The sequence below is a fragment of the Sorex fumeus genome, unplaced genomic scaffold (assembly GCF_029834395.1).
Source record: "Sorex fumeus unplaced genomic scaffold, SorFum_2.1 ptg000047l, whole genome shotgun sequence".
NCBI classification, from domain to species: domain Eukaryota; kingdom Metazoa; phylum Chordata; class Mammalia; order Eulipotyphla; family Soricidae; genus Sorex; species Sorex fumeus.
Window position 1 is genome coordinate 5,736,123 of NW_026606104.1, and position 67,019 is coordinate 5,803,141.

The 67,019-nt window shown below is 55.3% G+C and overlaps 6 protein-coding genes across 9 annotated transcripts in view; 2 read left to right on the plus strand and 4 right to left on the minus strand.

Moving 5' to 3' along the window:
* Window positions 1–2,079: 2,079 nt before the first annotated feature.
* CRABP2 (cellular retinoic acid binding protein 2) lies at window positions 2,080–7,641 on the minus strand. Its single transcript, XM_056123655.1, has 4 exons — window positions 7,496–7,641; window positions 3,328–3,506; window positions 2,723–2,839; window positions 2,080–2,211 (listed from the first exon to the last, which is right to left on the minus strand). The coding sequence occupies exons 1-4, from the start codon at window positions 7,563–7,565 to the stop codon at window positions 2,161–2,163; spliced, it is 417 nt and encodes a 138-aa protein (XP_055979630.1). The 5' UTR covers window positions 7,566–7,641; the 3' UTR covers window positions 2,080–2,160.
* A 13,484-nt stretch (window positions 7,642–21,125) lies between these two features.
* ISG20L2 (interferon stimulated exonuclease gene 20 like 2) lies at window positions 21,126–28,481 on the minus strand. The gene is made up of 4 exons (XM_056123652.1): window positions 28,181–28,481; window positions 26,674–27,543; window positions 23,233–23,433; window positions 21,126–22,134 (listed from the first exon to the last, which is right to left on the minus strand). Exons 2-4 carry the CDS (start codon window positions 27,427–27,429, stop codon window positions 22,021–22,023), a joined length of 1,071 nt encoding a protein of 356 aa, XP_055979627.1. The 5' UTR covers window positions 27,430–27,543; window positions 28,181–28,481; the 3' UTR covers window positions 21,126–22,020.
* A 149-nt stretch (window positions 28,482–28,630) lies between these two features.
* METTL25B (methyltransferase like 25B) lies at window positions 28,631–38,129 on the plus strand. 3 transcript variants are annotated; one of them, XR_008793698.1, is made up of 8 exons: window positions 28,631–28,826; window positions 33,851–33,975; window positions 34,117–34,309; window positions 34,733–34,795; window positions 35,254–35,397; window positions 36,328–36,812; window positions 37,472–37,586; window positions 37,832–38,129. XR_008793698.1 is itself a non-coding variant. In XM_056123022.1 (8 exons), the coding sequence occupies exons 1-8, from the start codon at window positions 28,716–28,718 to the stop codon at window positions 37,951–37,953; spliced, it is 1,428 nt and encodes a 475-aa protein (XP_055978997.1). In that variant the 5' UTR covers window positions 28,631–28,715; the 3' UTR covers window positions 37,954–38,129. The 3 variants fall into 3 exon arrangements, 2 of the variants coding, with proteins under 2 accessions (XP_055978997.1, XP_055978998.1); XM_056123022.1 differs by having other exon boundaries at window positions 37,402–37,586; XM_056123023.1 differs by having other exon boundaries at window positions 28,689–28,986; window positions 33,850–33,975; window positions 37,402–37,586.
* Window positions 38,130–38,575: 446 nt separating this feature from the next.
* Window positions 38,576–43,067, minus strand: MRPL24 (mitochondrial ribosomal protein L24). 2 transcript variants are annotated; one of them, XM_056123389.1, is made up of 6 exons: window positions 43,014–43,067; window positions 39,661–39,900; window positions 39,484–39,579; window positions 39,258–39,361; window positions 38,874–39,004; window positions 38,576–38,785 (listed from the first exon to the last, which is right to left on the minus strand). In XM_056123389.1, exons 2-6 carry the CDS (start codon window positions 39,841–39,843, stop codon window positions 38,649–38,651), a joined length of 651 nt encoding a protein of 216 aa, XP_055979364.1. In that variant the 5' UTR covers window positions 39,844–39,900; window positions 43,014–43,067; the 3' UTR covers window positions 38,576–38,648. The 2 variants fall into 2 exon arrangements, with proteins under 2 accessions (XP_055979364.1, XP_055979362.1); XM_056123387.1 differs by having other exon boundaries at window positions 42,898–43,027.
* A 1,657-nt stretch (window positions 43,068–44,724) lies between these two features.
* On the minus strand, window positions 44,725–55,022 carry HDGF (heparin binding growth factor). Its single transcript, XM_056122848.1, has 6 exons — window positions 54,641–55,022; window positions 47,526–47,602; window positions 47,273–47,411; window positions 46,500–46,685; window positions 46,157–46,401; window positions 44,725–46,051 (listed from the first exon to the last, which is right to left on the minus strand). Exons 1-6 carry the CDS (start codon window positions 54,725–54,727, stop codon window positions 46,045–46,047), a joined length of 741 nt encoding a protein of 246 aa, XP_055978823.1. The 5' UTR covers window positions 54,728–55,022; the 3' UTR covers window positions 44,725–46,044.
* A 9,046-nt stretch (window positions 55,023–64,068) lies between these two features.
* The window catches only part of PRCC (proline rich mitotic checkpoint control factor), a 27,945-nt gene continuing 24,994 nt past the window's right edge, over window positions 64,069–67,019 (plus strand). Inside the window, exon 1 of the mRNA XM_056122846.1 lies at window positions 64,069–64,799. Within this exon, the coding sequence (XP_055978821.1) occupies window positions 64,329–64,799 (471 nt within the window). The 5' untranslated portion in view covers window positions 64,069–64,328. The remainder of the gene's footprint in view (window positions 64,800–67,019) is intronic.

Genomic DNA, 67,019 nt, shown 5'->3' on the forward strand with positions numbered 1-67,019 from the left:
GAACTCAGGGCCTCATATAGATAAAGCATGTGCTTTACCACTGAGCCACATCCCCAGCACCATTATTTTGTGCTCTAAAAAATAATAATAAGGGCAGGCTGGAGAGACAGTACAGGAGTTAAGGCATTGTGTGTGGATCATCCTGGTTGGAATCCTGGAACTGCTCATCTTCCAAGCACTGTCAGGAATGATTCCTAAGTTCCGAGCCAGAACTGAGCCCTGAGCCCTGAGCCCTGATGGGTGTGGCTCAAAACTCAAAACCAAAGAGGGTGAGTAGAGAGATGGCTTCAAGAGCTGTGCTCCAAGAGATGGCTCCAGAGTGATGTTACAATGGGGAGGGCGCTTGCCTTGCATCCAGTCATCCCAGACTCGATTTCTGGCACTCTATACAGTCCCCAAGCCCACCAAGAGTGATCCCTGAGCCTACTTAGAGTCAGGGGTAAGGCCTGAGCATTGTGGGGTGTGTCCCCCAAACAAACAAAAACCCAAAAATAAATCAAAAAGCTGCCAGAGAGGGGCTGGAGCAATAGCACAGTGGGTAGGGCATTTGCCTTGCATGCGGCCAACCCGGATTTGATTCCCAGCATCCCAAATGGTCCCCAGAGCACCGCCAGGGGTAATTCCCAAGTGCAGAGCCAGGAGTAACCCCTGTGCATAGCCAGGTGTGACCAAAAAAGCAAAAAAATAAAATTTAAAAAACAAAAAAGGTGCCAGAGATTGTACAGCGGGTAGGGCTCTTGCCTTGCACACGGCAGACCCTGGTTCACTCCCCAGCACCCCATAAAGTCCTCCTGAGCCCACTAGGACTAATCCCTGAGCCCTACCTGCTGTATAAGTCCTGAACACCTCCAGCTGTGGCCCAAATGAAAAAGAATCAAAGAGCTCAGCACAGGCTTTACGTGTGGAAGGCTGGGGTCGGTTCCTAGCACCAATTGGTCCCTGAGCACTGCCAGGAGTGACCACTAAGCAGAGCCAGGGGTAGCCCCTGAGCACCTCAGGGTATGGCCCCAAAGCAACCAAACAATCCAACTGCCCAATCACAAGGCACTGCTTAAGATTCAGAACAATGAAATAACTAACTTGTAAGTGGCTGAACCAGGACTGGAACCTGATTCACCCTCGTACCTTGAGGCCTTCACTCTCTCACACCATGGATAGGGCAAGGCAGCCCAGCGACGAGGGGCACTGTAGGGGGAAGGCCCGTGAGAGGGCACTGGTCTGGGCCAGGAAGCGGGCACCCAGGAACTCAGTTTGCCTCTGGGGAAGCTGCAGCCTTGAGCTGGGTATGAAGGACCTAGGTGAGCACGGGGAGATGAGTCCAGAGGCCTGGAAGGTTTGGGAGGCAGGTGGAAGGGTATGGAAACATGAGAAGGCGGAGTGGGGTCCCATACAAGGTAGGGGACCTGGACAAGAGTGAGGTGAGCCCTGGCGGCTCGTAAGTGCCTTGGACACTGAGTGGGAGGCCAAGGCCAGGCCTGGGTGTCCCCCAGATCAGGGCTGGAGCAGAGAAAAGGGCAAGTGGGAGGAGGCGGCTGTATCTGCATCCTGGACGCTGGGGGAGGAGAAGAGGCCTTGAGGGAGCAGGCGCCTGGTGACCTTGGCAGCCGGAGGAGGACACCAAGGAGCTGGAGGAGGGAGGGGGTCCAGGGGCACACAGGGGACCTACCTGCAGCTGTTTGTTGTGTAATGCATGCGTCCAGGCCCCCAAACCCCACACTCCCCCCACTGTCTTCCAGAGGCCTCGCTGAGCCCAGACGGCTCACCTACCCCCACAAGCCAGACACAGTTTTGTTCTTTTGAATGTTTTAATAAAATTACCCAATAAATATTCTACATGGCACAGGTTGGAGGGACAATGAGGGGGCGCTGAGGGCCGGTCTGCGGGCCCTCAGGAACTCTTTCAGGAAAGAAAGACTCGGTTGGGGCGGGGGCTGGGGGGACAGGGTGATCTGGAAGGCTGCTCTGGGCACCCGCATCCTTCCTGGTGGGCAGAGGGGAAGGGAAGAGGGGGCTGGAGAGCTGATCCCCCACAGCAGCGTCCACGGGTCCAGGAGCAGCTGGGGGGACAGGGCACTAGGCTAGAAGGGCGGGAGGGGGCAGTGGGGCGCTGAGCAGGGGCGAGGCTGGTAGCAGGCTCAGGCCCCAGCAATCCGGGGCCTCTCACTCTCGGACGTAGACCCTGGTGCACACGACGTCATCGGCGGTCATGGTCTGCAAGCAGAGAATGGGGGAGTTCTGGGGCTTTGGGGTTCCTGGTTAGTTTGGACTCGAAATCTGCTGCTTGTTTGGGGACCGGTAGGCAGGAGGGGTCCTCAAATTCCTGGACACCATGGGAGGGAGAGTGGTCCAAGGGGTTCCCTTATATCTTTTTCCCTAAGCCAGGAACCCTGCAGAGATGTCCTGGGGGAGGACTGGGGAGGACTGGAGCAGCCCAGCAGTTCCCGTAGGGAGACCAGCCACGGTGGCCTGGAGGGGCATCTGCCTGTGGAATGTCCTGGAACATACACAGAGACACAGGCACACACAGAGAGACACAGAGACACGCACACAGACAGAGCACACAGACACAGACACACACAGGCACACAGACACACACAGATATACAGAGGCACACAGACACACAGACACACAGACGCACACATACACAGCGCCAGGTTCCGCGCACACTCACACACTCGCGCACACAGCTCGCGCATGCCCTGAGTGGGCGCAGCGGCCTCACCAGAATGAGCTCGCCGTCGTTGGTCAGTTCTCTGCTCCAGGAGGTCCGGGGGCCTTCGCCCTTGAGAAGCCTCTGCTCACAGACCATTTTATTCTCGCTCTCCCACTTCACCAGGCTCTGCAGCAGACAGAGCACAGCCGGTGAGCGCGAGGGCTCGCTGAGGGACAAGGCTGTGCTCCTGCCTCCAGTACCCAGTGAAAATGCAGAAAAGGGGGCTGGGGACATCACCCAAAGGACACAGCTGTTTGGGGCTAGAGAGATAGAACAGCGCAGAGGGAGTTTTCCTTGCATGTGGCCGACCCAGGTTCAATCCCCAGCATCCCTTAGGGTCCCCCGACACTGCCAGGAGTAATTCCTGAGCACAGAGCCAGGAGTAACCTCTGAGCACTGCTGGGTCTGACCCCGAAATAAACAAACAAGCAAAAAAACAAAAGACACAGCATGTTTTATCCCCAAGACGTGGCCTTGGTCTCCCCAGCACTGGCCCTCTTCATTGGGAGTGGCCCTGAGGCCACCAAGCACTGCAAGGAGACAGACTTCCCGCAGTGCCCAGGCTGGATAGGGGCACTGGGTGCTGGGCCCAAGGGAGCCCTGTCTGGACTCACCTTGCAAGGCCTCCCATCCACCGTCTGCTCCTCAAACTCCTCGCCGATCTGGAAGTTGATCTCAGTGGTACGCACGGTGGTGGAGGTTTTGATGTAGAAGGTATCTCCCTCCTGCTTGATCTCCACTGCGGGCTTGGATGCAGCCGCCACCGCGATCTTCCTCAGCATCACATTCACTCCTGGGGGCGTGCAGAGACAGGCTCATGCTCAGGGGCTCCCCCTGTCCTCCCCACACACACACTGCCTCTTGGGACTCACTGAGATTCCAGCTGTACCCTGGTGGTTGGAGGGTGTGGTAGGCTGGGGTAACAGGGTAAGGCATTGAAGGAGATGCAGCTGGTGCAGTGTGACCCCCCCCACATACCAGGATGGGCGTTGGGACCAGGCAGGAGCTGCCATTCGGACTCCTTTCACTAGCTGTGCTCCCCCTTTTTGGGGGGCCATATTTACCAGTACTCAGTGCTCACTCCTAGTTTTGCACTTAGGATCACTCCTGGAGGGGTTTAGAGATCAAATCTGGATGGAATATATGCAAGGCAAGTGTCCTACCTGCTGCACTCTCTCCAGCCCTGCACCCCCCTTTAATGAGGCACAGGCCTGCAACAGGACCCCAAGCCTTGGCCCTTCACATGCAGTAAGTCTCAGCGGGGCCAGAGAGCCCCCAACAGATTGAAGCATAAGCTCTGTCTGCAGGAGGCCTAAGTTCCAGTCCAGGCTCAGCATGGGCCATTTCCCCCTAGGACAGAGGGGCTTCCCTAGCATCTGCTCACCTCCTTTTTTTATGGTGTGGTTGTAATTTTGGGCGGCAGTGTGTGGGGGTGGGGAGAACACACACCTGGCGGTGCTCATGACCTACTCCTGGCTCTGTACTCAGGGACCATATGGGGTGCCCGGGATCGAACCCATGATGACCAAATGCAATGAAAGTGCCCTACCTGGGGCTGGAGCAATAGCACAGCGATTAGGGCGTTTGCCTTGCACGCGGCCAACCCGGGTTCGATTCCCAGCATCCTATATGGTCCCCCAAGCACCGCCAGGAGAGATTCCTGAGTGCAGAGCCAGGAGTAAACCCCTGAGCATCGGCTGGGTGTGACCCAAAAAGCAAGCCCTCTGTCCCTTGCGTGTACCCCCTGCTGGCTGGGTGATGCCAGGTCACGTGGACATGTACATGTGACAGGGACAGCTTTCCCCTACCCTGTCCTCTTGGTCTGGGCAGGGGCACACAGCTCTTTATCTGCCCCGTGTCCATTCTGCTCCCAGCTGAGAAGGCCCTGGGCGCTGCCAAGAGCACTCGCAAGCAGCAGTGGGCCCTCTGCAGAGGCTGGCGGCAGGGGAGGCCAGCACCTGCTAGGTTGTGCGCTCTACCTGGCTTGGATCCCTGAGACTGGATGAATGAAGGTAGATGGCTTCCCCTCTCTGAGCCCATACTGGAAGCAAGAGGCTGATGCCTGCTCAGGCTCTCATAAACAGTGCACACTTACCTTCAAGTGTTCAAGAAATCACAGCTACTCTAAGGTTGCTCTTACTTGTACTGAGAAAAGGAAAGCATCAGAAATGCTGGAAACAAAGGCCCAGGATCAGATTCTTGCTGGCATGTCGTTCTGGGCGGTCCCCAAGCCCACCCAGCTCTGCTTCTGTGGATTCAGGGCCCCGGGGCCCTTCCCCACTTGCCTTGTCCAGATTCAACCTCTTCTTCGGGCTCCCATTTTTAAGAGGATGGGGAGCAGGAGAGACTCCCCCCTCTGAAGGAGAAAGGCAGGGAGGCACCTGAAATCAACCCTCAGCTGAGGCAGAAGCTACAGGAACAGTGGATGGGATGAAGGGGACCAGCAGGGTGCCTCTTTTTACCTGGGGTCCTACTAGAGACAAATTCCTCTGTCTCATGACATCAAAGCAGCCCCACTCTGTTCTGAAGAGAGGAGCAGGAGAAAGGAAGCTAAGGACCCTCCTCCTTTGTGTGTGTGTGTGTGTGTGTGTGTGTGTGTGTGTGTGTGTGGCGGGATGGGTTGGGGCACACCTGGCAGTACTCAGGGCTTACTCCTGATTCTGTGATTAGGGATCACTCCTAGAGGACCTTGAGGGGCCATATGGGGTACCAGGGACCAAACTCAAACCCGAGTCGTCTGTGTGCAAGACAAGCACCTACCTGCTGTCCTATCTAGAGGGACCGAGACTCCTTATTTCACAGGGCCCATTCCCAGCAGTGAGAGCTCGGGCCTGGCAGTGCCGCGGTGTGGGGGGCGGGGGGGATCATGCAGGACAGGAATCAAACTCAGGGCCTTACTCATGCTAAGAGTCTTCTTCCTGGTATTCAGCTCTCGGACCCAGGCAGAAATAAGTGTCTCAGGCCAGACTGACAGAGTAGGGGCAGGAGAAAGAGTGTAGACTGACCACAGCCTTTGCATGGAGCATTTTGGATTTGATCCCTGGCACCCCAGGGTCCCCTGAGCACCTCCAGGAGTAGCCCCTGAGCTGCTGGTTATAAAAATCCAAAGGATGGGTAGGGAAGACACAGCTCCTGTCTTCTTGGCCAAAGACATTATGTCCCTTTTTTTTTTTTTTTTTTTGGCTTTTCGGATCACACCCAGCCATGCTCAGGGGTTATTCCTGTTTCTGAACTTACTGACAGTGCTCAGGGGACCATATTGGATGCCAGGGATCAAACCTGGGTTAGCCTCGTGCAAGGCAAACACCCTACTGGCTCTGATCCCATTATGACACATTCTTTTGCTCCCTGAGGAATCTGTCTTGCTGCCCAGAGCCCATCCTGCAGAGGGACCGGCACCCCCAGTACCTGACTGACTCCGCAGGAGAGGAGCCCTCAACTAGGACAAAGGTGGGTGAGGAGAACATGATTCCTGCAGAGGCTGAGCGGGCTGTGGAGGAGATGCTGCATGCAGCTGGGAGCCTGCAGCTGGGAACGGGCCTCGCCCTTGGCCCAGTGGGGACTGTGTTTATCTAAAGGGTCTGTTTTCAATCTGCCCCCCAGCAGGGCCTTGAGGAGGGCACGTGCCTCTGAGCAACCCGCAGGGAGGACAAACAGACACTTGGGTTGAGCTTTGGATCTCATCCTCCAGCAGGGGCTGGAGAGCAGAGAGGAGGGCCTGGGCTTCATTGCTATAAAGATGAGCGAGGAGCACTAAGTCTGGAGCACTAAGTCTGGCGGGAGGCTTGGGCTCAAGCGGAGAGACCCTGGGTTGGTTTGATCTGTCGCAAGTAAGCAACTAGCCCCCTTCCCAACCGCGCCAACCCCCCCCCCCCCCACCTACCGCAAAATTCTCTGAAAGAAGAGCTGACAGTGAGGAACGATGGAGCCCCCAGTCAGCATTCCAGATCTTTGCAGTCCTGACCATTCCCGCCATCCACTCTCCCCAGGGTGCTCCCACCCCAAGGAAAATGGGGTCTCTCTCCCCCCTCGAGCCTTGGGCTCCAGCGCCTCCAGGAAAAGTCCCCCATTGTTGGGTCCTTAACTACCCTCCCTCCATCACCCCCCAGGGCCCTCTCTCTGCTTCCCTGGACACAGATCACAGAGCAGTCGGGAAAAGACCATGGAGTGAGGGTGTCCCAACTGCCCTCACTTTTATTCCACACACCCAGCTGGGCTGCGGGAGAGGAAGAAAACGGATTTTTTTCTTTCGGAAATGGGGGAGTGGGGTGGGGTTTACCACGAAGCCATTTGTTGAAATCTAAGAAAGTGATAATTATCCCAAGCAATTTTAGGGCTCTGGAGCTGAGGGCTGTAGGAAAATATTTGTCCTGCAGACTGGGGATGGGGGGTGAGAGGGAACAGAGTGGAGAGCGCTGTAGGGGATCACTAGGCGCCTGCAGCTAGCCGGGCTCAGGCTTCTTGGTGTTTGGGGTAAGTGCTCCAGGCTGGGCGCTGGATGCAGGATTTGCTCCTCTAAACTGCAGGCGCCCCCGCCCCCCCCCCCCCTCCGCCCCGCTCCACCCAAGGGACACCGGCCCCGCGCATCTGGTTTCTGCTTGATTCATAGGCTGAGTCACCGCGGCGCTTGCATCCAGGGGTCGCCCCGCCGGAAAGGGCAGCATATTTTGGGGTCCTGGCCCAGCGCCCGCGGATCCAGGCGTCCAGCCTCGCTCGCCCTGCTCCCTGCACCCCGACCCCCGCACCCCTCTCTCAGCTCCCGGGGGCCGCAGACCGCCTCACCCAGGACTTTAAGCAAGTCCTCGAAGTTTTCGGACCGGATGATTTTCCAGTTGCCAGAGAAGTTGGGCATGATGTTGCCAGGCAGTCCCTCACTCAAGCCTCGCTGCAGCGCGGGACTCGGCGTCCTTTTGTCGTTGGAGGAGGAGGAGGAGAGGAGGAGGAGAAAGAGGAGGAGGAGGAGGAGGAGGAGGAGGAATGCAGCCGCTTCGCAGGACTCGGGAGCGAGAGTCAGCCTGAGACACCCCCAAAGCCGGCCCGGGAGCCCGCGCCGCAGCCTTTATACCCCACGCAGGCCCGCCCCTCCGGGCCCAAGAACGAGGCGGCCCCGCCCCCGCCCCGCCCCCGCCCACCTGGGGGACCCGGGCCCCGGCCCTGCTTCACGCCGCAGCGCCCGGGGTCCCCTGATTCCTCGACCCCCGGCCTCCCGAGATCTGGGGCACGGTGGGTGCGTCGGACACGCTGCGCAGGGCGAGCCCGTGGGCTGGGTCCCCCCCGGGGGTCGCGGATGCTCATGCTCGGGCGCCCAGTCCTGCAGACCCAGCCGAAGCTGCCCTGCTCCCCAGCCCGGGTCCACTGAGCCCGGGGGGCCCGCTCTGCCCAGCAGCGAGGGAACCCGGCGTGCGAGCTGCGAGGTCGCGCGCGTGCCGGCTCCCTCGAGCCTGCACAGGACCAGCGTGGCCGCTGGGCACCCGAGGACCGGCCGTGGGGGGGCGGGGAGACCCGGGTTCCTCTACCTGCACCTCCACGAGGCCACGGCGCCCCCTACTGGGGCCGCTCGGAGAGGCAGGGGCGTCTGCCGCACCCGGTGCCACCCGTTTCGGGGCTCGCTCCACGCGGGCACCCAGCGACGCGGTTCTCTATGTGCTCCGGCGGGCACCGAAGGGTTAAACGAGCCCCGCGCGCGGAGGGCAGAGGTCGCTGCGTCGCTGGACACCGGCGCTTTACGGAGTGGGGGGGATGCAGAGGAGGGAGGCGGGCAGGGGCGCGGGGCCCGGGGTCGGGAGGAGGCGGGGGGGGGGGGGTGCCCCGGGGAGGGCGGAGCGGAGTCTCCGGTGTCACCGCTCCCCGGAGCTGTAAAACGAGCGGAAGGAGCGGCCGCCGTTGGCGCTGGGCTTTGAAGTGGGAGATCAAAGGAGGGGGGTAGGGCTGGGCTCCCCGCGGAGCCCCCAGGGCGAATGGGCGAGACCCCGGGAGGAGGCCGGGGAGCCGGAGAAGCCGAGTCGGGGTCAGGACGGGGGGACCCGGCGCGGGGCACGCCCGGGCACTGGGCTGGGCAGCACCGCGGACCCCGCTGCCTTCGCCCGATCTTCGCACGTGGCTGGCAGCCCGAGCGGCCCCTCCTCCCGGCGAAATCCCCACATCTGTTCTCAGCCTGGGTTCCTGCGCTGGGCCCTCCCTGCCAGCGTGGCCGTGGGTGGAGCCGAGAGGAGCGCTTCCCCTCGGAGCCCGCGAAACGCAGAGGGTGGGGGCCTGAGCCGGGAGTCAGTACCGAAGCGAAGGAGAGGGAGGAAGGGAGGACTGAGTCCCGCAGAGTGAGGGCTGCCGAGCAGGCCAAACGAGGGGACAGGTCTGCGTGGGGAGAGATCTCTGCGCTCTGGGGAGATCTCTGAGCACTGGGTATAGAACAATGCAGCAGAAGGAGGGTGAGATGGGAAGGACTTCGCGGTGGACCCCACTCGCCAACACCAGCACCCTCTCTGATGGGAGGGACCTAGTGGCTTCAGCCTGATGGGGTTGGGTGTGGGAGAGCTGATTTGGAGGTACAGGTGACCGGGGCATCTAGAAGAAAGGGGGCAGGAGTTGAGGCCTGAGCAGCACCGAGCAGAGACAGACAAAAGCAGAAGTGGTAGGAGGAGGGGGGTGGTCTCTGGGGGGTGCTTGAGGCTGGGATTTCAGGAGCTGCCTGAGCTTTCCCCCTCCCCCCTGCCTTGGCGCTGCTGTAGGTAAAGGGAGGGGGATTAGGTTCTGACAGTGATATCAGGCTCGAGGCCAAAAGGATGAGGAGAGGCTGGGGGAGGAATAGGGAGGAATCCAGACAGCCCCTGGCCCTGCTTCTAGCTCACTGCCCCTTACTGCTCCCCATCTCAAGATCCACTTGCACCCCACCCCACTCCACCCCAGCCTGCTGCAGTCCACAGCTGGCCAGCTGTCTCCAGATGAGAAGGCATCTCTTGGACTGCAGAAATGGAGACTCCAACCACCCCACCCTGTGACTCAAGATGTGAAACCTTAACCCCAACACGGTCACCCAAGAGCCTCGGCCTTCAGAAGAGGGAGGAGGGATGGGGGGTGTGAGGGGAGGTGGCAGCACCATTGCTGGGTGGGTGAGGGGCAGCCTGAGCCTTCTCCTCTCTCTTCATTTCCTTACTCTCCCGTCCGCCAGCCGGCCAGAATTTCCAAAGAGACAGAAGTTAAGACAAAGGGAAGTTGGGCAGGGAGGGGAATTTTTTCCAGATGTGAGTGTTTGTGGCTTGGCAGCTGTGGGCCTGAGCTCTAGTCCCTGCACCCCAACCCTCGCTGAGGGAGGTGGGGAGAGGGTACACAGTCAGGTCCTGGTGGGCTCAGCCTCTGCACCCCTTGGGAGCAGTGCAGACTGGGGGTGCTTAGGAAAGAGGCAGTGAAAAGAATGGTGAACTCAGGCTGGGAAACTCAAACAAGCTGATAGGAAGGTGTGGGAGCTGGGCCAGGGGCCAGGGGCCAGGACCCTGGAATCAGGCACGGGGAGGGCAGCCTAGTCACTCAGTCGCCAACAACTGGCTTTAATTTCCCGTCGGGATCAATAAGGAGAAGGAATTTCCCTATGTCGCTGGCCTTTTAATCATGACCAAATCTGCTGCAGATCTGGCATGTGTGTGTGTGTGTGTGTGTGTGTGTGTGTGCGCGCGCGCGCGCACGTGTGTGCGCGAGCATGTGGGTGTCGAAGTGGGGGGCAACCCCTTTTCCGTTCTGGCCCTTGGTCGGTCAGGACCCTGGGTCATACTCCTTTGGGACTCCCCCAAGAATTTGGAGACTCCAGTGCGTGGGGGAATGGGGGGAGGGTGTGAAGTCAATGAGAAGCAATTCCAAGAGCCTGGGCAAGAGTAGAGTGGTGTGGGGAGGGAAGGGCCAGGCTGGGCCCAGGGCAAAAAGGGGAGTCGGGCGCCCAGGCTCCCGGTGCGCGCGTGCCCAGTGGAGAGGTGCGCGGGGCTGTCAGCCTGCTGGCACGCTGCAGAGGTGAGTGTGAAGGCCTGCAGATGCACACAGTGGAGGGGTTCCGGAGGCCGCCGTTCCTCCCTTCCCTCTGCATCACTCCCGGAGCCCGGGCGGGGATGGAGACCACCCAGCGCAACCGGCCAATGGGACGGGAGTGGAGTCCGGCACCCCTCCCTTCCCCTCCAGCCGGGCCCAGATTCTCGGCCAAATTCAGCACTTGCCGTGGCGGCGCCTGAGCCCTCACTGTGTGTGCTGGTGGGTCAGAAAGTTCGCTGCTGGCGGGAAGGCAGAGATGCTCAGCAGGAGGCTGGTCATCTGGGCAGAGCTGCTCCATAGAGGGGCGGCTAGGCATGGAAGTCTGGGTAAAGGGAACTGGCTGGGCCCCTCAGCCCCCAGCACTCAGCTTAGAGGCTACCCTGCTGGTGTTCCCGTCTCCCCAAATTTGCCGCTACTTCTGGGTTGGTGGGGGGGGAGGGGGATCCTGACCCAGAAAGTGTTTCAAGCAAACCCAGGGGCAAGCTGGGAGACACAGGGTCAGAGATCTGGAAGGTGGCCCCAGGGACCAAGGCGCAAAAACTTTGTGTGTAAGAAGGTCAGGTTTGGTCCTGAAACCCGGCAGAGTCTCCTGAGCACTGGGCCAGGGACAACCATCCAGAAGTAAAGCACAAAAAAGCAAAGGGATGGAGTGATAGCACAGCAAGTAGGTTGCTTGCCTTGCACGTGGCCAGCAGGGATTCAGTTCTGGCACCTCATGGGATCCCTTGAGCTCATCAGAGCCAGGAGTAAGCCCTGAGCACAGTTGGGAATGGCAAAAAAAAAAAAAAAAAAAGAAAAAAAAGAGCAAGTAAGGCATCCTAGAAGCCATCTAGGCAGTAAGGGGAGACTGAGGGGCAGAGTGACCAAAATGCAGAAAAGGTCTGACCTCTGGTGCTGCCCCAGTAGGGTGGGACCCCAGGGAGGAGGCGAGATTCCCATCAGACTCAGGGAGGAAGATCTGTCTCGCACCCAGGTGGCCTCAGGTTCCTCTATTGCTTTTGGCTCTGATTCCTGGTTCCCAGCTGCAGCCACCGCCTCTCTCCTCCCCTCTCCCCCGCTCCCCTGCTCCCCTCCCCTGTCTCCCATCCTTCCTTTGCCCTCCCTTTCCATCCCTGCCCCTCCCTCCCCTCCCTCCTCTCCCCTCCCCTCCTCTCTTCTCTCCTCTCCACCAGGGCTGGGCCAGGCAGGGCTGGGCTTGCTGAGCTGAGCACAGGGGCTGAGGCTGGGGCGGGGGTTGGGGGCAGTGCAGTGCACCTGAATTGAGCACGTGTCCAGACTCTGCCAGCTGTCCCGGTCTCTGCTCTGACTTAGTGGGACAATCCTGAGACAGAGGGGAGGGTAGGGGGGCGTGGAGCAGGGCAGTGTGGCAACTCCAGGGGGGTCAACTCTCTCCCCACTCAGTTTTCGCTCCTCCCACAGCAGAGTTCAGTTCCCCTTCTCCGCCCTCCACCCCCTCCAGTCTCTGGCTCCTCCGGGTTGGGGTGTGGATGGGTGTGGCCAGGACAGTTGGTCTGGTGTAGGCTGCCAACACCTGAAGCAGCACAGGGCCAGCTACAGAGGGGGCAGATCAGGCAGCGTCTGCCTGCGACAGGACCCACAGTGCCATGACTCCCAATTTCTGGGGAGTACCTCTATTACCCCTGCCCCTTCACTCCTGTAGTACAGGCCTTGGGGAGGCTGAATGCCCAACTTGTATGATGCCAGGGACAGTGGCCAGGCCAGGAAAAAGTGAACGACTTGCAGCCAGGCTGTGGGCCTAGGTGTATCCACGCCCTCTCTCCATAACTCTTCTCTCACCCTCTCTGGATGGGAGGGCAGAAGGGGAGGGCTTCTGGGGTCCCACTCTCGAGATGGGTGGGTTTCTGGAGGAAACTGGGGAGCTGCTGTGATCTTCCCTCACCCCACTGCATCTGGTGGGCATCTGGTGGGATGGAGAGAAAAAAAAGGAGTAAGGCAAAGAGGTAGAATCCTGGAGCTGAAGGGATCGAGGCCTGGTCTGACCCTGCCCAGGGACACAGGGGACTGGACTTGTGTCTCCAGGAAGTGCAGGAGGAAGAGCTAGTCTGGCCTTGCCAAGTTCACTCCCTTGGGTAGGTTCTAACCTCTTTGGTTAAACAACACGCAGAGATGCTGGTGGGGGCTACTTCTAGCACATAGGGACCACACGCAGAGATGTTGGGTGGAGGCTACTTCTAGCACATAGCCTGGGGACCCTATAGTGCTGGGATGGACCCCAGGCCTCCTGCCTGCCCAGTTCGTTCAGCTCAGCTCAGCCCAGAGCATCTCCCTGCGCTGGGTCGGATTCATCGAAGCTCCTTCTGCTTCCATTCCCCTCCTCTCTCCAGCACGCCACCAACCCCCCGTTATAGCTACTATCTCCAGACACACAGACTCTGCTGTGAGACCCCCATCCTGGCTGCAGGGGTGTATGGAAACCAGCTGTGTGGTGGCTCCAGAAAGGAGGTCAAGCCCCAGGAGGCAAGTAACAAGGACCAGCTTTCCCGAGCCAGGCCCTGCACACACAGCCCCAGCCTCGGTGCCCCTCGGGGCCTGTGGACCAGACTCCCTGGAAGCAGACCCAGAATGGGGTGGGGGGGGCATTGAGCAAAGTGGGGCCCTGATTCCTGCTCTTGACCCCACCTACCCCTCCCCTCAGAGCGGGCCGGGATTCAGGGCAGTTCATTCTGGCCTTGTCCTCCCAGTGACCTGCACCTCCCCACCCCGCCATCGACCCCTCCTTGGAGAAGGGTTAGGGAGAAGGGGGTAGAGGAGGCCCCCAGTCTGACCCAGCCCTGATGGCTTTCCCCGGGCAGGCCGACCAAATGGGAAAAAGATGTGTGAGGTGGGAAGCTCTGATTTCCTTTCCCCTGTGGGCCGCGGCTCTGGAAAATGTTAGCTGTCAGAGAGCGAGCCTGAAACAGCCTCCCGGCCCTGCACCCGCACCCTGGACATGGGGGGCAACCCCCTGCCTGCCCAGACTCCCAGCGGACCCTGGGGCCAATGCCTGAGCATTTCAGCCAGCCAGGCCCAGGATGCCAGCCCTCTGGCCCTGTCTATCCCTGCCACCAGATCAGAGCTTGGTGCTTGGGAACCTGCAGGGACTGTCCCTGGGGGTCACGGGAGATGGCAGTTCACAGATCCCAGCTGCCGGATCCCAGACCACCTAGATTTGGGGGTCCTTTTCCCCACTGAGCTTGCAGGAGCAACCTAGAGGGGCAGCCTCCCTGTTACCCCTGGTGGGAGGGGTGCGATTCTTGTGGGGCATTTCTTTTCACTTCATTTTATTCATTTATTTTGTTTTTTTAGGGCCACACCTGGCAGTGTTTGGGGAATCACTCCTGGTGGGGCTCAGGGGACCATATGGGATTGAACCTGGGTTGACTGTGGACTAGGCAGGCACCCCCTACCCACTTTATTATCGCTCCAGCTTGGGTCATTTCTTTTTTAAAGCTCCCTGGAGCACTAGTAGAGGTTGAGCACTTGTCTTGCTGCCAACCTGGGTTTGATCTCTGGCAATCCATATGATCCCCCAAGCCCACCAGATGTGATCCTTGAATGCAGAGCCAGGAGTAAGCCCTAAGCACTGCTAGTGTGGCCCCCTAAAAGAATTAGAAAATAAAAGCTCTCTAGCCCCTGGTGGTGGAGCCCTAGGTGCTCCAGGCAATTGAACTCCAAACTGGCAGCCCTTCTTCCAGTGAGTGACAGGGGGGCCCAGGAGAAAGCCTTCAGAGCACCCAGACCTTTTTCTAGCCCTGGACCTTTAGCTCCTCCCTCCCGCCCTCAGGCAACTGTCTGGGTGGTGCCCACTAAGATAGCCTGGCTCAGCCGAGTCTCTGCCCAGCAGCCAGGAAGAGGCAGTCCACCTCCCTCCTCCTCTGGCATTTCTTTGGATTCCTCTCGTGGAACCTTTCCGGAGAAGCAACAGAGAAAGATTCTCCGAGGAAGACCTCTGGGGCAGCCACCTCTGGCCAAGGGATGCCAGAGATTGTGCATTCCTGGCTCTGCTATGCCTAGGACGGAGGGTCAGGGCATAGGGACAGTGCAAATCCAGACCCCGAGAGGGTGGGGACGCACTGCCTTGGAGCCCCCTTCCCCTTGTGCAAGCAGCTCCCACCTCAAGCTTGGCTCTTAGCATTGCCCAGAGGAACTGGGCTGAGCTGGAAGAAGATTACCAGGCGTTCATCTTTGCAAGCCAGACTCTAGGGAGAAAAAAAATGCCTATTTCTCTTTGCAGTTCCCCACCCGGGCCTCTCAGATTCTGATGCATTATGTAGCTGGTTTCAAAGAAAACAGAGGGGATGGCTCTCTCAGACACTAGAAGTCATACATACTAAGGAGAGGAGAGAAAAGACCAGGAAGCTATGGGGCTGGGAGAGGAGAACAAAGGCCTGAGCCACAAGCACAAAGGCCTGGCCAGCGGGCGCCAGAGGGCAGCTGGACAGGAGCTTGATGAGGGCTGAGAGGCCAAAGACCAAAGCTTTGATTGAACATTTGTTCAGGCTCAGCTACACCAAAGATGTGTGTGAAAGTTAATCTACCCTTAGTCAGGCCCCCTAACCATCCCCCACCCCCAACTGCTCTTGTACATTCATTTAGTTTGGGGGCCACACCCAGCAGTGCTCAGGGCTTACTCCTGGCTCTGCATTTAGGGATCACTTGTGGCAGTCCCAGGGGACCTTATAGGACCCTGGGGATTGAACCCAGACTGGCTGTGTTCAAGGCAAGCTCTCTATCTCTCTGGCCCATGTACCCTTTTTTATTGTTTTTTTGATCACACCCAGTTTATATCTGGCTCTGCACCCAGGGATTCCTTGTAGCAGGGCTCAGGAGATCCTCTGGGGTACTGGGAACCCAGATTGGCTGCACAAAAGGCAAGGGCCTAACTGCAGTAGTCACTCAGGCTCCTCATTTGTTTAAATTTTGGGGCCATACCCAACATGCTCAGGGTCTACTCTTCTGTGCTCAGAAGTGCCCCCTGGTGGTGCTCAGAGGATCACAGGTGGTGCTGAAGATTCAAACCACGGTCAGCCACATGCAAGGCAAGCCAGCCCTATACTACTTCTTCAGCCCCTCAATTTATATTTGTGGAACACATGAATAAAACAGATATAAAATCTCAGCCCAGATCTATGCTACAGCGGTTGATCGTGTCCTCATTACTACTATTGCTCCTGATTTAATGATGCATTTAACGGTCTCTGACATATGCTTGAAACCAATTCTGACAAAATCAGGTCTGGAATTGAGCTGGGCACGCACAATTGCAGTTCCTCGCCTGCATGCCAGCGATGCCTCAGCTGCCCCAAAGACAGCCCTGGCCTGCCTCTAAGGTTCACGCCCTGTGCTGATGACGGAAGCTTCCGCTCTCCAATCTGCTGCGTGCCCGGTCTGGGCCTCTGAGAACCCAGCTCAGGTGCCCCATCTTCCGCTTCATAATCTTACAGCCATCTTGAGGGAACCCTTGAGCATCCAGTCTGGACTACATATCCATCTCATTTCAGAACTTGCCTCTGGGGGCTGGAGCAATAGTACAGCGGGTAGGGCATTTGCCTTGCGCACAGCCAATCCGGATTTGATTCCCAGTATCCCAGCACCACCAGAGATAATTTCTGAGTGCAGAGCCAGGAGTAACTCCTGTGCATTGCCAGGTGTAACCCAAATAGAAAATAATAATAATTAAAAAATGAAAGAACTTGCCTCTGGGACCACACGCTGCTGATCCACAACTGACACAGCTGCTACCATTTCAGCTCTGTGGGCAGCCACGAGGCAGTGGGCATTGCCCTGCAAACTTGGGATCAGAGCCCCAGAAGGAAATAAGCACTGCTCTGGCTCCCCTCCATTCCCTGGAGGCTCCAAATCATTATTTTTTAGGTGCTCAGGGCTTTTTCCTGGCTCTGTACTCACGGATCACTCCCAGCAGTGCTCAGGGGACCCTCTGTGGTGTCAGGGGTCAAATCCAGGTTGGCCGTGTGCAAGGCAGGCACCTTCCCCACTGTCTTCTCTGGCTCTGCTCCAAGACCTTTATTCCTTTCCAACTTTCTTCCCCAAGATGCCCTGTTCCTGCGCAGCGGACTCTGCTTCCAGCATCACCAACAGTCAGGGCCGCCAGGAGCCAGGTGCTCTCCCACAGCCTCCGTCCTGGAAGATGCAGCTCTGCAGCTAGGCTGCATCAGGACTCAGCCTCTCCTCTCTCGGGGCGGGGGGGTGGTGGTGGTGGTGTGGTGGTGGTGGTGGTGGTGGTGGTGGTGGTGGTGGTGTCGCTGTCTTCACCCTTCTCAGCCCTCCTGCCTATTCTTCATTTCTGGCCTTTTTTTCCTCGCCAACCAGCCATGGTAGCAGAGCTTCTGCCACCTTCCCATCCAGTTTGACTGAGGATTCCAGAGACATCACTACACCCCTCTCCCCACCTTTTATGCTTTTGGGTCATACTTGGTGGTTGCTCAGGACTCCAGGCTATGTGCTCAGGGATCACTCCTGGTGGCGCTTAGTAGACTCTGGTTGCTGGGGATTGACCCTGGGTTGGTTACGTGCAATGAAACCACCTTTCCCACTGTACCATCTCTCTGGCTCTTTTTTTTTCTTTACTTTTCTGGGTTTTTTTTGGGGGGGGGGGGCCACACCCATCAGTACTTAGGGCTTACTCCTGACTGTGTTCAGGGATCATTTCTGGTAGGCTGGGAAGACCATATGGGGTGCTGGGGATCAAACCCAGTCTGCAGTGTGCAAGGCAAGTGCCCTGAGACCCTGCTGGCTCCTTTTCCTTATTCCCTCTGCCTGTAATGGTCTGTGAAATACACAGCTCACCTAAGCCACTTTCCATTCCCCTTCTCACTGGCTTCCTGGGCTCCTCTCCCAGGTCTCAATGGTTGAGTGAGGACTGAGAGAAGGATGGCAGTTGTTGGCAGAGGTGATGGCTTCTCCTGATGTCCTGGAGACGTAGAATTAGGGATGGTTAAACCCACATAGTTCAGTTAGAAAGACCTTTAGACCAAGCCGCCACCTTGTGACTTGATAGATGAATATTCAGATACTCAGAGGAGCTTGCATATTGCCAGTGATGAACTCACTTGTCTAATGTAAGATGCTTATTTTATTCTCGGACCTTTTTATTTTTTCTCGTTTTGGTTTCTGAGCCACCCCTGGCAGTGCTGTTCAGGTTTTACTCCTGGCCCTCTGCTCAGGAGTCACTTCTGGCAGAGTTTGAGGGATATGTCTTGCTGGGAACTGAACTGTGGTTGGTCATGTGCAAGGCAAGTGCCTTCCTTGCGTCTTGTCTCTGCAGCCTGAGTACCTTTCTATAATCTGTTGTGTTTCCCATGACATTCAATACAGTCATCTCCCTCATAGGCAGTGGCCTGGTTCAGCAACTTTCATCCGTTCCATAACCCTTGGAGGCACAAGTATCTCCTACAACCTACCCATCTTGATCTGCTGTCTCTAGAAAGGTCTTTCTTCACCCCAAGCTGCCCTGTTCAGGGTTATGTTCTTGTTAAAATTTTTCTCTCGCTTTTGTTTTTTTTTTTTGTTTTGGGGTCACCCCTGGCAGTACTAAGGGCTTACTCTTGGCTCAGTGCTCAGGGATCACTCCTTGTGGGCTTGGAGGGACCATATAGGGTGCTGGTGATCAAACCTGGGCCAGCTGCAGGCAAGACAATTGCCCTACCTGCTGTACGATCTCTCTGGTCGGTTCTAGTTGTTTTACAATGCCAGGCTCCAGGCTGCTCCAGTCAGGTGATGCATGGCCAGCTGTCATTCCAGCCTCAGGCACCTCACTAAACAGTTAGTTTGCACCTCCATCAAAAGGAGAAAAGAGGGGCTGGAGCAATAGCACAGCAGGTAGAGCGGGGTGTTTGCCTTGTACACGGCTGATCCAGGTTCGATTCCCAGCATCCCACATGGTCCTCTGAGCACCACCAGAATTAATTCCTGAGTGCATGAGCCAGGAGTAACCCCTGTGCATTGCCGGATGTGACCCCCATCCCCGCACAAAAAAAGTAAAAAATTAAAAAAAAAAAAAAGAGGAGGAAAGATAGTACAGTGAGTGGGAGAGCACTAGTCTTGAATGTGCTCAACTTGGGTTTGACCCCCAGCATGACATAGGGTCCTTTGAACCCCGCCAGGAGTGATCCCTGAGCACAGAACCAGAAGTAAGCCCTGAGCACTGCTGTGTGTGGTCCAAAATACAAACTCAAATCCCACTCCTCTCTCCCAAGGCACAGATTAGGAATAGACCCATCTGTGGGCCAGGGAGAGAGTGCAATGGGCAGGGTCTTTGTTTTGCACTCTGGCCAACCTGTGATCCCTGAGTACAGAGAGAGCCCTTAGTACTGCTGGGTGTGGCCCCAAAACAAAAACCAAGACTAGACCTACCTTTCCTCCTCTTGCCCCATTTGGAAGTCTTGTGACTCCTTCCACCTCCTCAGTGATGATCTGGCTCTCCTGTTCCTCCCCAGCTCGTCAGGTCAGGCACGCAGCATTGCCCCAGCTCCATTGTCCAAGCTCATCTCCTGGCCCTTCTCCAAGACAGCCTCCATGCGGCACCAACCCACCACCTGGGTCCCCTTTCTGTTCCAGGACTCTCAGCGGCATTTGTCACAGAGCACTGAGTTCTTCGGGCTGCTGGGCCTCAAGAATGTCATTTCCCTGGGGCCAAGCACTGTGCCTGGCAGAGAGCAGTGACTTTGTCAAGGTCTGCGGGGGCGGGAGGCCAGACTGTGGGAACTTTTGCTCCTCAGAATGACTGAGCTAGTGCCTGTGCGGAAAACACGACAGATGCTGGGAAACCAGAGGCCCCTGGCAGCTCACGGACATGGGCGTTGGTCTCCCAAAGCTGGGCCCTGGCTTGTGCCCTTGAGGCAGGTTACTAATGGTGCTGGAAGCATCTGTTCCATGAGGAAGCTGAAGTTTCCTGTCAGGAGTGGAGCACTGCAGGTACAGGGAGGGGTAGTGCTGCCCCCTTCCCTGTTGAACTAGCAAGAGTGGGCACAACCCAGTCACTACACTTGGCCAGTTCCTCGATTCACAAAAGGCAGGATCTCTTGGCATTACAAAACAAGGGCTGGGGCCAGACAGGCAGAACGGCTGAAAAGGCACTTGCTGTGCATGTAGTCGTGTGGCCAGGGTTTGAGTCCGGTATCCCATAAGTTTCCCCAGCCGCTTGAAGAGTGAGCCCTGAGCACAGCCATGAGTGAGCCCCGATTACTGCTAGGTGTGGTGCCAAAACAGGCGGAAAAAAAACAAAACCAAAATCAAACAAAACCCCCCAAAACCCAACCAACAAGCACTGACATTTCCTCAAAGGATCTCTCCACTCAGACAAAGCAAGACGTCTGCTCTTTGGAATTCAGACAGCAAATTGCCAAGGGGTTGGTCCATCTCACAGAGGGGCAGAGGAAGGAGGGGCTGAGTGCAGGGGCCCCTCGGGTACTGTCTTCTGCAGAAGAAAGTGAGGGAGTAAGAAGCGGTCTCTTGGAGAGAAGCCAGCCATTGCTCTTCCCACTTGATCTGAGACCAGGGTCCTTCAAAGGTGCGGGGGGGGGGGGGGGGGGGTCAGCAGTGGAAGAGAGTTGAGACTAATCTACCAAGACCCCTACAAAGCCAGGTTGGGTCAACAGTTACCCTGCACACAGGCCTCCAGTGAGAGTTGGTGGGATTCCAGCTCCCGCACGACAATATAATTAAGACTAGCTTTCATGCCTATTGTCTTAGGTGTGTCCTGCCCACTGTTCCCACTTAGAGGCGTGTCGAGTTTGTTGGCACCTTCTCGACTGTGTCATGGACATTATATTTGGGTGCAACAGGAACCAACTTGCTCAGAGCGCAGCAGAGGCTGACAGTGAGAGTGAGCCTTGCCTGGGGTTTGGCTGGCTGGCAGGAAGCCCCCTGTTTGTGGCTGCCTGGGGCCCGGACGCTGGCCCTGAGGCCCAGCAAGATACTGAAGAGGGCAAGAAGGTCCCCAAGCATTAGCGGATCCTGCGTGCTCTCAAGCTGGTGCAGACGGGGACCCAGATGGCAGGTCAGGGCTGTGAGTCACCTTGCCCTGTGAGGGTGTGGAGGAAGCAAGCTGGCAGCTGCGGCTGGCATCACCAAACACCCTGCCCCGGCCACCCCCGCTCCGGCCCTCCGCCTGCCCATTCCCAGTCACTCCTGGGTCATGGGCCCTGTGGGAACATGACTTGGGTGTTGTCGTTTGGTGTGCTCGTGGATTTGCTATGAGGACAAGGACCCAGCCGGGGCCCGGAGCTGCCCACCGGCCCACTCAGTCGTTGGCGTAGGTCCGCAGCCAGCACAAGTCCCTTCAGAACGGCAGCCTGACAGGATCTCAGGACGAGGCCACTCAATGGGAAATAAATACACGACACCATTGTCTTTTTTTTTCATTATAAAAATTTATCAAGGGACTAATATACCTTTTGTGAGGCTTGGTTCAGCAAAGAATTAAAATACTTTGGAATCTTTTTTTTTTTTTTAAAACCTACCAAGTGGGATCTAATGTAAATCATTCCTCAATTACTTTCAGAAAGAAGTTACTTTCCTCCACTCGAAAGCTGGTTTCCGAGTCAAACTCTGACCTCGACCGCCCTATGACCCTGAGGAAGATAAAAAACCCCATTGGGGAACGACATAAGGACATGAGGGCGGAACAGGGACTAGTCCACCGCCTCCAGGAAGACTGAGGCAAGAGTCTGTGACTTACAGCGTGACTGTGTCAGCACTGGCAAGAAAGACGGTCCTGTCCAGCAGCTGAGAATGAAAGGTGTGAACAGGGGCCTGTGTGGCCCTCAATGATAAGGCAGGTTGAGGGAACCCCATTTCCCAGCAAGCCCTGCCCCGGGAGGGTCAAGTTCAAGAGTTTTAATGAGGGACTGGAGAGCCAGTCCAAGAGTTAAGGCACTTGCCTTGCATCCTGCTGACCCCTTGGTTCAAATCCCCGGTACAACATTTGGTTCCATAAGCACCGCCAGGGATCACGACGGAGCCGGATGTGTGCCTCCACCCCTCAAGGAGAGAAGTTCTAGGGAGCCAAGCACGCTGGGACCTTGGTTAGCACCACTTTAGAGGTGAACACTGTAGGAGGGCTGACTCGGTGGCTTCCTTGTTCCACACTTAAGCCAGACGCCAAGCACAAGCCTGAGGTGAAATTTCATTAGAAGGTGTCTGGAGAGCGGGGGAGTCTCTCCCCACACAATTCTGGCTTTCAAAGTGTAGAGGAGGAAGAGCAGGTCACGGGGCCAAAGTCCCGTTCCTCCTGGGCAGGCCCTTGCCTCCTGCAACCACTAGGGGCCCCAGAGTCACTAGTCTTTTGGGGGATTCTGGATCAGGTGCTGTTCCCACTCAACTTCAACCAATTTGTACAGCTCCATGGTGGCCTGGGCGTCTTCCACAGAGGAGTGACCACTTTTCCCAGCCTGGAGGGGGAGAGAAGAGAAAGGGATGAGGTTAGAGGAGACCGCCTTCCCCCATCTCTCATCCGTGCTGTTGTTTCTACAAAGGGAGAGAGAACTTGGCCATCTGACTCCTAGGAAGCCTTTGCGATAGTTTGCCTTATTCTTCTCTGGGGCCATGTGAGGGCCCCAGAATGGCCCTATTCATCATTCCCGAGTATGCCGGGCAAAGTCCTTGGAGTGCCACCCCCACTGCTCCATGAAGAGGTATCTGCACCCTTCTGCCAGCAGGCCACCCCTTATTTACTTGATTTTCATATGTGGTCCCCTTGAGATACGCTGCGGTTGAGAACTGCTGGTTTAGACCTCCATTATCTGCTTTCGTTCTGTTTTTGGGCCTCCCTGGGGCCCCCACATGGCTCAGGAGACCATATGGGATGCTGGAGATTGAACCAAGGTTGGTCACTTTCAAGGCAAATGCCTTCCCTCCTGGACAGTGCCCTAGATACTTTTCTTTTTGGACCATATCTGCAGTGCTCAGAGGTCACTTCTGGGAACGGGGTAAGGGCCTGGGTGACGCTATGTAGTATTGCAGACCAAACCTGGGTCAGCTGCTCCCAAGGCAAGTGCCTTCCCTGCTGTACTATCTCTCGAGCCCCCTTTCCTTTTATGGGCCCAATCCCAGCGGTGCTCAGGGGTGTTATCCTTCGGATGTTCTGGGATCATGCGGTGCTGGGTATTGAACCCAGGCCTCCTGTGCACCATTCCCCAGTTGCCTGTCCTCTTAACTCGGAGCTTAAGCCTGAAGGTTTTTCCTTTCTTTGACAGAGCTGGGGAAATACTTTAGGTCCTGAATGCAAAGCATGATGTACTTTACCACCAAATCCTACCTCTGGCCCTTTTATTCTTGCCCAAGTTCCCTTTGGAACACTGTGGGGTAAAGATCTTTCTCCCCAGGTCCTGAGGGGGAAAGACCAGGGGCTCCTCAACCCTAAAATGCTTTCTAATGACAGAACAGCCCTTAGATTCTGGAACCCTGAGGGAATTCTGGGGACAAGTTCCTGGAGTGTGGGCAGCCCAGCCCCGGGGGGATGGGCTAAGGTGGGGGGTGGGGGGCACTACCTGGATGTCCCGGTTCAGCAGCATCTTAGTGAGGTTTTTCAGTGACATGGTGGCATTCTCCGGGGAGCCGGCCTTCCGGTTGAGTAGGGGGATGCGAGAGGTATCCCGCGTGAGGCTCTTGGGGTGGAAGTACTGCAGGGCCTTGAAGTCGTTGTGGATAGCGTGGCCCACCACTATCTTCCCTGTGAGGAGTTTCAGGATCTGGAATGGGGCAGAGGAAGAGGCAGAAGTTACTGTAGGGGCCGATTCTGTAGCCTTAATGCCCACAGGGCCTTCTGGGTGCTTCTCCTGCAAACAGTCACACCTGCCTCCTTGGATGTCTTTCACCTGAAATCCAGTTATGAGCCTCTCCTCTCCCAGGCAAAAAGTGGAATGTGTCCACAGTGGCACCTTTTGTGGTTCTAACATGAGTGGGTCCTTACCTCTTACCTACCCATTTTCTCTCCAATTAATTGGTTTCAGCCCCAAGTCATGCTCTTGTCAGAGATATTTATGGGTCTACGGGGTTCAGAATGGTTTCAGTATTACTGAAGTCTTTTGATCAGTACCACCATTCCGACCTCAGGTAAGGTCAGGACAAGTGGATTCAAACATGGGCTCCAAGAAGCTACTTGGAAGTCCCAAATTATATGCAAATATACACATTTATGGGGTTTTATGGGGGGGGAAGGGCATTGCTTCCATTAGGTTGAGGCCCCTAGGTCATGAACTACTCAGAGTCCATTAGAACAAGGCTTCAAGGGAAGTGATCGAGGGGACCCAGGCTGTGCATCTTTACTCTTTATACTTTAACAATAATATATATGTATATATATACAGTCTCCAGGCGGCCAGGGGAGGCCCCGGAGGGTCTCCCCCTCGCCGCCGCCGGGGTTGGGTGGTCTTGGGCCACTCGCCCAGCTGGGTTGGTCGGCCCATGCCATGGGGCAGATGGAGGAGGAAACAAGGGCCGAGCCGGTTGACTGATCAGTTGCCCAGCTGCCGTTTATTCCATTCTCCCCACGTGCCTGATTCCAGTCTCTCTGAGCCTCCCATTCTAGTCTCACACTGCCCCTCATTCCTGTCTCCTCCTGTCTCTCCAGCTCATCTCTCTGCACTCCATCTTGTGGCCCTGCTCTCCCTCTCCTCTCCTCTCCCTCCAACTCTCATCTCTCCAACTCTCCAGCACTCTGCTGCTGCTACGCCTAGTAGCAAAATCAACATAAGAAAGGCCCTCCTGACTGCCCATCAGACTCAATCACTTAGGGGCGTTCCTCTTCTCCTAAATCCAATAACTTAATTAACATCTTAATTCTACTTCTTCATATCAGTTATTTTTGTACAGACACAGTAAGAGATACATTGAGGCTTGTAGGGCAGCTCTTCTGGGAACATCTTGCCAGTCTCAGACTACAGTGCTCAGGCTAGATTAATCTTTCCTAACCCTAGCAGGGTCCGAATTTAGTTATTACTTTTTGGATCATGACAGAATTTGTCCATGACCATGCTCTTAATTTATAGTTAAGCATTATGGCACTTTGGTCAGGCCCATTTCGATGCCAGGGTAGCACATAGCTCACTGCTTGCCCTGGGTCCATCCAGTTCCTCATTGGGACCTTGCTTTTGGGGTGCTAGGAAGTAAGGGCAATTGAGGCTTAAATTGAGAGAACAGATATCCAGGAGGAAAATATCATTCAGAGTTCATTAACTCCCACATTACAAAAGCATAGGATTAACTGTCTTCCTCTATCCGTGTCAGTACAAAAATGACATTGCTCTGAATTAACTATGCAAAAGACTTCAGAAGAGAAAAACAATATTTACAAGTCAACAGAGCACAAAGAAAGAAGTTACAAATAAACTCAGAGGAATGGGAGCACGGTGATGGGAGTAACCCAATAAACCTAAGCTCCCTGCGGCCAGGCAGAAAGGATAAACCAATGTTATTCTACACTTTAAACATTTTAGCGATGTGTTTTTGAGTCACATCTGATGATGCTTAAGGGGTAATACTCCTGGCTCTGTGCTGAGGGATCACTCCTCAGCAGGGCTCAGAGACCCCATGCAGTGCCATGGGATGGAATCTTGGTTGGCCATGTGCAAGGCTGCCAGCGCCTTCCCTGCTGCCCTATCTCCTTTGTCCATGGTCTTATCTGAACAGAAAGCCAGTCCCTTTGCCTTCTGACTCCTCCTGCACATCATCAGGGGGCAATGCTCAGTCTTCACAAGTAACTACCAAAGCCCATCTGTGGGTCTAAGGGCAGGGAAACCTTTCCTCTGCCATCTGGGTATTTAGAACATCATCCACGGGCCACCCAACCCAAGCAGATGGGCCATGGGCAGCCTACGTGCAGCACACGTGTCTGTCCTGCAGTCTCCAAGTGCCAGGCCTCAGGACCTGGCCTTTGGGACAGGAGTGCCCCACCCCAGCTAAGGACATACTTCTCAGGCCATCAAAGGTGATGCCATGAACTCTGGTCACAAATCCCAAAGCGGAATTCCAAAGAGGCTAAGACTCAGGGGCTGACCCTTGCAGTAACCCCTTGGAAGAAGTCAGACACACAGGATGCACCTCAGTCTTCCAGGCTGGCTGGGGCACAAGGGAAGTGCTTTCCAACGAAAACAGTGCAGTTCAATGGACTAGGGGCTCACAGGCCATCTTCCCCTGTGCTTACCACCCCCGCTCCCAGACTTCTTACTTCACATGAACTTCAACAAAGTTCCTGCCAGTCAGGGCTGGGCTGCGTGGCCATCTCAGAGCCACTCTTCTGGTTTTGTTTTCTAAAACTCCAGACATTCTTTGGATAAACCATCTCCAACTGACTGCCCTGCCAGGTCAGGAATTCTTTGAAAAATGCGTCCAGTGGTTTCCAAGCACAGCCCAGGTAGGTATAAAAACTGGAGAACCACAGATCTAGAGGTGGAGAATTTGGGGCTGCAATTCCAATGTGGACTAAGGGCGCCCTCTGGAGGCCTCCCAGTACTGGCCACTCGCCTGTACAGTCCCGCCTGCCCTGCAGCCCCCCTTCTCTAGTCATTCAGGGCTTCAGCCTCCTGCCTGCTCCCAGTGTCCTGAAACCAGACAGGTTTGCTCTGTGAACGACATGAAACCCCCAACACAACCACCCTGCATCTTCTCCCAACTTTGCTACGTAACCCCAGTGTTAAAAAGGCTCCCAGCTCCACCCTCCCTAACCTATTCCCAACGGCATCCCCCAAAACCCAAATTGAGCCAACCCCCCTGGCACTTGTGGAACTCCTGGCACTGGCTCAGGAGTTCATTGAGGACCAAAGATGGGTCTCACTTAGCCAAAGATGCCCGTTCCACCAGTGAATGGTGACTTCCTGACCAGGGTGTCTTTCTCCAACCCTTTGAGGTCTTCCCAGGAAACAGTCCTTTGCAAGCATGATGTGGGCTCTGTCCTCCCTGTCCCCCTGTCCATTGTAACCCAGGCCTCTCACCTGTCCCCGTGCCACCTTGAAGGGGGTGGCATTCACCATGTGCTGCTTCTTGATCCCACTCCACCTGGTGCGATAATCCACGATCTGGCAGGGTGGGCGGATATACTCATCGTAGAGCACATCACCCTCGTAGCTGACTATGCTACAGCGGGCCAAGGAACTAACATGGCCCTTGGGCCCTGTGCCCACCATCTCACAGTCAATCGCCACCATTTTGCTCGGAATCCTCTGGAGTGTGGTAGGGCACTTGCTCTCCGGGGGACCTTGGGTGGAAGGTGGTGAGCTGCTCTTCTGAGAAGGTTGCTTCGGAGGGCCCTTCTTCTTGGAGCGTGGCGGGCGGTTCTTCACCTTTGGAAGGGCGCTCTGGAACTCCCCTAGGAGATCCACTTTCACCACCACAGAACCAGCCTTCTGTGAAGGACCCGGGGTCAGCCAAGGCACCTTAGCTGTCCTGTCCTGGGCTGGCTCAGCTGTGCTGCTGGAAGCAGTGGGCTTCTTTTTTGGGAGGGAGGCAGCCTTCCCCGAGTCATCCCCTCTGGCCGCGTCGCCATTCTGTTGCTTCTGCTGTTGCTTCTGCTGCTTTGCCTCCAAGCGAGCTTTAGGTGCCTTGCTAGGGGGCTGATTCTTCTTGGCCAGAAGACCCCTCCGTTCCAAAAGCCGCCGCTTCTTGACAAAACTTCGGTGCTTGGCATTACCCTCAAATCCCTTCTTAGGGGGAGGCTTGCCGAAGTCCAAGTTGAGGAGTAAGGTAGACATGTGTCAGACGGATGGAGGGCAACCAGCTGGGAAGAGCGGCTTAGTGGGAGGAGGACATGCAACTCCCCCTCTGCTGAAGGCCAGAGAGCAGCATCAGGAGACTCGCAATTCGCCCTGGGGAAGAAAGGGATCCGGGTAACTGAGTCCACAAGTGTGGGGGAGGGGGCGGGAGGAAAGAGACTCAGATCTGTGGGAATCACAGGAGGAAAAACATCAGGATCACCTACCCGACAGAAGGTAAAGGAGAGGGCTGGAGTGATAGTACAAAAGGTAGGATCCTTTCCTTGCACGTGGCCGACTTGAGTTTAATCCCTGGCATCTCATATGGTCCTCTGCCAGGAATAATTCCTGAGTGCAAAGCCAGGAGTAACCCATAAGCATCATAGGGTGCCCGTCCCCTCACCCCCTCCAAAAGGGGGAGCTGTTTGTGAAATGATGGGGGGAAGGCCGTATTGGAGCAAAGGTCCCAAGAGTCACCAGCTGAAGGTGTGCGGAAGCCTCTACTTCCCTCTCTAGTATGTCTCATCTGTATAGTCTCAGGACACGCACGCGCGCACACGTCCATCCAGCTCCAGCGTGGTGATTCTGGAAGGCCAAGCCAGGTGAGCGCTACCACGTGCCCGGGGAGGAGGGAACGTCTAAGTGTGCCTGAGAGCAATGATGCTATCACATACTTCTGGATCACCCCTGGGCACCGCAGCACGAGTCCCAACAACAGCGACACGACCGGTCCCCGAGCTCACCCACCTACCTCCCTGACAGGCCTCGCCATGCCCGGAAACGCCAGACGCCGGATACGGAAACGGGAGCGAGCCGCGGCGGAGAACCCCGGCCGGCCCGCGCACAGGAAGGAATGCACCAGCAGTCCTCCCAGCCCCGGGACTCCGCGGACAGCGGCAGTCGGGAGTAGCGGCGGCGTGGGTCGGGTTGGCACTTCCCGATCCCTCAGGTCCGGGGGAGGGCCGCCTCGACGGTGTGCGGAGGCCTCTACAGCCAGAAACGGCCGCCCGCCCGCCTTGAGGACCCCACTTCCGGGAAAGGGCGGAAGTGTACCGGAAGAGGCGGGGCTTGCCTCTCCTGCGGTGTCGGGGCCCGGGCCCCCCCCGCCCCTCTTGCTCTCCGCCCGTCGCGGACTGTGACGTCACGAAGGCGCCTCTTCGTCCCCGCCGCGAAGCTGCTGGGGGTCTGTGCTCCGGTTCCGCGCTCCTGCCGCGTTCCGCTCCCCAGCTCGGCGCTCCCACGAGCTGCACGCCCTGGTTCCCTCCTCTCTGCGGCCCGCTGCCGGGATGCCGGGCATCTCCGCCCGGGGCCTCTCTTACGAGGAGAGGAAACAGCTGGCTGTGAACCTCACCCGTGTCCTGGCGCTCTACCGCTCCATCCTGGACGCCTACATCATCGTGAGGCCACGGGCGGCGGGGGTGCCTGGCTGGGTGGTCGCGGTGGGGGCGCGGGAGAGTCAGCTTCGCATCGCCTGTGAATTGCAGTCTTTCGAAACAAAAATGTCTAGAACTGGGGATATTTCTCCTCGCTCCCCTTTTTTTAGATGCTGTCAATACTGATATTTTAAATAACCTAGCTTTTTTTTTTTTGTCTTCTAACCGTAAATGCAAAGTCATAAAATCTCTTGGACCTTTAAGCCGTGTTGCAGCCACATAAAACTCCTCTGGAGCATGCGAATTGTTCAGGAATGCACCTGCTCGTTCATTCGTGTGTCAGATACGTTTCTGGTTTTGTATTTGAAACTGGACAGTTCTAGTTTTGGAGTCAGACTTGAATCCTGCCTGTCCTACTGTTAGACTTTTACATTTAAATTTTTAAAAATTACTTTTCTGCCAGTAGTAGAAATAGATTCTAGAATGATCATTAATAAATGATGCAGTATATAAGGGCACAGGCGACCTTCAGGTACAGATATGGTCTTGATTCAGCCATTTTCCTCAATAATTTACAATCTGGTTCTTCAGCAGGTCCTATTGAGAGGGAAGTGACTTAGTGGTAGAGCCCGTATGTGCATGGGTCAAACCCAGGGATTGATCCCTGAGCCCCACTGTAAACAAGCAAACAAAAAATGTCTTATTGATGCTACCTCGAAAATACTCAGCCCATTTGTTGATCCTTCTCTATTGCTACCTACCTATGGCCACTCTCCTGAGCCTGCTTGTTTACCAGAGTCTTCACAAAGCAACCAGAATCAGGCTGGAGAGATACTACAAATTAAGGTGCTTGCCTTACTTGGGGCTCACCCGGGTTCAATCACCACCACCCTATAAGATCCCCAGACCCTGCCATGAGTGATCCCTGAGCCCAGAGCTGGGAGTACCTTGAGCATCACTGGGTGTGCCCCCTTCTCCCCCAAAAAAGCATCAGGGGCTGGAGAGATAGTACAGTGGGTAGGGCACTCTGCTTTGCATGCAGCCAACCAGGGTTAGATCTCCATCATCCCATATGGTCCCCAAAGCACTGCCAGAAGTAATTCCTGAGTCCAATTCAGGAATTATCTCTGGCCCCTGAGCATTGCCAGGTGTGACCCAAAAAACAAAAATGGCAACAACAATGAAAAAACAACCCAGCCAGATTTTTTTTTTATGGGCCACACCTGGTGGTGGGTTGGACATGTCCAAGGCAAGTGCCCTGTCCACCTACTTTCTCTCCAACACTCAGATTGATTTATTTAAAAAAAAAAAAGCCAGTCTGAGGGGGGGGAGATAGATCAAAGGGCTGGAGTTCATGCTTGCTATATCTGAATCCCAGGCCTAGGTTTCTGGCATTTGAGTAATGTCTGGTATGGCTCCACAAGCACATAAAAATAAAAGCCAAAATCCAAATACAAAGCTGTTTATGACACTCCACTGCTTTCTCCGTATTTGACATAATCCTGAATCCTTGCTATTACTCTCAAAGCCACACACCATCTGTCCCCTGCTGTCTCATTTCTTTCTCTCTCTCCCTCTCTCTCTCTGTCTCCCTTTCTCCTCTTTTTGGTGTGGGGGGACCACGTCTGGTGATGCTCAGAGGTAGCTCCTGGCTCTGCTCAGGAATCACTTTGGAGCTGTTCAGAGGACCATGTAGGATGCTGGGAATCAAACCTGGGTGGACAATGTGTAAGATAAGTTCCCTACCCACTGTGCTATCTTTCCAGCACCCCCTGCTTCCTCTTGCACCTCCATCATCTCATTTTCTCCCACATTCATTAAACTGCATCTGTTCTGTCTTGATTTGTTCCACAGATGAGGAGGTCTGCATCAGATTACCTGGAATATATTTTCTCCACGGAAAGGCAATAGTGTCGAATGGTCAGGAGCAAGAACTTTAGAGTTAAAGTAATTTGCCTATATCAAGGCAAATTGTTGTTTATGTCAGTTTCATTATATAAAAGATAAAGCACAAATAAGATCTACCTGATAGGGTTGCTTCGAGGATTTAACACTTTCATGCCTATGAAATGTTGGTACCTGACATGCTATAGTATCTTACTAGTGCTTGTTTTTTTTTTTTTTTTTAATTTTGGGGCCACACCTGGAGGTGCTCAGGACCTACTCCTGGCTCTGTACTTAGGAATTACTCCTAGTGGTGCTTGGGGAACCATATGGGATGCCAGGGATTGAACCCAGATTGGCCATATACCCTGTATGTGTCCTGCATGCTGTATTATCTCTCCACCTCAATGACTTTTTTTTTTTGATGATAGTCAGAACCAAACCCAGGGCCTCACACATTGCAAGTTACATCTCCAGCTTGTCCTGATAACTTAGGAGAGAGCGGAGACTGTTTAGGGCTACACCCAGAGGTGCTCAGGGGATATTCCTGACTGAGCTCAGGAGTCACCCTGGGGATATTCAGGGACATATGTTGTGGGAATTGAACTGATTTTAGTCAGATGTAAGGCAGTGCCTTAAGCTCTCTACTAGCTCTTTAATCCTTGGCTATGACTTTTTTCCCCCTTCTCTTTTTTATTTTGTTATGGGGCCACACCTGGGAGTGCTCTGGCCTTGCTCCTGGCAGTAATCTCTCCTGACAGGGCTTGGGGAAACTGGGGGCTGCAGAGGATTGAACCCAGGTAGGCTTTGTGCAAGACAAATGCTCTGCCTCTTGTTTTATCTTTCCAGCCTGTCTGATCATTTTTTTTTTTGACTTTTGGGGTCACACTTGGAGATGCTCGGGAGTTTCTCCTAGCTCTGTACTCAGAAATTATTCCTGGTGGTGCTCCGGGGGACCATATGGGATGCTGGGAATCAAATCCATCCCCAAGCTGGCCACATGCAAGGCACATGCCCTCCCTGCTGTACTATCATGCCCCCACATACACACACCCTCGATGATTTTTTGGGTTTGTTTTCACCTGAGTTTGATTCCTCTGCCCCTCTTGGAGAGCCCAGTAAGCCACCGAGAGAATCTCGCCCACATGGCAAAGCCTGGCAAGCTCCCCATGGCGTATTTGATATACATACAAAACACGGTAACAAGAAGTCTCACAATGGAGACATTACTGGGCCCACTCGAGCAAATCGATGAACGATGGGAGGACAGTGACAGTTTTCACTTTGTTTTGCTTTGGTTTTTTTTGCTTTTTGGGTCACACCCAGCGATGCACAGGGGCTACTCCTAGCTCATGCACTCAGGAATCACTCCTGGTGGTACTGTGGGACCATATTGGATGCTGGGAATTGAACTGGGGTGGGCTGCGTGCAGTGCAGACTCCTTACCCACTGTGCTATCACTCCAGCCCCACTGTTTTTTTGGCCACACCGGGCTGTGCTCAGGGATTACTCCTGGCTGGGCTCCAGGGACCATGTAGTGTTCCAGGAGGTAGACAGACGTCATATGTACAAGCAATGTCCTACCCACTATACTATCACTCCAGCCTTCCTGATGACTTTTGATATCTATTTTTTCCCATAACAGCTTTCAGATATATATAAATATATAGATATATATGAAAATCACAGTCACGGTCCTCCCGTTGTTCCTCAATTTGCTGGAGCGGGCCCAGTAACGTCTCCATCGTGAGACTTGTTACTGTGTTTGGCATATCGAATACATCATGGGTAGCTTGCCAGGCTCTGCCGTGCGGGCGAGATACTCTCAGTAGCTTGCCGGGCTATCCGAGAGGGGTGAAGGAATCGAACTCGGGTTGGCCATGTTTGCTGCGTGCAAGGCAAACGCCAGTGGCACAATGGATAACACATCTGACTACGGATCAGAAGATTCTAGGTTCGACTCCTGGCTGGCTCGTTAAATAGATATATATAGTACACTATATACATAGTATATATACTATTATATAGTATATATAATATAGTGTATGTAATAGTATATATACTATATATTGTACACTGTAATATATATATAGTACACTTTTAACTAGTTACTATGCTAATGCATTTCAGTCCCACAATTTAGTTTTTTTTTTTTTTAATTTTAGGCACCATCATTTACAATATTGTCAGTGGTGTTTCATGCATATGACCTAACACCACACCCTCCACCAGAGTGTTGTCCCCACCCATGGAAAACTCATCATCTGTTTTCACAAGTTTATACCTTATTTAATTATTGGGTAGGGGATGTTGAAGTACAGCAGTGGTGCTCAGGGCTTACATCTGGGTCTGTGCTCAGGGATCACTTATAGGGTTCAGGGGATTGTATGCTGTGCCAGGGATTGAAAGCCAGGGTCTGCCACAAGTAAGGCATATACCTTCCCTGTACTAATGCTCAACCCCAGTTGCCTGTTTTTGTTGTTCTTTAATTCATTTTGGTTTGATTTTTGTTTTTGCCACTTCTGGTAGTGCTCAGGGCTGACTCCTGGCTCTGTATTCAGGGATCACTCCTGACAGGGCTCGGGACCGTGGGGTGCTGGGGATTTGAACCCATTTCGGCCGTGTGCAAGGCAAGCACCCAATACGCTGTTACTATCAATCTGGCCCCTGTCGTTGTGGTATTTTTATGTTTGAAAATTTTGTTAATTCTGCCAGAACAGAGTTCTGTCTATATGGAGGTTTTAGAGATAGTACAGCAGGTGGGCACTTGCCTTGCACTGCCTAGGGTCCCCCTGAGCCCTGCCAGGAGCAAACACTGAGCAGGCTGAGCATAGCCCAAGAACGAATGAACAAACAAAACATTTGGGCTTGTCTAATGGCTGGCCTGTCATGGAAGATGATTAAACATAATCGGCTGATGCTCTGAGTCAGTATCCTGTGGGTGCTGAGGGTAATGATGGTGAGGGTTGAGACAGGAAGGGACAGTTGTTCCTGTTCTTCAGTTCAGGGGGAACTTCTGGAAGGAAGAGGCCTGGGAGACCAGTCTAGGCTTGGACTGGGCTGGGGCAGAGGGCAGCAGCTGGGAGTTGCCCACAGCAGGTGCGTGCTTTGAGGTGACAGGGAGGAAGAGAGGCGCTGTGCCTCAGTGCTTTTCCTCCCTGCAGGAGTTTTTCACAGACGACCTGTGGGGCACCCTCCCTGGCTCGTGGCAGGAAGCGCTGGATGGACTGACCCCTCCGCAGCTCGCCACCCTGCTGTTGGGGACGCCGGGGGACGGGACATTGGTCAGGTATGGGCAAGAGAGGCCCTGAGCTGGGGGCCTTGGCCCCGCACCCTCAAACCCGTTGCTCAGTCGGCTTCCCCAGGCTGTGAGCTGGCACACCTAAAAGTGCTCAGACCACTCACGGGGGCGCTGGGTGGGCTCTCTCAGGTACAGGTCGGTGTGGCCACTCACCCTGCTGGCCCTGAAGGCCACAGCCAGTGCCCTGGCCTTCACCCGGACCCCTGGGTTTCACACCCCGTCCGAGTTCCAGGAGAACCCCAGCCAGAGCTCCCGCCTGACGGCGCCATTCCGGAAGCACGTGAGGCCCAAGAAGCAACATGAGATCCGGAGGCTGGGGGAGGTGAGGCCAGAGCCAGGGGCGAGGCAGTGGGGGTGTCTCTGGCGTCTCGGGACTGGAGGCCTGAGGAGGTTCCTTCTGAGGCGCACATACTCGAGTCTGGGCTCAGCACTGGGAATTGGGCTGCTTTGACCCCGGCCTCTGTTGGGCAGACTGAGTTCATCACTCTCCTTGTCCTCGTTCCCCTCATTTCCTACCCCTGACTTTGCAGCTGGCTCCTCTGTGCAGGATTGAATTGCTGGCCTGAGAGGAGAAGCCTCCCCGCACCCCACCCCCACCCCAACACACACTTCTTTTTTCCACCTGGAACTTCCAACTCCTCTCTCTGCCATCGCCACCTCGGTCACCTTAAGCATCTTCTGGGTGGAGAGCAGGGAGGGTACTAGAGGGTGGAGAGAACCGAACTTCCCTTCCGTTCTCTTGCAGTTAGTGAAGAAACTGAGCGACCTGGCAGGCTGCACACAGATCGTGGATGTGGGCTCAGGCCAGGTGAGGTGGCCCGTTGTTCTTTTTTTTTTTTATTAGTGAAACACCATGAGGTACAATTGTAGACTTACAAATTTTTGTGCTTGAGTTTCGATTATACAATGATCAAATACCCATCCATCCAACAGTGCCCATTTTCCACCACCATGGATCCCAGTATCCCTCCCACCCCCATCCCCCCATCCCACCGTGCCTCTGTGGCAGGGCATTCCCTTTTGTTCTCTCTCTCCTTTTGGGTGTTCTGGTCTGCAAAAGGGGCATTGAGTGGCAATCATGTTCGGTCCATAGTCAGCCCCTGTTGTTCTTGCTTTCTCAGTCATGTGGCTTAAATATTGCCAGACAGGTGGCCTAGCAGACAGGGACCTGGGAGTTGGGAGAGCTGAAAATGTGGTGTTGGAACCACTGAGACCTGTGGCAAGGTGCTGAGTCCAGGCTCTCTCTTCCTTCTGCCTCGATTCCAGGGCCACCTGTCCCGCTTCATGGCCCTGGGGCTGGGGCTGATGGTGAAAAGCATCGAAGGTGACCAGAGACTGGTGGAGAGAGCCCAGCGCCTGGATCAGGAGCTCCTGCAGGCGCTGCAGAAAGAGGAGAGAAGGAAGCCACAGGTAGGCGTCCATCCCAGCCCGCCCTTCCTGCAGCCGGGGAGGGAACAGGAACGAGAGTGGGCCTGAGGCAGAGTCCCTTCAAGTCCTGAGCTCGACCAGGTGTGGTGCTTCTGCCCACTGCTCCTTCCTTAGGTCCCCCCTTGCAAAGGCCTCTTCATACCCAGGAGGCAGGAGAGATAGTAACAGCTGGTAAGGATGCTTGCTTTGCCTGTTCCAACCCACATATGGGACTGACCCTGAACACAAAATCAGTACCCTTGGATCTGGCCCAAATACCCCCCACTCCCTTCCCCCATCCCAGAGGGGCAAAAAAAGAACCCCATGAGCACCAAAACAAACTCACGACTTTAAGGTAAACTGCTTTTAGCATCAGAGAGAGAGGGTACAGGGGGCAGGGCACTTGCCTTGCTTGCAGCTGACCCAGGTGGGATCCTTGAGCCCCGCCAGGAGTGATCCCTGAACTCAGAGCCAGGAGTAAGCCCTGAAAACAGCCAGGTGGCTCAGACAAACAAAAATGAAGAATCAAAAGAAAGAAAAATGCAAGCACTTTTCAAAGGGCTAAGGAAATAGTCCGGTGGGCTAGAGTGAATGCTTTGCATGCAGAAGGCCTTGATACTTTACAGACCCCAAGCACTCGGGTAATTCCCGATCCCTCTTCCCCCACAGGGAAATAGAGTACTTTTCACACCAGTTTGTCACACACCCCTGTGAAGTGGCAGCCAAGATGTTCCTCACCTCAGAGGGGAGGGACAGGTGTGTGGTCTGTCTGGACTGACTTTATCCCGCCTTCTGACTGAAGGCCCAGCTGTCCCTCTCCCACATCTTCCTGACCTGGACAGAACTGAGGGCTGACCCTTCCCTGTGGCCTGAGGTGGTGCAGGGGCCACTCACTGTCGTGCCATCTGCCTTTGTCCTTTCCTACCTCCGCAGGCAGGCCCTACTGGCCCTCGCCTCTGTCCTCGCCATGTGGTCAGGTGGGTGGACCCCACGGCTCTGTGTGAGGAGGTTCTGCAGCCGCTGGAAAATCCCCCGCCGAGCGGGGCCCGCCTGCTGCTGACGGGCCTGCATGCCTGCGGGGACCTGAGCGTGGCGTTGCTGCGGCACTTCTGCTGTTGCCGGGACGTGGTGGCCCTGGCCTCCGTGGGCTGTTGCTACATGAAGCTGAGTGAGCCTGGTGGCTACCCGCTGAGCCAGTGGGTGGCGGACTTGCCTGGCTCTGAGCTGCCCTACCGCCTGCGGGAGGGGGCCTGCCACGCCCTGGAGGAGTACACCGAGCGGCTGCAGAAGGCTGGCCCCGGACTGCGGACCCACTGCTACCGGGCAGCCCTGGAGATGGCCATCCGGCAGGCCCGACCGGAGCTCCGGCGTCCTGGCGTCCAGGGCATCCCCAGGGTCCACGAGCTCAAAATTGAAGAGTGAGGCACGGGAGGCAGGGGTGGGCAGTGGGTGGGAGGAGGGAGCCACCCACAGGAGACCTGGGCCCTGCCTGGTGGTGGTGGGGTGGGGATTGAGTTCTCTGGTGTAACTTCTTCCTGCGGTTTTGAAAAGGGGGTCGCCACTCTTGTCAACAGGCAAGATTTTTCTTTCTTAATTCTGAAAATAAGTTTTCAGCTCAACATGGAACTGGACAGATAGCTCACAGCCAGATAAGATGCTCACTGATGGGGAGTTGGGTCTGAAGAGAAAAGGATGGGACTGGGGCAGGGGGGTGGGGGGTGGGAGGGGACAGGATGGTGCTGGCCTTACACACAGCCAGCCCTGGTTTGAGCCTCAGCACCCATGGGGTTCCCTGAGCAGCTCCAGGGGTCACTCCTGAGCACAGAGCCAGGAGTAGCCCCTGAGTACTGCTGGATGTGACCCCCAAATCCAACCCCCACCCTAAAGGATATTTTTTAGAGTAACAAATCAAGCCAGGCTGTCATCCAGTTAGGAATGGGCAGCTCGAGGGGGTGATATGACGGTTCCTAAAGCCAAACTGAATGTGGCCTGTGGCTGACCCCACAGATACGTGCAGCGGGGGCTACAGCGGGTGGGGCTGGATCCCCAGCTGCCACTGAGTCTGGCCACTCTTCAGGCCCACCAGGCCCAGGAGAACCGTGTGGTAGCCTTCTTCAGTCTGGCCCTGCTGCTGGCTCCGCTGGTGGAGACCCTCATCCTGCTGGACCGGTTGCTGTACCTTCAGGAACAGGGTGAGGAGGGGCCGTACCAAGACCCAGGACTAGAGGGGCTGGAATCCTAAGGCAGTTAGCCCTGGTGGTGGGTTTTAATTTTCCTCTTAGGCACCAAGAACTTACAGTGGCTTGGACACTCGTGTTCCCAGCAGCCGGCTAGTTCTCTCTAGTCCCCTGGATATCCCGTTTCTGCAAGGCTGGGGTGGTGAGAGTTAGCCGACAGCCTCACTTCTGCCCTCCTGAGCAGCTCGCCTTTCTCCCAGGCTTCCATGCTGAGCTCCTGCCCATCTTCAGCCCGGAACTCTCTCCTAGAAACCTGGTTCTGGTGGCCACTAAGAGGCCACTGGGCCAAGCCTTCTCTGTTCTGGAGACTGAAGACAGTTAACATGGTCTGAAGAGGCACATCTCGGTCACCTATGAAACTGGCCTGGCTCCATCGTGGGCAGAGTGGGCACCGCCTGCCAGGACACTGCTTGCACTCAGCCTTCAGCTCCGTGTCGTTTCTCCTTCATGTATTCTTTGATGTAAAGTATTTTAATTTATTAAAGAGGGGAGTTGTTTTTTTCCCTTCTGTTCTTGCTGGACACAGAAAACAGCCAATGTGCACCCCATCCCTGAGCACCTGCAGAAAGGGGTTCCAGTCGGGTCTGACACTCCAGTTCCCACCCTCCACACTGGGCAGCAGCCATGTCCTACTCCTAGAAGCACTTGGTTCCCTTCAGTCTGTACCCCAGGTCCTGCAGGCCAAGCCTAGGGACCAACTTAGTGCACCCTGACTCCCACCCAGGTTCTCTCAACAACCTCAGTGAGAGTACAGCCAAGTCCTATCCCCAGCATCCCGATGTACGGTTCTCTGTGAGAGATAGCAGGGGGCTTAGGGCACTTACCTGTGGCTGACCCAGGTTCACCCTCAGGACCCAGTAAGGTTGTTTGAGCCCTACCAGGAGTGATTCCTGTGTACCCTTGGGTGTGGCCCCAGGAGAAAAGTACAGACAGAAGACAACAACTGTAGAGAAGGATGTTTGGCTCTTTATTGACATCTGCAGGAGAGGAGGCTGCAGAGATGCCCTTCTCCCAGGCTCAATACCAATAGACTTTCCTGTGTCTCCGGGGCTCCTGGATGCCCATGGCCTCCATCACCTCTTCCTCCAATGTCTTTAGACTGGGCACGTAGGTTTTTTCTAGGGCATCTTCTACCGAGGTGTCTTTGGGGCCATCTGTTGAACCAGAGAAGTGTGGGAGTCTGCTTGACATCCTCATGCACAATCCTCCCCTCAGCCCACTTCACATCCTTTGCCAGCTCACCTGTCCATGTTTCGGGAACAATGCCATCACTTCTGGGAAATTCAGGTTTGGGGATAATCCTGCCTGATCTGGCAGAGACGCGGACCCGCTCGCCTGCCTCGGTGAACTTCCACTGCACCTCAGTGGGTTTCCTAGTGGACAGAAGTGAACCAGGCTGGGGACCAGGTCACCCTGCCACTCCCCAAACTCAAACTCAGTGCTTCAGCTCTTGGCTCTTCTTTTTGGAATTCCCTAAAGCCATGTCTGTAAGCTACGCTACCTGATTTCTAGAGTATCCAATCCAATCCCCCTTCACTGGCTAAAAGTCAATCCCTGCACAGACTCAGATTGGGGAGCAGTGGGGGGAGGGGAATGACCCGTAGTGCCCAGAGACCCTGTGCTTGCCTGTCCACTGGATCCACGAGTTTGACCTGGCGATGGAGCAAGGGTGCTTCACTCGGTACCATGATTCCCCGCGTGCCTGGGGCCTTGCCAACGTAGCGGTAGTGCTGTCCAAAAGGGGAGGGAATGCCGACCACAGCTCAGTTGAAATGCAGGTTCTGTGTCATCAACCTGGCACTGCTCTCAATGGCAGCCCAACAGCCACATCTGCCCCCCAACCCCCACTCACCGTGTTAAGCCCCTCCACAACCACCCAGTTGCGCTGCCGGATGACCTGAACCACTTTGCCTTGCTTTCCCGCGTCCTTGCCTTCCAGAATCTCCACCTAAGGTGCAAGATGAGGAGGTAAGGGAGGGAAAGCCTGGCCCAGGAGCCCCCAACCTTGCCGCCTGTCGGAGAGTCTCACCCTGTCCCCACAGAACAGATGCCAGTCTTCGTCAGAGATGGGTTCTACAGCCACTCGGCGCCGCCTGGTCCCTGGAGGGTTCCTCCTCTTGTCTGCCAGGGAGCCTGGGCGGCTCATCCCATAGCGGTAGTTGGGGGGCAGAGTGACCTTGGCCGCCAAGGCCAGCAGTGCAGATAGACGCATGGCTGCAGTTAAGATCACCCTAGGCCGGGGAAAGGCCCAAAGTCTTCCTAGTGAGCCCTGGGGGAGGTGGGACAGAAGGAAACTATTTTGGTGGTGCTGGGGGATCTATCTCATGGGTTGGTCATGTGCGAGCAGGGTCCCTAAGCCTTACCTTAAGCTTTATTCTATCCACTCCTAATGATAGCATTTTAGGAGGATTCAGTGGTATGAGGTTTTTTCAGCAAGTGCATAAATGCTTTTAGAAATTTTGTTTTGGGGCCATACCATGTGATGCTCAGGGATCACTCCAGTTGGGGCTCAGAGGACTGCATGTGATGCCAGATATCTCACCTAGTCAGCTGCATGCAAGACGAGCCCTACCCACTGTCCTGTCTCTCCACTTCCTAGAAAGTTCTTTTGAGGTAGGGGAGTTGGTACAGCAGTAGATCCTTTCATGTCTGAGGCCATATCCTTCGTACTATCACTCCGGCTCTAAAAGATTATCTTTAAGAAAATAGGGGCTTTTTCCCCTTAATAGTGCCAGGAGCCTTGAGCACAAACAAAAAAATAAGAGAAAACAGAGAACTATGTTTTTGATTCTCCGGCATCTTGTATGTCCCCAGAGAACAACCTGAATATTTCTGAGTGCAGAGCCAGGAGAAAGTCCTGAGCATGGCCAGGTATGGTCCCAAAACCAAAAATAAAATGAGAAAATAGGACCTAGCAAAAAAAAAAAAAGTTTTATGACTTGTCCCATGGTCATAAAGCTCCTCTCTGGGAAACTTGACATTCAAATTCATTTACCTGGACTTCAAAGTCCAAATAGTCCATTGAGGCCAGGTGACAATGCTGTCTAGAATATCCATGAAGCTTAGCATACGATGCACGAAGAGCATAAAGGAAGAAAAAAGGCACTGTAACTAGGGCTGGAGATCATACAGGGGGTAGCTTGCCTTATATGCAGGGGACCCCTATTGGGTCCCTGGTAACTCATGGTTGCCTGAGCACCATGGGAGTGACCCAAAGCATCCCAAAAATAAATGAAAAAGGCAACACAACAAAAAGGACAATATAACAAAATATAAAGTCAAAGGTGGGTATTTATAAAACAGTGGGACTGGAGAGTTAAACCCTGATCACTGCTAGATGTGGTTCAAACACCAAAAAACATAAGAGCCGGAGAGGTAGTACTGTCTTGCACGTGGCGATCTGGTTTGATCGTCGGTGTACTGAACACCACCAGGAGCCAACTCCTGAGTGCAGAGCCAGGAGTAACCTCTGAGCATTATCAGATATATCAGATATGGCCACCCAAAAACCAAAATGTAAAATGGGCAGGTAGCTGAGAATAAAATGAACTATAACATCCCTACTCTTGCAACGCAGCCTTCACAAAGTTTCTCTACTAAGGTTCTTTCCAAGGCAAAAAGACCCAGAGCCAGACTCCTGAAATTTCCCTACTCCTAAGTACTCTTAATCTCCCAACTTTGGGTGATAAAGCAAAATCAACGGGGTGGTGTGGGAAGTGAGGGCAAAAATAGGTGCTTTGGTTCCTTGAGCACTTGCTCTCCTTCCACTGTACGCCATGTGCTAACCTGCGTTGCCTCACTTAATCCTGAGGATGAGTGTTGGTGACAGAACCTCATTTGATAGCTGAAAATGAAGCCCTAACATGGTTTTCTGGGAGAGCCAAACCCAACAGTGCTCTGGAATTATTTCTGGCTCTGTACTCTTGATGGGACTCAGGAGAACTAAACCTGGAATAGCAGCATGCAAGGCCAGCATTTTAACCCCTGTGCTATCTCACAGGTCTTGAAACCCTAACTTGAAGGCACAAATATTTATGAGAAGGAATAAAAAGCGTGGGTTCTAGTCCCAGCTCCACCATCTCCAGCTTCATAATTTAACTCTGAGCTTCTGTTTTCTTCCTTCTTTTTTTTTTTCTTTTTGGGTCACAGCCCGCAATGCTTAGGGGTTACTCCTGGCTCTACACTCAGGAATTCTTCCTGGTGGTACTGGGGGGACCATATGAGATGCTGGGAATGGAACCTGGGTCAGCCGCATGCTAGGTAAAACACCCTACCGCTGTACTGTTGCTCTAGCCCCCGCTTCTGTTTTCTTATCCCCCAAATCTTAAGGGTTTTTGGTGTAACTAAATGTTAATAGTAATTTTAATGATCATTTATTATGTTAACAAAACCAGTCCAGAATGTGGATATCCTTTAGATATTAAAAGACAGACTTATTAAAAATGCATCTATTCCACAGCTGACCTGTGTTCGATTCCTAGCACCTCATGTGGACCCCCGAGCCCTGCCAGAAGTGATCTCTGAACGCAGAGCCAGGAGTAAACCCTCAGCACCAACGGGGGTGGCCCCAGAACAAAATAAACTATTTCAAAATAATTTTTAAAAGTATGTATAGTCCTACAAACTATGGGAAGAAAACAAGAACACATTTTGGGGAAGAGAACATGTTTCTTCCCGTATTGTTCCTTTCCGAAACTTTAAGATTACTTTAAATATAAAGAAAGAAAAGGCCTCTGAAATTATTTTCAACTAGTGGTGGTTGAATCGAGTGCTTCATAGGCTACTACGTGACAAATCTAATGGATTGGGGGTACACTTTGCCTTTTTTTGAGCCACACGCGGTTGATGCTCTTGGGCGCCTATGCGGTGCTAAGGATCGAACCCTTATCCAAGTGCTCTGTTGGGGAGACGCACAGGTAGGTTCTTTTTATCAGATGCAGGAATCGGAGCCCTGGGAGTGTAAGGAGCTTGCCTGCAGCTCGCGCAGCAAACGGGATGGAGTGGGGCGGTGGGGTTAGAGACAACCTAAGGCCCAAGACTCGTGCGAGCCTGCTGCAAGAAAGTCCTTTAACCTCTGCCCCTCCGGGTCGGAAGCTAGGGCATGAGAACCCCGAATCCAGGCTCCAGGAGCTTCTCCCGCTCCCTGACCCTCCCGGAACCGGGCTTCCGCGGCGTTCTCCGGCACCCGGGCAAAGCTCCCAAGCTCGCCCCCCAGCCCCCTTTCAAGTGCGGCGCTGCCCGCGGCCCCGGCGCCCGCAGCACGCACCCACCGGCTCCCAGTTACGACGCAGGCCAAGCCCAGCGGAGACGCGCGCGCGGCGGCTGGGACAAAGGCAGACAGGGCCGGCGTGAAGACCCGAGACCACGCGAGCCGAGCCTCACCTCCGCGGGCAGCCCGCCGCCTCCACCGCCCGGCCCGGCCCGCCCCAACCCTCCCTCGCCTGCTGGGAAATGTGGTCCAGGCGCAGGGCGGAAGCTCAACCACGCGGCCGCCTCTCTGCCGCGGCCGGAAGTCGAGTGTCCGGAAATGCAGGAAGCGTGAGAACGCCGCGGAGCATGTCGGGAGTTGAAGGCGAAGCCGAAGAGGCGCCTGCTCGACCTGCAGGCCTCTGGGAGTTGTAGTTCCAGGACAAGGTGGCTCCATTTTCTGGGTGATTGTCTTGTTAGCCTCCCTTTTCAGGCAGCAACCTTCCAGCCTACTGCCTGTCCGAGGGGTTCAGAGCTGATTAAGAGATTGCCTCATGCCCTCTGCAGAATCGGTGACACGTGGAACCGCTCGATGCGGCCACCGAATGTCAGGTCCAGAAGGAATCTAACAGGTATTCCTCTCTCCTAGTCTGTACTGTGAGGAACCCATCCCTGGCCCTCCTTGCCAGTTAACTGGGGACCCTAGCTTTGCCCCTTTGAGTCAAAATTGTTTCGACACAGTCCATTCCCATGGCCAGGGTGGCATGGCTTATCCTGGCACCGTCTCACACTTACTTGTGCAAACCTTTTTTTTTTTTGAAAGCTCCCCTGGGGGCCAGAGCCATAGTACAGCATAGGGTAGTTTTTGCCTTGCAGGCGGCTGACCTAGGCTTGATCTATGTGGCACCCCATGTGGCCCCAGAGCACCGCCAGGATAATTCCTGAGTGCAGGGCCAGGAATAACCCCTGAGCTAGGCTGGATATGACCCAAAAAAGCCAACAAAGATAAAAATAAATTAAAAATAATAAAAGCTGCCCTGGTGCTATGGGGGAGCGTGTGTGCTTGAGGAGCCAGAGGCAGTACAGCAAGGCAGAGTGCTTGCTTTGCACAGTCTACCCGGGTCAATCTCCAGTGTCCCATGAGGTCCAAGCCTACAGGAGTGATCCCTGAGTGCTGAGCCAGGCTTAAGCCCAAGCATTGCAGGGTGTGGGCCCAAAACAAATGAAAAATGTGGCTGAGCCGTGGAATGGTGACTTCTTCAGGTGGATGGCTTTTGGTACTTGTTTTGGTCACACTTTTAGGCCACACAGTGCAGTACTTGGGCTAATCCTGGCTGTATTCAGGTGTTCTTCAGGGACTGGGACCGGCACCAAGAAACCCCACATGCAAAGCCTGTGGTTTTGGCTACAGCTTGAGAATGCAAGAAGCTGGCAACCCACACCACAGAAAGCTTGATTCTGTTTGGGGGCTACTCAGCAAGGTGCTCTGGGGTGCTACTCCTGGCTCAGTGTTCAAGGGTTCATTCAATGCCAAGACTCAAACCAGGGCCTCCCACATGCAAAATATGTGCTCCAGTCCTGAGAAGCTGATTTTTAAAAATTATTTCAATATCCCCCCCTCCCACTCCCCCTCGCTGGAGCAATAGCACAGCAGTAGGGCATTTGCCTTGCACGCAGCCAACACGGCCGACCCGAGTTCGATTCCTCCGCCCCTTCAGAGAGCCCAGCAAGCTACCGAGAGTATCTCGCCCGCACGGCAGAGCCTGGGAAGCTCCCCGTGACGTATTCGATATGCCAGACACAGTAACAAGTCTCACGATGGAGTAGTTACTGGGCCTGCTCGAGAAAATCGATGAACAATGGGAGGACAGTGATTCCTCCCCCAATAATCAGTCAGCATCCAAGGTAGTAATCAACAGGTTTTTATTTCCCTAGAACTGAAATCGTCTACAGTTTTCAGAGCTACACTTCCAAAGCTACAGTCAGCAATTTTTCATCAGAGCCCAAGGGGAGGGAACAGGGGTGAGACGAGATGAAGGGCGCGGGAACCGCCAAAAGTGGGGGAGGGTCTGCGTTATTTCCCCTGTCCTCTCAGTGAGTGACAATCACATCTGATGACAAAGCTGAGGGGACTGGTGGGGGACGTGAATGGGAAATGTCACTGGAAGCAACACAAAAGCCCCCACTACAAAAGGAAAAGCCATCGAGCCCCAAGGAGAAGGGGAGCCTCCAAGTACACCCCAGGAATGGGGCGAGAGTGAGGGGAAAAAGAACGTCATGGGAGGACACAGAGAGGAGTTGGGGGGATTCTTTCTTTTTTTTTTTCTTTTTTGTAGTTTTCTTTTATTAAAAACATTTCCTAAAAAATGTGTTTTTTTTCCTTTATGTCTGGGTGATATGGGACTGTAGGCTGGCCTTGAGTACTGTGAGGGAGGGGAAACAGGGGGGCCAGGGGTCTCCCCGAGCAGGGTGCCCCCCTCTGGCCTGAGATTTAGAGGAGGACAGATGCTTTTCCACACTCCCCACCCAAGGTGGGTGCAGCCAAGTGTCCTGACCAGGATCCAAAGCTCAAGCAGTTTGGAATCCCCTGGAATCTTTTGATAATCAATTACAACTCCCAGAAACTCTGGGACCCACAAAACAGGAGAATGGATATTGCCAATCGTCAATCATCAGGGAGCCCCCCAGCTCCCCAAAGCTGTCCGGTTACCCCTGAATCCAGGCAGCAGGGCCAACTGGTATAGGGGGACTGGACAGGAGCTCCAGACATCACCCTGCCCCAGTCTGAAGAGCACCTCTCTCGCCTCTACCCCTTCCTCTCAACTTGGAACCCCCCTCCCCATCAACTGAGAGGTTCTGAATACTTGGGGGAAAGGGCAAGGGGTGCCCTAGCCCAGAGGCAGAACCACTGGTACCAGGAAGACCCTGGCAGATGGCTCTGGAGGGAAAGGACAAAAGGCCTCCTGTCACCCCAGGAGCAGAAGACATGGCTTGGACCCAGACAGAGCACAGAGGTGTGGAGACACAGAGGTGGGGTCCAGGTGGCCTGCCCCTTCCTGAACAATCTCCGGGGGCTGGGCTTAGAGCAGGGACAGTGAGTGGAAGAGGGAAGCGAGTTGGGGGAGGGGGGAAGGGGTTTCCCAGTTTGCAGGCCATGGCCAGTTTCCCCAGTAGCACCCAGACAGCAGCAGGAACGGGGCGGGGGCTCCTCTTGAAACATTGGTGGCTACAGGCTGCGGGGGAGGAGTGGAGGGGAGAAGGGTTAATGGCGCGGCCCTGGTCTGGCCGAGTCCCCCTGCAGGCCCTCCTCCTCTCCTCGGTGGCCGGCCTCCGCTCACCTCTCATGATCTCTCATGCCGGGGGCCTCGGCCTCTTCCTTGGTCGTCGCCCCCACCTCCTCGTCGTCGTCGTCCTCCTCGTCGTCCTCCTCATCCTCCTGAGAAGGGCCCCGGCCAGAGCCAGGCTCGGTGGCAGCTGTGCTGTTCTTCTCCGGCTCGGAGGGGACTGGCCTCTCCACCTCCACCGCGCCCACCTCCTTCTCCCCTTCTGGCTCGGCTGCCTCCTTGGGACGTTTGGGGGAGTCCTAGGCAGCAGCAAACAGCGATTGAGCACACCCCCCATGTCGCCCAGGCCTCCCGCCAGCTGAACGCCCCGGGCCCTGGGCGGGCAGGCGGCACTCACCTCCAGCAGGTCCCCCACTCTCCGCTTCAGCGCCCCCTTCTCGTTCTTCTCCTTGGTGGGCTCATCGATGACCAGCTTCCCCTCCTCGTCACTGCTGCCCTCCGCATTGCCCTTCTTGTCGCCATCCCCCTCCTGGGCCTCGGGTTCGGGCTCGGGCTGCGTCACCAGGCGCTTTTTCTGGGAGGACTGTGGTGGAGAGGCGTGGCTGAGTGGCACCCGTGGGGGGGGGGTCCCCCACGGCTCACCCCCCACAGCCCTTCGCTCCTTCCTTCACCCTCCTGCCCCCACCCCCGCCCGTGCCCAGTCTCAGGAGACCCACCTCTGTCGGGTTAGCCCCCGGGGAAACCCACTGGCCGGGCAGGCAGGGCTCTGTGCAGGACGGGGGAGGGCTGGAGCAGGAGGCAAAACCTCGGGTCAACTTCTCCCAGGGGGAGCTGGGACCCTGTCCCGCGCTGCCCGCCGCCCCTCCCCCCGCCCCGTCCTGCCCAGCGCACAAGCACTTCCCCTGGGAGCCTCTGTGGGAAGGAGTCAAGGCCCGCGCGTGCCTCCCGCGGCCCAGCCCAACTACTCCCCACTTACCGCTGCCATCCTGCTCTGCACACCCCCCTCACCCCATCGTCCACCTACCTAGCCCCCCCAGTGCCTCCTCTGACCAATGCTGGCCTGGCACAGCCCATTCCCAAAGACGAGCTATGTGTGTGGGGGTGTGGGGGCTCGTGGAGCCCAGGGCACCCCTGCTTCCAGGGGCTCTCTGGGGGCAGCTGGCAGCTCACCTGGTAGCCGGAAGCCTTGACCGTCGGGTTGTTCTCGATTTCCCACAGACCCTCGCTGAACCCTTTCCTCTTGTTGGGCTTGCCGAACTTCTCCTTGGATTCCTCATACGGGAAGAGGTCTTTGGGGCCCAGGAACGCCCTGGCCAAGAGATGGGAGGCCCTTGCTCTCCAGCCCCTCACGACAGTCCCCCACCCCGGCTCTCCCTGCCACAGTGCTCCGCCCTGCCCAGCCCCACCCGGGCTCCTCACTCACGTTTCATGGGTCCCAAAGAAAAAGACTTGGTACTTGTTAGCGGTTGACTTCACTGCGGCCTCCGGCATCTCATCAATCTAAGTGGGAAACAAAAGACATGAGCTCCCACAGCGTCTATGCTGTCTAGGCCATCAGGCCAGCGGCCCCATGGGTGGGACACTCACCTCACACCAAGTCAGACCACATGCTCGCTGCAAACCCTGGAGCCCCCTCCCACCCCCCCCCACCATGCACAGATGCTAGCGCAAAGGGGGTGGGATGGGGGAGGAGAAACACTCTCTTTGGTCCCCGGGTCCCTTTCTTGTAGATACTGCTGCTCTGTATCTGCGACATGGGAGAAGACAGACGTGGCCACAGCTACGAGGACACTTGGGCCTGCCAGGCACTCCTCTCCTGGCCACAGCACACATACAGGTTCTTAAACTGCGTGCACGGGGCCAGAGTGATAGTCCAAGTGGGTAGAGTGCTTGCCTTACACACGGCTGACCTGGGTTTGAATCTCAGAGCCCCCTGAACCCCAGCAGGAGTGATCTCTGAACCCAGAGGCAGGAATAAGCCCTGAGCCACAGCTGGGTGTGGTCCCAAAAGCAAACACTCAAATCACGGTGCTCCCTGTGGGTAGGGTACCCTTTCTGGGGCTGTGGTGGAGTCAGAAACTGCCTCTGTGGCCCTGCTGGCCTGATGTGCATATGGGGTACAAGGGATTCAAATGAGTTCCTGTGCTAGTCCTCCTGGCCCCTCTACTCGCCTTCACCAACATAGCCACCACTACCATATCACCAGTAAGCCCCCCTCCCCAGGAGGAGCACCCAGGCACTGCTGGGTGTGGCCCCAAACAAAATTAAGCATGTACCTATCAACAATCTACTCCACAAGGACAATCTACTCTACACCACCATGGTGCTGGAGAATCGCCAGAAGGAAGGTACTCATCTTCACCCCCGCCACCCCCCCCTGCAAGGCATGTATTACCCAAACCCAGAGGCAGCAGCACACACTGGGTGTGGCCCCAAATGAAAGGTGTGACCCCCTTATCAAAAACCAGTATGAATTGGGGCCCAGAGATAGTACAACAGGCAATGTGCTTCCCTTGCACATGGGTATGATGGGGTTTGAGGTTTCATGTAGAACACCAGAACACGCCCAGGAGTAATTCCTAAGTGCAGAGCCAAGAGTAACCCGGGGGCATGTCAGTGTGTGGCCTAAAAGAACCAAATAAATAAACACCAACAAAACAAACAAAATGTACTGTCCTAAGTACTTTATCCTCTTGCTTAAAAGTTCTCAAAATACCAAAAAGATTCCCCACCCCTGCGATGCTCAAGGGTTACTCCTGGTTACTCCTTGCTTTGTGCTCAGGAATTACAACTCTGCTCAGGGGAACCATATGGGATGGGGAGATCAAACCTGGCTAAACTAGGCGTAAGGCAAAAGCCCTACCCACTGTACTACTGCTCTGGCCCCCAGGGGTAAGAGCCATTTTTCTGCTAAGAGCCATTTAGATAATGTATAACATCATTCCCAGACCACACAATACAGCAGCTGAAGAAAAACAGGAGCAGACCACGTGATTTTTTTTTGAGGGGGGGTGGGGGAAGGGCTGGGTCACAGCCAACTGCTCACTGGCAGGCTGGGGGAAACATGTGGGGCTGGGGATCAATCCCAGGTTGGCCAGGTGAAAGGGAGGTAGGTACTTTACTGGGCATTCCCCAGTCCCTTTTCCAGGGCCTATCTCCCCCATGTGATGTTAGGGATGATTCCCAACACTTCCACCAGCATCCACATGACTTTGTATGACTCACTGATCCTCTCTCTGGCCTCATTTTCCTCATCTGTAAAGTGGAGAGAACCAGAGGATTCAAGCCCAGGTTTTAAGAATCAAATGACTGCGATACTCTCCTCTTCCAGAACTGGTCCTTCTGCTCAGGCTCAGCTCCGTCACCCCATTAATTAATAACGCCAACTCCCTCCCCCACCATCATCCAAGCCACCTGCCTGTCACTTCCTCCAGAGAGCGTCTCCATCTCTCCCAACTTGCTAGCCTCCCCGATGAAGCTCTAGCCCCCAGTCCTCAGTGTCCCCGTGATTCCAGTTTTACAGCTCCTCATCTCAGCACCGGGCAAAGGCATCTGTGGTTGACCTGGAACCGCTGCCGCCTGCCCACAGGCAGAGACCCGGTCGGTGCGCGTATCTGCAGTGCAGGCCAGAGTACCCCAGAGGGGGAAGGCCAGACTGGGGCAGAGTAACCTGCTTGCTGCTTTGGTGGAAGCAGAGCGGGCAAAACCAAGGGGCTGCTTTATTCCACAAGCCCCCTCCCCGAGGCCGCTGCACAACACTACGGAAGCCCCCTGCCGGAGCCAAACCTCATTTAACTCGACAGAGGAGGATACAGAGGTTCAGAGAAGTGAGGCCACCCCAAATGACAAGGCAAATCCGTGCTGGCGGGGTCATGGGCCCCATCTCTGGACTGGACGATCCTTTATGCCAGTTCTGGGGGCGGGGGGGGGCTGTGAGTGTGTGTCTGTGTGTGTGTGTATGTGTGAGCGTGTGAGAGAGGCCTGCCGGGGTGGGGTAGTGCAGGGCTGTGAGTGAGGTCAGGGAAATGAGAACGCAGTGGCCTGGGCAGGCCCTGGAAGCTGCGGGCAGGCTGGGCTGGGGGAAGGGTGGCGGCGGCGGCGGCGAACTACAACTCCCAGCAGCCCCTGCAGCAGCCCCGGTGGCCAGGCTTCCCGCCGGACAGAGGCCAGGTGGCCATGTTGACTGGGGCCCCCGACGCAGCTAGAGAGGCCGGCCAGGGCAGCGATTCCCGGGCGGGGTGCGGACGGGGACCGAGGGCCTGGCTGGGAGTCGGGTGCACCCAAACCGGCCGAGACACACCCAGCGGAGGGCGGGGTCCGGGCCCCACCCCCCCACCCCCGGGCCCAGAGGCATCCTGCCCCACCAGACCGTCAGTCCTCAGGCTCCGGGCCACCTCACCCGGTGCCCAGTGGCCTCTGGGGACAGAGGTCCAACCCCTCCCCCAGCAAGATCCAGCACCAACTGGGTCCTCCCCGAAAGGAGGCGAAGTTGGGGTGTGAGCGCAGGGGGTGGGAAAGGCACGCGGTTCCCCCCCCCACAACAGGATCTCCATCGTCATGGCAACCCAACCCCGCCCCCGGGGCCACTCAGCAACCAGGAATGTGACCACCCCTCCCCCCAGGCGCGCGCTCGCTCCCTCTCTCGCTCAGATTGGGGAGGAGGGGACAGTCACACACACACCCCACCCCCAAGTCAGGAGTTGGCACCTGGGGCCCGGCAGGGCCTGAAACCACATGGAGGGCTGGAAGGGCCGGGGCCGGGGTGGGGGGGGTGGGGGGGAGGAGCCAGTGGCGCCAGGACACCTGGGTCCGGTTACCAGCCCCAGGGGGAGGCAAAAAACAAAATGAGTCTCTGGGGCTTAGGGACCTCGGGAGACAGGCAGGGACAATAATAGCCAAGCCCGTCCCTAGGTCGCTTCTCCCAGGATTTCCAAGCACTGGGAACAGCGGGTGGGGTGGGGATCAAAGGGGCCCCAGCGGGCAGCTTGGGGCTGGGCATCCGCAGTGCCTGCACCTGAGCACAGAAGAGCTGCAGAAAATGTAGGCTGGCTGGGGTGGGGGTGGGGTGGGGGGCGGAGACGGGGGTGCGGCTGTGGCACAGACACCCGGGTCCCGGCCAGGGACCAGAGGGTGGGTGGGGGGAGGGGTCAGCCCCAGGAGCCCGCGAAGTTCTCCCCGGAATCAAAGCCAGCCAGAAGAGAGGGAGCTGAAAGATGTGACAGAGGGACCCAGGAGGCCGCCAGCTGCCCAGCCTCCCGGGTGGGTGAGAAACAAAGGCTGGATGGGAATTAAAAATAGACAGACCGAGCCACACCAGATACGCCTGAGCCGACTCCCAGCCGAGCACGGGGTGGGCGGCCGGCAGAGGGGCACCTCCCACCCGCACCTTGAGTTCGTGCCCCCGGGGGAGAAGGGCAGGTGAGGGGTACTCTCTCCACTGAATGGGTTTCTAGCCCCCTGCCCCCAAAAGAAGTCAGGCCCTCCTGTCCTCCTGGCTTCAGGGGAAGCGTTTTCCTTGCATCTGGAAGCGAAGGGTGGTTCTCCCTCCAGGGAGTGGACACGAGGTGTCAGGGGATGCCTGCACCCCCAATACAGACATTTGCCTCCCAGGCGGTGCCTTTATATCCAGGCTGTGACTCAGAACAAGTGAGTCAAGGCTAAGTGGGGCAGGGCGGAGCCAACTGAGTGCTGGGGACCCCATGCACCCCTTTACCAGTCCATGGAGGGACTCTGCTCACTCTCAGCCATCCCCAGGAACCCATGCAAGTTACACACCTCCCAGACACATCCACTTCCACCCGGACCTTGGCCCTCTCAGTGCCCATGGACAGTCCCAGAAGGGAGCTTCCCCTCTTCCCGAGACTGAAATCAAACCCAGGCCCAGCATGGGGGTGGCTGCCCAGGGCTAAGGGAGGCAGCAGGGCCCAACCTCTCAGCCAGCCTGGGCTCTGCCTGGCACATGTAGGCTCAGGCCCGCCCGATCTGACCCAGGAACCGGAATATCTGGGACAGGAGGTAGTTGGGGCTTGAAAAGTGTGGCGAGCGGGAGAGGCAGGAGAGAAGGGGAGGGACTGAAGGAGGAAAGATGGGTGAGGCCCCGGGAAGCTCAGGTTTTCTGGGACCATGAAACAGGAAGTGGAGAAAGAAGGAAGGAACCTGGGGGAATGGGGGCGGGGGGAATCCCTGATTCTTGGAGATTAATAATCGTGAAGTGCTTGGAGATCCCCCAAGAAGTCAGGCCGCAGGACGAGGGGCAGAAGGTTAAGATGGAGTCACCCCATCTTTGCATACCACGTGGTCTGAGGGCCGGGCAGGGCAGACTCCGGGAGGCAGGTCTGAGGAAGGCCAGGCCCAGATCCCAGTGGCCTGTTAGGCCAGGCAGCTGCCCTCCCCCACCCCCACCCCCACTCCCACCCCCACCCGGCCACTCAAGCTCAGCATCCAGGAACAGGAGGCACATCTGTCTGTGTTTTGGCCTTGGAGAGGACGGTATCTAGAAGACAGCAGCACTGGGGGTGACCCCTCCCGCCTCCAACAATCACAATCAACAGGCCATAGGCAGGCTAGGGGAGGGACCCTATCACTTGGGGGGATCTGGTAGGATCCCCATCCCCCAACCCTAACTTTTATCTACTAGGTCCAGGCATCCAGAGAGCAAAAGACAAGGTCTCTGTGTCACCCCCATCCCAGAGGCCCTGGCAAGAGAAGAAACGAATAGTGGCTCCAGCTCCTGTTCACCCCAACTCCAAAGGCCCCCAAGAAACAAGAGGTGCTTCCTTTCAGGGGCCACTAAGAACCCTTCTGCCCCATGCCCTTTCCTCTCTTCCCTGATCCAGATGCAGTTCCCCGCAGCCCACATTCCAGCAGTGCCCCCTCTCCAGGGTCTGGCTCTGGTGCTGGACTTTGTCCCCTCCCCAGAAGGTAGGAGGAGAGGGAGACCTGGGTTCAGTTCTTGTCCTGACCACCAGGGCCTTGGCATCTGGTTCAAGAAGCCAGTTGGATCAAAGGTGCAGGCTAAAGTACATGGGCGCTCACAAGCCATCCACACACTCGACCACACACGTGCTCCCCAGCCCACCCACCACACACGTGTCCCCCCCCCCCCCCCGCGCTGTGGCATCCGCCTCATGCTGACCCCAAAGGCAAGCCCACTTATCTATACTTCACCCCAACTCCAGAAGCCAGGCTGCTAGAAGTCTGAGAGAAATCCCTGGGAGTGCAAGGCATATGGGACTGGGAACATTCCTCAGGAGCGCGCTGAGGGAGGAAGGGGCACTTGGGTGTTTTCCAGAGTGGCCCCAAAGTTGGCCCGTAACTCAGCACAGCAGCCAGGGGCCTGGGGCCTGCTCTACGGGCCTGGCAGGGTTTCAGGTCAGATGAAGAGACACAGGCTGTTGGGAAGAGTAAGCCAAAGCCACAGCCCTGCATTTGGCCTCCCCACCCAGAAGTCCCCTCCCGCCTAGCTGTCCTGCATTCCCTCCAAAGCAGTTCTCCACGAAGGGACCGCCCCGGTTGCCCCTAATAACCTGGGGGCCTCTCTCCACCACCTCCACTCAGGCCCGGGAAGTCGCCAGTCACCCTTCCTCCCTCCCAGACGGTCTCGGTCCTTGCAGGGGAAACGTGCAGAGCACATCAGACTAGCCTTGGGGGCCCCACCCTCCCACCTGGCCAGGTGCAGGGAAAGGGGGTATTGCACGCAGGTGGGCTGAGCCGACCACATGGCACAGGGGCCCGTTCTGGCGGGAGAGGCTGGTGCGTGGGGGGAGGGTGAGGAAGGAAAACTCAGGCTCCGCAAGCGTACAACTAAGGGGCAGTCTCGACTGATCCGCCCAAACCGTGCACGGGTCCTCCGCGTCTCCAACCCCAATTTCAACTGGCAGCATATGGAGAATTCCTAGGGGGGAGTTGGGGGGAGGGGGGCGGGAGAGCAAAGGGCCCTGGCGGCTCATTCCCGAGCCAGGTAGATGCCGCTTCCGCCGCCCCAACCATTCCTTGACCCTCCCAACTTCAGGCGCCCCGAAGTTTTTTGGAGACTCCGACTCCGCTTCCATCTCTCCCCTTCCTGGACCGGATAAGCATTTAATCCGGGAGGAAGGATTGAAAGTGGCAGCCAAGATCAGGGAATAATTCCGAGGTCTCTAAGAGGGTGGGGGGTGAGTGGGCGGAGCCACGCGCCCGGCCCAGACCCCGGCAGCGCGCCCGGGCCCCGGGGACCGTGGGGGCTGGGGAGGGGGGGCGGACCTGAGCACGCGGAGCCCCGAGCCGGCAGTGACCGGCGCCCCGGGCTCCCCACGCCGCGCACACGCCTCTCGGCGCCGCCGCCGCCCCCCACCCAGCCCCTGCCCCTCGCCCCCCACCATTCCATAAGCGGCGGGTGGGCTCGAAGGCGCTCGGCGGCGAGAGAGGCGCGGACCCGGCTGCCCGCCCCGCCGCCCCCACCCCACCCCTTCCGCGCGGGGCGCTCGTGCCTTCCCGCGTGTTATGCAACCCCGGGACCCAAGGGGAGATCGGGGGGCGGCGGGCCTCCGCGCAGCTTACCCGGGCCGGCCAGTGCGGGTAGCCCTTCATCTTGGCGAACACCAGGTCCCCGCATTTGTACTCCTTCTGCCGGTTGGACCGCGACATGGCGGGACTCCGGGCGCCCCGGGCTCCGCGCCGGGCCGGCAAGCGCGAGCCCAAGTTTGCGCGTGCGGCGGTGGCGGCGCTGCCGCTCCGCTCCGGCCCGCGCGCGGCCCCCGCCTCGATGGCGGCCCCCGGCCCGAGCTCCGGCGCGGCCACGGCGTCTCGGGCCGCGCGCGCCGCACGGACGGGGCGGCCGGCGATCCGGGACGAGGCGGTGGCGCGGTGGGTGCGCGCTCGTGCGCTTGTTTGTGTTTGAAATTCAATTGCTCCCTCCTCGGCGCGAGGCCTCTTCCTCCACCCCCCGCCTGGTCCCCACTCCTCCTCCTCCTCCCGGATCCCTCCTCCCTTCCCCACTCCTCCTCCTCCTCCTCCTCCTCCCCCTGCGCGCTCCCTCCCGCGGCGGTTTGATGCGCGCAGCTGCTTGACGCCCCGCGCCTGCCACTGCCCGACGCCCAACCTGGAGCCGCCTGGCGGCGCGCGGACACCCAGGCCTGGGGAGCCGAGCGCCGAGCGCGCCGAGCAGGCTTTGTGTGCCCGCGGTCGGTGGGTGCCCGCCCGACCGCCCGCCCGGGAGGAGTTGGCGCCCGGCTGGACGGAGCGGCCTGGCGCCCCTCCCCCGGCCCTCCTGGGACGCTCACGGCCCCGGCGCGGTCCGCTGTCACGTCCACGCACAGTGTCCCCCTGCCCTCTTCCTCATCCCAAGACGCTCGTGTAGGCTGGGCACGGGGCGAGGGGTCGCTCCGCGCCGCTGCCGGCAGAGGTTTTCCCCCCACCCCAACATTACCCCTGCCCCCGGACCTCGACCGGCAGGCTGTAGGGTGAGCCCCTCCCCGCCCCCCAATCGGGATTTGCGTCCTCGCGAGGGCTTTGGTTGAGGAAGGGCTTTGAATTGGATAACCGGGAGGTGTTGGGGGAGGGGGGCGGCCGGCTCTGGCACAAAGTGGCCACGTGCCAGGTGCATTAGCTATGTCTTGGTTTCCCCCATGCTACTCCCTGAGCTTCAGAATTGTCTCAGTCCGCAAAGATGAACCCCTTTCTATCAGGAAAAGACTAGCATGCTTATGAGTCTGAAGACGGGAGCACAGGCACATCTCCCTGGGGCGAGGGTAGGATGGGAAATCGAGGAAGACCACAAAGGTGGTGAATAGGTTAGCCAGGAATGTGATTTGGATGGATTCTGAGGCCTCCCCACAAAGCCTTGGATATCCTCTAAGAAGTGAGAAACAAAACCTCTGGCCTCTTATGAAGCCGAACAAAAATTCCATAATTACATTTTTTATTTAAATGTAAATTATGATTTTGGTTTTAAATTTGCCCAAATTCCAGATACCTAGGATCACTTAAGACTGGGGATGGGGGTGGAGTGGAGAGATAGTACAGCTGGTAGGGCATTTGCCTTGCACATTGACAGAACCAGTTCAACCCCTGGCACTCCACATGGTTACCAAGCCTCCCAGGAGTAAGACCTGAACACAGGTGGGTGTGGCCCAAAAAACAAAAATGAATTAAGATTTTTTTTTTTAAATCCAGTTCTTATTTTTAGTGGGGAAAGGGGCTTGGGGCTACACTCAGGTATCATTCCCGGCTTGGGACCATATGTGGTATAAGAGATCCAACCAGCATTAGCCGCATACAAGGCCAAGTGCCTTACCTGCTACTATCTTTCTGACCCATCGATCCTTAAACTTCTGCATCAAAATACTTGAGGTTAGTTTTTCATTGTTTTTACTTGTTTGTTTTTGTTTTAGGGCCACATTCAGGTGCATCCAGGGCTCTCATCCAGCATGACCATACTGGGGTGGGGTGGGGGATGTACTTACTGCTCAGACCAGTGCTGGGGGACCATATGGTTTCCCAGATTTAACCCAGGGCTCCTTCAGGCAAAATATGGCTTCAGCTCTTTGAGCTCTTTCCATGGTCCCAAGTATTTGAGATTTGAATAGGTAGAATACGCCTTGGCAAGTTTTCTTGCTCCTACTTCCATATGTAGGCAAGGAAGTGCAGGATGGAGGCAGAAGTCAGCTTCCATCTTCATCTGCTCTGTGCTAGGCCAGAGTAACTTGTGGGGCTCCCTGAATTTCTTGGAACCCTTTCCTCCACTGTAAGGTGAGATATCATGACCGCCTTAGGGCTGAGCTATAAGACAGTGGGTAAACCGTTTGCAGCCAACCTGTGACTCCCCAGCAGTGCATCTGGTCCCTGGAGTTCTACCAGGAGTGAACCCTGAGCACAGGGCCAGAAGTGTGCCCTGAGAACAGCTGGGTGTGGCACCAAAACCAAAAACAAGACCACCCTGTCCACTTCATGCTCGGAGAGGCTGCTTGTCCTGAGCCCAGGCTCGTGGTTGGCCCATCTAGCCTTCATATCAGATGGTTGTGTCCTTATGCCTGTAGCAGTGCATTGCACAAGCATTGCCTTTATAACAGTGTGGCTTCTGCAGAATTTCCCTTTGCATAGGTGTCCCTCTGGCCTTGTCCACAGGCGCGGCTGGCACGGTAGGATACCCTTCGAGGTCCTGTGGCAGTTGAGAGCACACCCTCAGCTGACTTGCCCATTTGTTTCTATAGCAAATCCCAACTTGTTACAACAGAGCAGCTAGATTCCAGTTGGTGTTTATGCTACAGTGCATTCCAATTTGAAAGACAGCATAATGGTACAGATTCTGTCAGGCTAATGCCTTCTATTCTTCATCTTGTTGGGAGAGAGGACTGTTGGGGCCCTTAAAAAATGCTTCCGAAAAATCCCAGATCACAGTCGTTTCCTTGAAGTGTCCAAGACCCATGTTATAAATATTATCCGTGGTTGTGCAGCAATCATGCTTAGGAACTATTTTCCAATTTAGTGCACCCCAATTTAGTTAAAGCCAGGAGATCTATCCCTTGGTGGCATAATAATAGCCTGTCTGGAGGTGGCAATAACGCTTCTAAATCCTCTGTACAAGAAATCTCTTGGGCCTGCCATTCAGTCCACCATGCAGATGTTGGTTGCATACGAACAACCAGGGTTCCCTTTGTGCAATAATCTCCCTCCTAGGCCTTGGTTGTAATTTAATATCCAAGTTCTCCTTAAAATAACAGCATCAACCAACTCACAGCTGCCCCTCAAAACCAATTCAGGAGCCACAGAGGGTCAGTTAAGCAGGGGAGCTTAAGCCAACTTCCCCTGGGATTCAGGCCTAACTTCATGCTTTGCAGACTTTGATATGCAAACAAATCACCTGGGACTCCTCCTAAAAGGCAAATTCGAACTCCCGGGATTTAGTGTGTCTGTATTTCTAATAGGTTCCAAGGTGTCCCCGCTGCTTAGAACCACCATTTCTGATTTGGGGGACTGTCGGCTTCCTTCCCATTCACTCCTGAGCCAGCCTGGAGTTTTGGCTCTGGTTCCCGCGCTCCACACTGCACTATGACCTACTCCTCACGCTGCTCCTAGGCCTGGCATTCTCTTTGGAAAACAGAGGAGAGGCAGATGGGGAGTTTTAAAGCCAGTGGTTTCCAAACTCCTGTCCCAGCCGGGGATGTGACTTGCCGGTAAAGCACATACCTCACAAATGTAAGACCTAGATTTTGATCCCCAGCACCACCAAAAGTGAAAAGGCCCCCTCACTGACCCCTTCCACTCCTAGAACCCCAAATGAAAGTTGTAAAGTAAGAGGTAAAGGTTTCAGTGTCTGTGCGCCATTTGGAGACCGGTTGCTTCTGAACAACTACCTGAGTCTCAGTTTTCATGCCTATCTGGTGGGATTTTGATGAGAACTGGATGAATTAATTGATTTAAAGTACTTTGAGGTAGGGGATGGAGCAGTAGTACAATGGGTAAGGCACTTGCCTTGCACCTGACTTATCAGGGTTTGATACCTGGCGTCATATAGGGTCCCCAGAGTCCCACCAGGAGTGATCCCTCAGCACCACCGAGTGTGACCTCAAGCCCCTCAAAACAAAAAATGCTTTGGGATCAAAGCAGTGGTACAGCAGATAGGGCAGTTGCCTTGCACACAACTGACCATAAATATTCACATAAATACAGTGCTATGGATAAAGTATTTGATAAAATGTGTAATCACTATCACATTTCGGGGGGGGTGATGGGGTGGGGAGTGGACACACCTGACAATTCTTGGGGCTTACTCCTGGCTCTGCACTCAGGGATCACTCCTTGAGGGCTCGGGGAACCATATGTGGTGCTGGAGATCAAAAACAGGTCAGCACTGCAAGCTCCTTGAGCCCTGTCCTATCTCTCCAGACCTTATAACTGTTATTGTGTTAGATTCTGAGTAATGTTTAGTTTGAGAAATGGGTTCCTCTATGGTTAGGTGGTGAGATGCCTACCTCAGGCCCAGACACAGTTGACATTCTGCAGGGGATGAGGGTGGTCAGTGTGGGCTTGGAAGTCAGTTTACCTGAGTTTAATTCTTTTCTTTCCTGTGGTGCTAGTTTCCAATGCAGGGCCTCATAATACAAAACATGTTCTCTAGGCCTGAACCATACCCCACCCATTTTACCTGGGTTTGAGTCTCAGCTACATGATTCAGCGACTGCATGATTCACCAACTAAACTACTCAACTTACCTGAGCCTTGGTTTCCTCATCAGTAAAATAGATTTAACAGATCAATTCATAAATACCTGTCACAGGACCAAAGCAACGGTTTGGTAGGTAGGGTGCTTATCTTGCATATGGCTAACTTGATATCACATATACCACCCTGCTGGAGTGATCCCTGAGCTCAGAGCCCTGAGCACTGTCAGGTGTGGCTGCAAAAAAAAAAAAAAAAAAAAAAAAAAAAAACCAAAAACCAAACCAAAAAGAGTGCCTGGTTCCTGGTAGGTATTGTTTGCTGTGTGTTAGTTGTTGACTTAGGAGCATAATGATATTCTCCTTCTTACAAATACTTAAGTTGGGGCTGGAGTTGGAGTGATGGTACAGCAGGTAGGGTGCTTTCTCTGCATACAGCCAGTCGGTGTTTGATCCCTGGAACCATAACTGGGGTTACCCTGAGTCTCGCCAAGAATAAGTCCTGAGCAAGTATGGCCCAAAAAAAGAAAAAAGAAAAAACTTATGTGGAGGTTGAAAGGTAACTAATGGGTTAGAGTGCTTGCCTTGTTTGTGGCAGACCCTGATTTGATCCCTGGCACTGCACAGTCCCCCAGGTGGGAAGGGATTGTCAAATACTGCCAGTTTATCCCAAACTGTGCCTTCTGTCTTCCAAAATACTACTTCCTTTTTTTTTCTCTTTTTGCGTCACACCCAACGATATTCAGGGGTTACTCCTGGCTCTGCACTCAGGAATTACTCCTGGCGGTGCTCAGGGAACCATATATGATGTTGTGGATCAAACCCAGGTCAGTCACATGCAAGACAAACTCCCTACCTGCTGTACTATTGCTCCAGCCACAATACAGCATGGGGGTACTTGCCAAGAATTGCCTGCTGAACACTGCCTTGCATGACTCAAAAAGTTTCCTCCGCCCCCCAATAAAATCATTAAAAAATTAATTAAAGGGCCAGGGGCTGGAGCAATAGTACAGTAGGTAGGATGTTTGCCTTTTATGCGGCTGACCCAGGTTCGATTCCCAGCATCCCATATGGTCTCCTGAGCACTGCCAAAAGTAATTCCTGAGTGCACAAGCCAGGAGTAACCCCTGTGCATCACTGGGTGTGACTCAAAAAGAAAAAAAAAAACCCAAAAAATGCAAAAAAAATTAATGAAGGGGCCAGAGTGATAGTACAACTAGTAAGACATTTGCCTTGCACGCAAGTGACCCTGACACAGGTTCAATCCTCGGCATCCACATGGTCGCCCAAGCACTGCCAGGAGCAGTTCCTGAATGCAGAACCAGGAGTAATCCCCCACCAACATCACCGGATGTGACCCAAAAAGGAAAAAAAAATTAAGTGAAACTCCTCTGATCCCTGAGAAATCCTCCTACAGCCCTGAATTTGTCAAAGGGTTGGGGGCTGTGAGAGGAACTTGAGATGGTGGTGGAGGGTCTGTGACTGGTGAATGGGGGGGACTGTTGAATCATAGAGTGTTGCAAATCACAGAACCGAAATAAAAGAAAAAGCCTGATTTTTATTTTTTAAGCTAACACCACTGGATTTATTCTCTAAGGCTCTGTTTCCCAACAAATGGGTCTGGGATGGGTGTGCTTGGCCACACCCACTGGTGCTCTGGGTATTCCTAGCTCTGTTCAAGAGTGACCCCAGACTGTGATTAGGAGACCCTATGTGGTGCTGGGGAACCGGGATCAGCCATATGCCAGGCAAGTATCTTAACCCCTGTGTTGTCTCTCTGGCCCCATGTATGTCTTTGTTGTGACTTTTGTGGGCCACATCCAGCTGTGCTCAGGGGCTGTGTGGTTTGGAGCTCTGTACTAGTGGAGTACACACTTCCGTTCTGGCACTGGGCATCTCACATAGCAGAGTGGTTGAGATGGCAGTACTGGCCTTTGGGGTGCTTGCCTAACTTCCTTCCTTCCTTCCTTCCTTCCTTCCTTCCTTCCTTTTCTTTTTCCTTTCTCCCTCCCTCCCTCCCTTCCTCCCTCCCTCCCTCTCTTCCTCCATTCCTTCCCTCTCTCCCTCTGTCCCTCCCTGCCTTCCTGCCTTTCTTCCTTCCTTCCCTCCTTCCTTCCTCCTATCCTCCCTTTCTCTCTTCCTGTGATGCTGGGAAATCTGGTGGACTCATGTCCTTTTCTGTTGAGACACATCCCAGCTCTATTTTTCATTTCATTTTGTCTTTTCATCATGTTCACATACTTATCTTGCAGCCTTGGGAGAAATCATCCCGTACTTGTCTTTTTCCTTTGGATTTATTTTTCTTCACATAATTCCCATCGAGCTCCTTCCGTTTTGCTGTGAACGGGAAAACTTCATTTAAAAAAATGTGTGTGTGTGTGTGTGTGTGTGTGTGTGTGTGTAGCTGAATAGTATTCCCTGCTATCACATCACTTCTTTATCCACTGGGACTTCCCTATATCTTAGCTGTGATAAATAACAGGGCAGCAAACATGGGCGGCATAGAACTTTTGTATTTAGGTTTGATTCATATTCTTTAGCACTGTAGCACTGTCCTCCTGTTGTTCATCAATTTGCTCGAGTGGGCACCAGTAACATCTTCACTGTGAGACTTGTTACTGTTTTTGGCGTATCAAATACGCCACAGGGAGCTTGCCAGGCTCTGCCGTGAAGGCAGGATACTCTTGGTAGCTTGCCAGGCTCTGCCGTGAAGGCAGGATACTCTTGGTAGCTTGCCAGGCTCTCTGAGAGGGACGGAGGAATCAAACCCAGGTGGGCCGCATGCAAGGCAAACGCCCTACCCGCTGTGCTATCGCTCCAGCCCCATATTCTTTAATGAATAGAAATTCATGAATCCATAAGTGGAAGTGCTAGGTCATACAGTAGTTCTGTTTAATTTTTTCTCGCCTTGAGCTATCCCTCTGGTCCAGGGTTGTTTGTTCTGGGGTTTGGGACCACATCAGCAGTGCTGGGAAGCTCTGTGTCCAGTGTTGGCCATGCTGGCTAGACACCTGCCTGAGCTCCATCTCCGGCCCATTAGCTTCTTGAGGAAGCAACATGTTGTTTTCAAAATGGCAGTACCAGGGCTGGAGAGGCAGTAGAGTGATGAAGGCACTTCTCTTGTATGCAACTGACCCAGGCACCACCTATGATCCCCTGAACACCTCCAGGAGGGACCCCTGGTTCCAGAGCTAGCAGTAAGCCCTGAGCACTCTGCTGGGTCTGGCCCCAAGGCTAAACCAAACGACTGCAACAATGACATTCCCATCTACAGAATCCTGTTGGTGTGTCCTTTTCCCCAACAAAAGTGTTCAGGGGTAGTTTGGTATGGTTTTGATTTGCATTTCCCTGATAAAGAGCATATGTTCATATGTCTGTTGGCCATTTGTGTGACTTTTTTGTATAATTGTTTATTCAAACTTATTTTCCTAATTCCAGAATACTAATCTCTGTTCTTCCTCCTTTATTTTTTTGATTGTATATATAATATATACACACAAATACAATTTTTTTTTTTTGGTTTTTGGGCCATATCTGGTGGTGCCCGGGGTGACTCTTGGCTCTGTATTCGGGTATAACTCCTGGCTGGCTTGGGGGAACCTGTGGGATGGTTGTGAACAGTGTGGTCAATCTCTAGGCCCTAGTTGTGCCCTTGGATGTGCTTCTGGACATGCTTCTGGGTCAGGGTGAGGCCTTCTTCCACATATTTTGATATTATGTCTTGGGGGATAGTTGTGGTTACACAGTTGTGCTCAGGCTTACACCTCTGTGTTCAGGGATCACTCCAAGAGGGGTTCAGGGGAGGAGACCAAATCCAGGTCAGCTGCAAAGGATTTATTCCTGTGACAGATATTGCTTCATGTGCCCAATCCCCACTTTAATTTTAGATCTCAAATTTAAAAATTATTATTGTTGTTGTTATTATGATTAGGCTTTTGGGGCACACCCAGCTGTGCCGGGGGCACTGCACTTAGTAATTACTCTTGGCAGTGCTGGGGACCTTATGGGATGCTAGGGATGGAACCTGGGTTGCACACATGCAAGGCAGGGACCCTACCCGCGATGTGCTATCCAGTCCCATCCCCTTAAGTCTTGATTCTTTCTTCCCAGCAACAATTTCATAACGTTAACTCAGGCCCCGGGTCTTTTGGAGGCGGGGGTGGCGTATTCCATCTACCGACTTCAGTTCACTTGCACTCAAGACTCAATGTTGGGGCTGGAGTGATAGCACAGCTGGTAGGGAGTTTGCCTTGCACATAGATCTGACCTGAGTTCGATTCCCAGCATACCATATGGTCCCCTGAGCACCGCTAGGGGTAATTCCTGAGTGCAGAGCCAGGAGTAACCCCTGTGCATCGCCGTGTGTGACCCCAAAAAGCAAAAGAAAAAAAAAGACTCAATGTTAATTTACAGAACACTTCCCCTTTAAACAGTTTTCTTCACTCCACTCTGTCCCAGACACCCTCTCACTCCCGACACTGCTTGCAGTTCGTAAGGGCACTACAACCCCCGTGAATCTCAGCGCCCAAGCGGCTCAGCTACGGTACTTCAAGTCCCGAAGTGCTCTCTGGCCTGGCTCCGTGACGGCCGCTGTTGGTCTTGGGGCTTGCAGTCCTCTAGGACTCCTCAGGCGACCTCCGTCACCCAAAAAATTACTTCTCCCAGGAGCCTTTGCGTCAGAGGCGGGTTTTCCTCCTGTCTTTCTGCGCGCCCCTGCCGTCTTCCTGGGACTACAACTCCCGCCGTGCCTTGCGCCGACACTCTCGCGGCAGAGAATGGGGCTGTGGCCGACATCTTCGCTGGGAGTTGTAGTTCCTCTGTCGGGGAGGCGACGAGGAGGCGGAGTGACTCGGCGGCCATTAGCTGCGTGTAGTTGTGCTGGACTAGGAGCTTAAGTGAAGAGGAAAGCCTTACTTGGTGGAAATCACCCGTTTCCATGGGCTTCTGCCGGGGCTAACCCCAGAGCACGGAGAAGGCGGGCTTTTCGGTTTCCCGGCCTGCCGGGTGGCGGGGCCCACTAGGCCTCCGGGCATCCCCGGCCTCAAATAGGCCTGTCTGCCGGCAAGGGCGCCCCAAAGGCGGGAGGCGCCATGTCGCTGGTTGCTTACGCCAGCAGCGAGGAGAGTGAGCCGGATGAGGCTGAGCCCGAGCCGGAGGAGGAGGAGGAGGCGGCGGCCCCGACATCTGGGCACACTTTGGGGGGCCTGTTCGCGTCTCTTCCTGCACCCAAGGGCCCGGCTTTGCTACCCCCGCCTCCCCAGATGATGGCCCCCGCCTTCCCCCCGCCGCTGTTGCTGCCCCCTCCCTCCGGAGACCCCCGGCTCCAGCCTCCTCCCCCGTTGCCCTTCGGCCTGGGAGGTTTCCCCCCGCCTCCCGGCGTGAGCCCTGTGGAAGCGGCGGGGGTCGGGGAGGGCTTGGGGCGGGGGCTGCCTGCGCCCCGCGGCCCCGGCCTCAGCCTGCCCCCCCCTGTCGGCGGTGCCGGGCCCCCTCTGGGGCTCCCCAAGCCAAAGAAGAGGACCGAGCCCGTGAAGATCGCGGCGCCGGAACTGCATAAGGGGGATGTGAGTATCGGGGCGGGGGGCTCCCCAAACTGTCCATCGGGCCTGGGCGCAGCGCTCGGAGGGGCTTCCGGAGGTTCCTGGGCGCCCTCCTGGGGACGCCTCGTTTGCTTCCAGAGCTTTCGGATTTCCGACACGGGGCACCCGTGAACCGGACACCCGCGCGGCCACGTTGGGACTTGTGGGGCTCGTGCCCCAGCGGAGCCCCTAGATGCTGGAGTCGCCTGCAGCGACCTGGCGCCGACACCCAGCCCAGGGGCGCCTGCACCTGCGTCCCCTTGCAGGCGGCGTCCCCCCCCCCCCCCCCTCCACCCCCCACCCCAAGACGCGGGGCGGGGGGCTCGGGCCCGGGGCGGGGAGCAGGCGTGTGGGAGCCCCGTCGGCAGACGCTGGCTCCGCGGTGGGCCGACCGACCCCCAAGAAGCCCCGAGCTCGGTGTTCGGAGTCAGAGCCTGGCATCGTGGCAGACCCGCGGCGAGGGCTCTGGGGACGGCAGCTGTGAACTGTGAAGCCTGGGGCAGGAAGTGTGCTGGGGACCGCCGGGCTTGATTCTGGAAAGCTGGCCCATTGGTCACCCGCAAGAAGCAGCTCCCTGCCCTGCCCTGCCCTGCCCTGCCCTCCGTGTGAAATGCCCAGAGAGGGACTTGGACATGGCTCTGCACTTCTGCCCTCTGCGACTCCCTGCACCTCCCCTAATGTCTCGTCTCTCACCTAGATCAAGTTTTCATTCAGAGGACTTGTTCTCACGCAGAACTTCCTCGCCTGCTTTATTTTACCTTTCTTGTTTGCAGTGACGGGAATCAAACCCAGGGCCTTTCGAGCCTTCCTGTTGAAACGACAGCTTCCCTGGCCTCGTCGATAAGTGTAATGGGAAGGCGCTTACGTTGCACCTGGCTGACCCAGGCTCAACCCGGTACCACATAGTGACCACCCTCTCAGCTCTCCCTGCAGTGATCCCTGCGCACAGAGCCAGGAGTAAGCCCTAAGCACCACCATGTGGGACCCCCAAATCAAAAAAGTGCCGCTTCCTGTCAGCCTCCCCATCTACCTTCTTTGATTTCGTTTTTCCCCTTATGTAAGATAGGATGTAGTTCATCGCCTCTTGTCTGGTATCCAGTTCCATGAAGACTGGCTCGTTTGTTTTATTCATTGTGCTGGCCCTAGTTCTTTCTTTTCCTCTCTCTCATTCTTTTGGTTCACACCTGGCACTGCTTAGAACTTACTCCTGGCTCTGTGCTCAAAGATCACTCCTGTAGGGCTCAGGGAACCTTAGATGGTACTGTGGATGAAACCTTTAGCATTTCTGGCCCTTACCCTAGTTGTTATTTTTCTTCTCCTTTTTATTTTTGGACCACACCTGACTGTGCTCAGGGATCGCACCTGGCAGGATTGGGCCACCATATGGGGTTCCAGGGACTGAACCTGGGTCGGCTGCATGCAAGGCAAGTGCCTTCCTAGCTGTACTATCTTTCTGGCTCCTGATATTAATTTAAGACACTACGTAGAATAGTTAAAAGTATTATGTACTGAAGAGTTTTGCCTGGGTGTCTTCTGAGGGAAGGAACCTGAGTGCATGTGGATTCTTGGAGGAAAGTTCCCAAATTTTCCTCACAATACTAATTTCACTGTCCTCTTCCAAACTGTCCTCCATACCATCATCCCCCTTTCATCAGGTGAGAAATGATATCTCACATGAGTCTTATCATTTCTAAGTCTGGGATCAAAAAAACTTTTCTCTTGCTGCTCGGAGATATGTTTTGGCCTTGATATAACCTGTAAGAATGAAAGTTCTAAACAAGGAGCTGGAAAGAGAGTACAGTAGTTAAGGAGCTTGCCTTCCATGCAGCCAACTCGGCTTGACTATCTGGTACACATATGGTCCCCAAGTCCCACCAGGTGTGATCCCGGAGCACCACCAGGTTTGGCCCCAAAACAAAAAATTCGAAGTGAGATCGAGCTCATTTCCTCAGGATTCTCTTAGTCCCAAACTAGATCTGAGCCTAATTGTTTTGTCAGGGAAGATGGTGCTGAGTCAGCCTGCCTTCTTCCTCAGTGAAAGGTGCCTGTTTTGAAGGTCGCTTTAAAGTTGCTAGTAGAGGTGGTAGAATCTTCCATGCAGGCTGGCTGAAGTGGCCGAAAGCCCTGTGGATTTCTCCTCTGTCCCTCCTTTGTAAGTATCATTCACTGAAGTCCTGAGATGAACTACAAAGTGGATTATTAAAA

Coding starts and splice junctions, on each gene's coding strand:
- CRABP2 (XM_056123655.1), bottom strand. CDS start 7,565: ATGCCCAACTTCTCTGGCAACTGGAAAATCATCCGGTCCGAAAACTTC. Junction 2,840..3,327: donor TGGATGGGAGGCCTTGCAAG/GTGAGTCCAGAC, acceptor TGTCTGCTGCAG/AGCCTGGTGAAGTGGGAGAG. Junction 2,212..2,722: donor ACGACGGCGAGCTCATTCTG/GTGAGGCCGCTG, acceptor CTCTGCTTGCAG/ACCATGACCGCCGATGACGT.
- ISG20L2 (XM_056123652.1), bottom strand. CDS start 27,429: ATGTCTACCTTACTCCTCAACTTGGACTTCGGCAAGCCTCCCCCTAAG. Junction 23,434..26,673: donor TCAAGGTGGCACGGGGACAG/GTGAGAGGCCTG, acceptor GCCCCATTCCAG/ATCCTGAAACTCCTCACAGG. Junction 22,135..23,232: donor TGCTGAACCGGGACATCCAG/GTAGTGCCCCCC, acceptor CTCCCCCTCCAG/GCTGGGAAAAGTGGTCACTC.
- METTL25B (XM_056123022.1), top strand. CDS start 28,716: ATGCCGGGCATCTCCGCCCGGGGCCTCTCTTACGAGGAGAGGAAACAG. Junction 34,310..34,732: donor AGATCCGGAGGCTGGGGGAG/GTGAGGCCAGAG, acceptor GTTCTCTTGCAG/TTAGTGAAGAAACTGAGCGA. Junction 34,796..35,253: donor TGGATGTGGGCTCAGGCCAG/GTGAGGTGGCCC, acceptor CCTCGATTCCAG/GGCCACCTGTCCCGCTTCAT.
- MRPL24 (XM_056123389.1), bottom strand. CDS start 39,843: ATGCGTCTATCTGCACTGCTGGCCTTGGCGGCCAAGGTCACTCTGCCC. Junction 39,580..39,660: donor ATCTGTTCTGTGGGGACAGG/GTGAGACTCTCC, acceptor CTTGCACCTTAG/GTGGAGATTCTGGAAGGCAA. Junction 39,005..39,257: donor CTCGTGGATCCAGTGGACAG/GCAAGCACAGGG, acceptor TCTGTCCACTAG/GAAACCCACTGAGGTGCAGT.
- HDGF (XM_056122848.1), bottom strand. CDS start 54,727: ATGTCGCGGTCCAACCGGCAGAAGGAGTACAAATGCGGGGACCTGGTG. Junction 47,412..47,525: donor TTCTTTGGGACCCATGAAAC/GTGAGTGAGGAG, acceptor TCTCTTGGCCAG/GGCGTTCCTGGGCCCCAAAG. Junction 46,686..47,272: donor TCAAGGCTTCCGGCTACCAG/GTGAGCTGCCAG, acceptor TCTCCACCACAG/TCCTCCCAGAAAAAGCGCCT.